Source organism: Lottia gigantea (assembly GCF_000327385.1).
Source record: "Lottia gigantea unplaced genomic scaffold LOTGIsca_83, whole genome shotgun sequence".
In the NCBI taxonomy this organism is placed as follows: Eukaryota; Metazoa; Mollusca; class Gastropoda; family Lottiidae; genus Lottia; species Lottia gigantea.
This window is the reverse complement of record NW_008710756.1, coordinates 1,113,120-1,169,264: the sequence shown is the minus strand read 5'-3', so window position 1 is coordinate 1,169,264 and position 56,145 is coordinate 1,113,120. Positions and strand designations below refer to the sequence as shown.

Sequence of the window (56,145 nt, the reverse complement as noted above, 5' to 3'; positions counted from 1 at the left end):
AAATATAGATAAATAAACCAAGTACTAACGATCCGAACCGCAAAACGAAACCCGAAACATTTTGGCGAAATATTGGTAGCTAAAATAAAATGGTAATTAAAGGTATCTTTTGTTGAATTCTCAAGCTTTTCCAAGGCAACAAATTGCAGGTTTTTCGCCCATTTTGGGGTATTTTTCGTTGGTTAAGTAAATTCTGTATTTACTGTAAATGTTCATATTGGTAGCATACGGTAGTAAGTAGGCCAACGTCCGCCTGTGGTTTGTGAAGAGTTTTTTTGTCAGATTTTTTATGAAAATTGTAGGATAATATCCACAAGATCTCGGATAAGTTCTAATCTGAATATGATTCTGTATATATCTACGGATTTACTTCCCTTGATATACTGTAAATACGTTAACAGTGTTTTGTGAACATCACAGAGGCAAGAGTTTTATATTTTACGTCCACGTTGAAATGTCCATCCACTAGATTTTTAAACGAAATCGCAACTAAGTTTCAATTTTATATCCACTAGATCTCGGATATGTTTGAATTATAGAACGATTCGACAAATATTTCCTGAGTTACAACTCCTGGTATACTGAAAATACGCTAAAAGTGGGCTTGGTAACCATATGTTCAATAATCCTTCGATATGTGTTTTAGAATAAAGAACTGTTAAAATTTGAAAGCAATTGACTAGTAATTCAAGAGTAATTGTCCTTGATATGCTGCTGGTAGTAGATAAACGGTTGCATAAATAACAAATAAACCCATTTGCGTCAGCACTTATTTAATCACATTAGGTTAGGAATAGAATTTCAATAATCTCCCGTAGAGTGATTTGATCTCTTCTAGATAGGAATATTTCCACTTTTGATTGGCATAATGATAGAGAGTTATGGAACCAAGCAATATGATTGGCAGACAAGCCTGTTTTGATCAAGTATTGAGAAAATTTCAATGATCGTACTTAAGTCGTTATTGTTTAGAAATATTGACAGTTTCTGATGAATAACCAGAGCAAATCAGTTGACGTATAGAGTTCTACTGGTCGATTATTGCTTTGAGTTTTAATTGTGATAAACCCTACTGGTTATTGGAATTACTATTATACTCAGTAATCTAGGTGCGTTTTTGTACCTCAGGGAATTACGTCGTCATTATGTGAATTTTAACTGTTATCGTAAGTATTATCTACATTATTATTACATGATTATTATATGTTTTATATATACATATTACGTATTATGAATCTATAATTGTATAATTATGTATACCTATCCTTATGTTCGTACGTTTTTTACCATGTTCAAAACATTTACATACAACACATTTCTTTTTTATACTATGGATAAATTTAGAGTTCACAAAAACAAAACCTATATTTTTACATGTCACATTGTGACAAAAGGAAAAAAATATGTTTAAAAAGATAAAATGGACAATGGACATCCTGCGATCTTCAAATTCTTTGGACGACTCGTTGTTAGTCCAGTTATTTTCTCAACAATATTTAATTTATGAATAGAATTGATTGAAATGAGGAACATCTAAGTTTCTTAACCGATCTGATACAGCTGGTGTAAAAAAAAGCCAAAAAGAAAACTTGTCGTTTCAACTGGGTTGCTGACAATTAAGAACCACCAAAGAAATAGTTTTCGGCTTCAAAATTGACCAGTTTCATTTGATACAAACGCCAAAGCAGACATAACAATCTTATATTGTCTTCAACCATCATGTACTTTTATTACAATACAACAGCAAACTAATCGATAAGTCTAGTTTCGATTTGCTCTGTTTATTTTTCACTTTATTAGAACTATATTTCAATAAATTTTAAATGAGCTCAGCAAAATGATAATGATGCTTTCAACATCAAAGTTACTTTGACAGTTTAATATATCGATCACAAAACAAAAAGTACTGGTTCATCAGAATATCACTATAATTTACTTTGAAAATATCGGTCACAAACCATATTCTATATATTCATCAGGCTACGACAATAATTTATTTTTACGATATAATATAACGGTCACAAACCATATTCTATAGATTCATCAGACTACGACAATAATTTATTTTTACGATATAATATAACGGTCACAAAACATATTCTATAGATCCATCAGACTATGACAATAATTTATTTTTACGATATAATATAACGGTCACAAAACATATTCTATAGATTCATCAGACTACGACAATAATTTATTTTTACGATATAATATAACGGTCACAAAACATATTCTATAGATTCATCAGACTACGACAATAATTTATTTTTACGATATAATATAACGGTCACAAACCATATTCTATAGATTCATCAGACTACGACAATAATTTATTTTTATGATATTATATAACGGTCACAAAACATATTCTATAGATTCATCAGAGTACGACAATAATTTATTTTTACGATATAATATAACGGTCACAAAACATATTCTATAGATTCATCAGACTACGACAATAATTTATTTTTACGATATAATATAACGGTCACAAACCATATTCTATAGATTCATCAGACTACGACAATAATTTATTTTTACGATATAATATAACGGTCACAAACCATATTCTATAGATTCATCAGAGTACGACAATAATTTATTTTTACGATATAATATAACGGTCACAAACCATATTCTATAGATTCATCAGACTACGACAATAATTTATTTTGACAATATAATATAACGGTCACAAACCATATTCTATAGATTCATCAGACTACGACAATAATTTATTTTTACGATATAATATAACGGTCACAAAACATATTCTATAGATTCATCAGACTATGACATAACTTATTTTGACAATATAATATAATGGTCACAAAACATATTCTATAGATTCATCAGACTACGACAATAATTTATTTTTACGATATAATATAACGGTCACAAACCATATTCTATAGATTCATCAGACTACGACAATAATTTATTTTTACGATATAATATAACGGTCACAAACCATATTCTATAGATTCATCAGACTACGACAATAATTTATTTTTACGATATAATATAACGGTCACAAACCATATTCTATAGATTCATCAGAGTATGACAAAAAATTTTTTTGACATAATGATTTGCTGTGCATGAAATAATTGATGTAACTTGTGTTATTTGTTATAAGTTATTGTTTACTAACGGTCACAAAACATAATCTATAGATTCATCAGACTATGACAATAACTTATTTTTACGGTATAATATAACGGTCACAAAACATATTCTATAGATTCATCAGACTATGACAATAATTTATTTTGACAATGTAATAAAACGATCACAAAAAAATATTCTATATATTCATCAGAGTACGACAATAATTTATTTTGACGATATTATATGACGGTCACAAAACATATTCTATAGATTGATCAGAGTACGACAATAATTTATTTTGGCAACATAATAAACGGCCACAAAACTATTCTATATAGCCATCAGAGTACGACAATAATTTATTTTGACGACATTATATGACGGTCACAAAACATATTCTATAGATTGATCAGAGTACGACAATAATTTATTTTGGCAACATAATAAACGGCCACAAAACTATTCTATATAGTCATCAGAGTACGACAATAATTTATTTTGACGATATTATATGACGGTCACAAAACATATTCTATAGATTGATCAGAGTACGACAATAATTTATTTTGGCAACATAATAAACGGCCACAAAACTATTCTATATAGTCATCAGAGTACGACAATGATTTATTTTGACGATATTATATGACGGTCACAAAACATATTCTATAGATTGATCCGAGTACGACAATAATTTATTTGGCAACATAATTAACGGCCACAAAACTATTCTATATAGTCATCAGAGTACGACAATAATTTATTTTGACGACATTATATGACGGTCACAAAACATATTCTATAGATTGATCCGAGTACGACAATAATTTATTTGGCAACATAATTAACGGCCACAAAACTACTCTATATATTCATCAGAATACGACAATACTTTATTTTGACAACATAAAATTTGGTCACAAAACAAAAGTACTGCTTTATCAAAATAAATTATTAACTTTGACAAGATAGCCTACAATATTGTAATGGTTGCAAAACGATAAGTAAGCCTACTTCTTTGCCAAAATATGAATATAATTGACTTAGAAATGACTCAGTTAACAAAAAGTACTGATTTATCAAAATATTACAATGAAGTATGTAGACAATATAACGTAACCGTCATAATACAAAAAATACTGCAGTACATGTGTTAACTTGGTCAACAACATTAACATTGATTGACAGACTGGCTGAATTGATGTAATCAATCAATAATTTCCACTTGAAAAAATAACATAATTGAAGACATATACAGACAATTTCCATTATCACAAGTTACACCATATTGTTTTTGGTCTTTGATTTCCATTACTCCATAAATAATTCATAATATCCTATTTCCAAACCAATAACTATGGTATTTTATAAATGTGTCTTTTATGTAAATTGTTTTCAATCGTGGACTGTGACCAAACACTTATTGTACCATAAACGAAGTGTTTCAATACTATTGATCGCCAAGAGTAGCATAATCGAAACGTCGCAAGTAATTGTTATCTTTATATTAAAGGGACAGATGCGCCATTTGGGATGGGGGGGGGGGGGGTGTTGAGCCTTGAATATATATGTCAATAGACTTCAGAAGTACTAGAAATGTACGAAAATCGCATACATAATTCCTTCAATAATATTTCAAACTAGGAATTTCTTTTCCTTTTTCTATAGATGTTTTATAGATTTCTATTACTGATTGGCTCAGCTAAAAAAAATTCCCGTTTCTGATTGGTCAAAAAATGGCGACTCTGTTCCTTTAAGATTTACTCATAGCATACAAAAGCATACATAACAACATATTGTCCTGGATAGTAAGAAATTTGTCGCTAATATCAATAAAAAAATTTATTTATTTATTGTGGAATTTAAAGACATCACAATTTAACACCACCCTTTGTGATTTTTATATTTTTCAGATATTATAAACATTTGATCAGTATGGAGAAGAGTCAGCTACATGTGTCATTTGATGATGGATTTTCTTCGACACCAAGATCCGATAGAAAACCCGACTTCACGGAAAGGAAGAAGTCTATCCTCGCTTCCGCTAATAACAGGATCACCGAGAATAAATCATTGTTGGAGGATAGTTCAAATTCTGGAGATCATCCTTTAAAGACTAATCAGGATAAAGTGACTTTAAAGCAAGACCCACCAACTCAGAATAATCTACCAGGGTCTCTCAGTACAGCTTCATCATCCCAGAGGACCTCTTTTACAACATCAATTCCCCAAAATGAAACTAGAAGCAAAATACCCGTCTCGCTTCCTCATGACAATATGAATGTAAAAACGTCACCCTCGGACAATAATCCGCCGAAAACGTCTACTGAAATTGCCTTGAAAGGTTTCATTGGACAACCTAAACAAACATACGATGCTAAAATTCCACGATTTAATCCATCGTCTGATAGCAAGGACACCATAAGTGATAAAAGATATGACCAAAGTCCCGCGGAAGGACCATCTGATTCAGTGAACGTCCAGAAAAACCCATATACACCTCCAAGAGAGGTGAGTATTGAGAAGAATCAGTTAAAAGCAAAAGGTGACGAACTTATACCAATGGAAGAACTACAAGAATCGCCTTTCAACAGGAGAAGACATTCGCCAAAACATTCCAAGTCTAAAGACAAGGGCACGAAGGCGAACACAAGTACAAAAGATGCCCCAAAAGACGGTACAGACGCCACGGTGGTAACCGAGACAGATATAATTGAACCACCAAAAGGACCAGGAACTCTGGGATCGATTCCTGTGGCTCCAGTACATCAAACCACTGTTAAAAATCAACCATCATCAGGAATTGATGAATCAATAAAGAACGATCAGGCAAAAGCCAAAGAGGCTGTGAAGTCAAAGCTTCTGTTGAAAAGTACTCAAGAAACAGAGGATAAAACCATAAAGACAGACACAGTAGAAGAAGCTGAGATCGCAAAAAATAACACACATGCAAATAAAAGTGTTAAAAATAGCTCTGAAACGAAAGAAACAACAAATAAGGATAAACATAAGCGCGATGAACCAAACAAGAAGCATGTCTTGGAAACAAAGAAGGAACAAAGTGATACAGACTCTCTCAAAGCGTCAAAGAAAACATATGATCTTAAAAACAACAAGAATAAATCAGATAAGAATAAAACAGAATCAAATACTGTTATTGTATCCACAAGAGCAGCCACACCGAACCCACCAACTAAAGATCCAAAAGGTAAACTCATGGAGAAAAAGAGCAGCAAAGAAAAGTTGAACGTACCACCAACTCCAAATAATATCCCAAATGCAGACAATGAAAAATCCCAAGGCCCATTACCATCCGCACCAGGAACGCCGAGGAAAGAAAGATTAAATAGGGATAAAATGAAAACCAATGTTAAGTCGTCTCGTGACGCCAGTCCTGCCCGAAGCCCCAAACGAAGTCCAGCAAGATCAGATCCTAAAAAGATTAAACCATCTTCAGATTCCAAACCCGAGAAACTTGAAGCTACTCTGAAAATAGAAAATGAAATGGGTCCTGTCACTACAAGAGATATCAAAGTTGAATCTACCGAGGAGAAAAAAGGAACCAAGACAGACGACGAAGAAGCTAAAGAGTCAGCTGATACTATATTAAGTGAACTTGGAGACAAGCCAAAATCCATTTTGACAAGAGTAGCTTTGAAAAAGATTGCAGCGAGAGCTACAAAACCGGGCCAAGCTCAGCAAAACGGTGATGTGAAACATGTGAGCGTCAATGATTCTCTGAATCAGTCTAAATCCAGTGGAAAGTTTGCTCTATCTGTCCCCGCTAAGGGTAAAAAGGACAATGACGATAAAGATGATAAAACGTCACTTGGATCCAGAAGAGATTCCTCTAGATTATCTATTGACACCACGTCCAGGAAATCAATTGACATCAGGATGCAGAACCAGGTTATGTTGAGCAACAAACCTGTTGAAGAAAAGCCTAAATCACCACTGACTAACACAGACTCGTGGATTCGATCGGCAATACCACATTTACCACTTGGGGTTGCTGTATTATGTCTTCTGCTAAATATTATAATTCCTGGATCAGGTAAGCACCCATTGATTATAATCGCTTAGTACCAACATATTTTGAATGGAAAGTCCCCTAAAAAATTGCAAAGCTAGACTCTGTTAATAACAGTAAGTTGTGTTTCATGTAGATCAAGGTAAGTGGTGTAACTACATCTCGTAGATCTGGTAATGATGTAGCAACATCTTGCAGATCACGATGGTGTAGCTGAATGTAGATTATGGTAAGTGATATAACATCATCTTGTAAATTCATCCTGCAGATAATAATAATAGGATGGCGCTGCAAGATAGTGTAGAATGTAGATCACGGTAAGTGGTTTAGCTGAATGTAGATTATGGTAAGTGATATAACATCATCTTGTAAATTCATCCTGCAGATAATAACAATAGGATGGCGCTGCAAGTTAGTGTAGAATGTAGATCACGGTAAGTGGTTTAGCTGAATGTAGATTATGGTAAGTGATATAACATCATCTTGTAAATTCATCCTGCAGATAATAATAATAGGATGGCGCTGCAAGATAGTGTAGAATGTAGATCATGGCAAATGGCGTGACTATATTCTGTAGATCTAGGTAAGTGACATCTATAGTAGATCATCTTGTAGATCTTGTATCTATATCATGTATATCATCTAGGAAAGTGATGTAGCTAGATCCTGTAGATCATGGTAAGTGGCGTAGATATCCTGTAGATCATAGTAAATGATGTAACTTAATCCTATAGATTAACATCCGAAGATCGTCTTGACAAGTGATATAGCTTTATCCTGGAGATCATAGTAACTGTTATAGCTACATCCTGTAGTTCATAGAAGTGATGTTTCTATATCCTACATATAAATCATACTACGTTTGTATTTCAGGTACAATGTTAAGCGGTGTAGCTATATTATGCTGTGGTAGACCGAGAGTAAACAGTAAAGATGATCATGTGATAGTGACAATATGTGTTAATGTGTGGGTCGGATTTGCCCAATTATTTACCATTACGTTTTTATTAGTTGGCTGGTTTTGGAGTTTGGCCTGGGGTATCAGGATGATAATTTTAGCCGGTAAGTAACGTATTTAAGTGTTAAACTGCATCACAATCTGTCTGTTTGACAAGGCCAAGACTGATTTTGTCCGAAGTTGCGCAAGCGTAGTACGTATCCGTAAGTGTGAAAAAATAGCTCCTTATATCTTTAGTTAAAACAACTCCGTTCCGTATTGCGTATACGCACACGCCTTCACGTACCGCGGACTGATAGAAAATTGAGCAATTTTTTGCGCTCAATGATGCTGTTTGGATCTTAAAATTGCACAAATTAATTACGTCAAGGTACTCCATTCATTGACTGGATTATGTCTTTACGCGTGGTTAATAACGTACACGTGTAGTTAAAATTGCACAAATTAATTACGTCAAGGTACTCCATTCATTGACTGGATTATGTCTTTACGCGTGGTTAATAACGTACACGTGTAGTTGGTATGTCGCGTACTACAGATCGCACACACGCATATAGATTCGTATACGCCTGCGTATAGCGGAAAAAAGGCTTAAGCTATTGAATATTCAATGACTGCTATGAACCGGAAACATAAATATGAAAGAAAGTGATCAAGCGCTGAACGTAATCGACACTAGCAACTAAAAAATAGTGGTGTCTGATGGTTACTTATGCACTACTTTCTACTAAAAACATGATCTCGTCGTGAAGCTAGTGGCAGGATCTTTAAACAGACAGTTGATCGCAGTTGCTGGTATAGTCGGCCAATTTGTTTACATGGGCGTTTGTTTATGACGACTGCTAATTGCCAGTCCTAAGATAAGGGGGATAATGGCAAGATTTCAACCCTTGATCTTCCATAGGAAATATCTCTTCTTTTCCATTATATCTATCAGGAAAACGGACTCTACAAATGTCATCTGATTATAAATTTTTCAGTATATGAATTGGTTTTGTGAAAGAAACTCGGTCAATATAAATGTCGAACATCTATTGTTCTGGACCATCATCTATGTATCGAATTTTTACCTTTTAATGTCATACAATTAAACTGAAGTAGGTATTTTATGGCACTGAAGTATTTATCATAATGATGTAGCAAAACAAGATTTTGAAGATAGTTAGTTAAAGAGATCGTTTTTGGAGCTGATTTTTATTCCGATTTGCGGGTTTCTAATGTTAATTTCTGCGAAAAATTCGCAGTATCAGTGGAACAAAATTACGCATTCTGTGATTGATACAGATTAAGTGAATTTCCATAGCTTTTTCGTATAAACTGAACTATCCCTTTAACAGAAATGGAATGAAAGGACTACTCTCTTGCCATGATAATTTCTTTAGGGTCTTTTCGAACGGCAGCCTGTGAAAGTTTTGGTCTAACCCCCAACCAGCATAGGCGGACTGCCTAACCCCACCCCGAAGTAAAATGGCCATAACTTCGCCAATTTTTTATTTTTATTGCGAACGACAGTTTAACATGAAACATTTAGCATGAAAAAATCTTTGACTACGAAACTTTGTACATTATGTTCAGAGAGTAGGCTGAATTTACAGTAGCACGAATGTTATTTCAGTAAGAGTAATTTGCGTATATCAAAATTAGAATTGTTAGCTTTATTTGTTAGGACAATTCTAGGATAGTTTTTCTAAAACGTAACATGTACAGAATTAATAGTCTTAGATTATCTATACCAGGACCATTCTTTAGAATTATATGCCTCTATTATGTGGAGAAAATTGAATTATCATGTCCTTAATGAAGCTATTTGCTACAGGTAGACAGAATTCAATAGAAGTTAAAGTGATTTCAAGGAAAGCGTATTTAATAATGATACAAGGTGACTATAGGTTTTAATTAGATTGTAAATAATAGGCTATTATGATACAGGCAATAGAGTGAATATAATCAATCAACTATCTTATTTTATATTCAATGAAAATCGAATTTACGACTTTACAAGAACCGCTTAAAGGGATTGCATGGATATTGATTTTCGTTGCCTTAGTATGCTAAAAGTACGCAGGCTAACGTAGTGCCCCTCCCTCCCTCCAACAGAAAAGAGGACGTACCAGTTCTTTCAGTTTCCGGGGACGGGGTATATTGGAATATTCTCCTGCTGCAGAGGTTCTAAGATCCGAAAATGAAACAGATAGTGTAATATGTATATCGATATGTCTTCGCTATCTATTGGTTATAATTGGTCCAATAATGGAACAGATATAATTGCCATCAGTATATCTGTAATGGGTCCAATAGTCCAATAAAGGAACATATAGATGTATCATTGTTATATCTATAATGGGTCCAATAGTCCAATAAAGGAACATATAGATGTATCATTGGTATATCTATAATGGGTCCAATAGTCCAATAAAGGAACATATAGATGTATCATTGGTATATCTATAATGGGTCCAATAGTCCAATAAAGGAACATATAGATGTATCATTGGTATATCTATAATGGGTCCAGTTGTCCAATAAAGGAACATATAGATGTATCATTGGTATATCTACAATGGGTCCAATTGTCCAATAAAGGAACATATAGATGTATCATTGGTATATCTATAATGGGTCCAATAGTCCAATAAAGGAACATATAGATGTATCATTGTTATATCTATAATGGGTCCAGTTGTCCAATAAAGGAACATATAGATGTATCATTGGTATATCTATAATGGGTCCAATAGTCCAATAAAGGAACATATAGATGTATCATTGGTATATCTATAATGGGTCCAATTGTCCAATTAAGGAACATATAGATGTATCATTGGTATATCTATAATGGGTTCAATTGTCCAAATAAAGGAACATATAGATGTATCATTGGTATATCTATAATGGGTCCAATTGTCCAATTAAGGAACATATAGATGTATCATTGGTATATCTATAATGGGTTCAATTGTCCAATAAAGGAACATGTAGATGTATCATTGGTATATCTATAATGGGTTCAATTGTCCAATAAAGGAACATATAGATGTATCATTGGTATATCTATAATGGGTTCAATTGTCCAATAAAGGAACATATGGATGTATCATTGGTATATCTATAATGGGCCGAAGTAGTTCAATAATGTAACAGATAACAGTTGCAGTGCCATTGATATACCTATATTGGGTCCAATGTTCAATAATTGAACAGATAAATGATGTATCACTGGTACATCTATAAAGGGTCCAATAAAGAGACATATTGAGGTATCTATATTGGGTCCAATGGTCCAATAATGCAACACACAGAAGTATCATAATTATGTATAACTATAATGGGGCCAATTGTCCAATATCGTAACAGATAGGTGTGTCATCGGTTTATCTATAAGAGGGTCCAAATAGTCCAATATTGGAACAGACAGCAGTATCATATATCTATAATGGGGCCGATGTTCCAATAATGGAACAGATAGCAGTGTCATCTGTATATCTACAGTGTTTCTCTAATGATCCAATAATAGAACAGCAGTGTCATCGGTATATAAAGTGTCAAATGGTCCGATAACAGAATAGATCGATGTGTCATCGGTTATATCTATGATGGGTCCAATTGTTATCTACAATAAGTCAAAACAAATGATTCAATAAACAGTATTTTATTTCGTATAGAAAAGGGATTAAAGAACAGGCTGATGCCTATGTAACTCCCTTCCGCAAGATAGATAGATGTGTCACCGGTATATCCATTAATTCATAATAGGTCCAATACTCCAATTGCTATTTGTATATCTACAATGAGTCAAAACAAATGGTCCAATAATGGATCAGACAGATGTGTCTTCAATGGGTCCAATAATGGGACCAACTCAAAATTTAGATGATAAAGATATTGATAGATTAGTTAATTAGAACCATTATCAATAAATCAATCTAGAATCATTCAGTTACATTACGGCTGTTTTCTTTTAATATTCCACTGGCTAATAGTTAATATTGATTGGTCACTAGGGGCAACAGAAGAATAAATAAACACAATTTTACTCAATACTGAATTATTTGTTTTTCTTTTTTCCGATTCCGTTAGAAGAAATTGTCTAAATATTTGAAGAACCACCAGTGATCGTTCAATTGTATAATGTGTAATTCAATCACTGAATAAAATTGTTAGAGCAAATTTCATACTTATTCAAATTCAACCTTAATAAGTTGCAGCTTTTGGCGTATATAGTTTGCTTCAGGGAAAGGGGATCAATTTTTTAATGAGCGGTCACCCAAAAGGCTATACGTCCACTCGGTAGAAAATGTCACTGCAGCCAAAGCGATAAAATTATAGTAAATTAAATTAAAAGTAAATTTTGTTGCATTTTGGCTATGACAAGGACAATAACTCATAAATCGGTTATAAAAAAAATTGAAGTTGAAATCACACAAGATCTCATTATACATATTTAGATTAAGCATATCAAACTGCATTAAAATCAGATCAAAAATTGAGTCTATATCACGTCCATACGACAATTTTGGCGTATATAGGCAAAATCAAGAGCACTTGACGAATCGAAAAGCGCTGAAATTCGAAAGTGAATTTATTAAATGTATATCTATTTTGCTTTTAGATTCTAGGGCGTTTACGAAATGTAATCGGACGGACATGTTAGATATGAGCTTTATAAAAATTTATCCTTCACAAAGGAAAATATAACTAACTTCATGTATCTTTTACAGTTGAATATAGAAGAGAACAACAGCTTCAAAGAGAGAAACAACTACAGACCATGGCATTGTCGGCGTTTGGTTCAGCATCACATATGAGGTCGCTGTTTTAATGATCTTATTGTGTAGTCCAAGAATGAAACGGACATTTATTTAGAGCATTGATAGTGCTTGGATTTAAATCGTCGATAATAATATGGACTTATTTATGGAAGATATTCAAACTCTGTGATATTTTGTGATAAAAGTGACTAGTAATATTATACAACAATGCCGATAATTGTGCTGACGTTGGCAATCTGAAATCTCTCAGTAGTTGTCGAGCTAATGCATTTAGAAGTGTGGCAATACATTGTTCATCGTTGATACCATTGCTATAGTATTTCTTGATATTAAAACTGTTGTATTAGACATATCCCGGTTGTGTTCGTTTTTTCTCTGTTTGAAAGTCTGAGAAAGGGATTTTGGAACCAACTACTATTCACATAATGGTTCAATTTTACTATATTCTCTTCAAGTTATATTTAAGATTAAAGGTAGTCGAGTGAGAGAGACATATACTAGCTAACCTGAAGATCCAGTGTTCAATCCCGAAATAGTGACTAATACGGTGTAGAAAAGTAGGACGTAAAACACCCATTTCTTTTTTTTTTAATGATGATATTGCAAATCTAGGTTGTTTTTGTTTCCTGATCTGACGAAATTGTAATCATGTCAGAAGCTACTATTAGCAAAAGATTTTGGTAAGTCATAATAACAAATAATCTATGACACAAGAAGAATTTGTCAGATCATTGATGCTGAGTAAAGAAACCAGCAAAATCGTGAAACAAACAACTGCATCTGCAGTTTTATCAGATTGAGGGGTAGCAATAACTCATTCAAGCATGGGTGCTTTTTTAATGAACAAGACATGTAATGTATTAGTACTAGAAGCCATTTATTTCATAAACTTGACCTTACAACATCCAGTATGATCTATATACATTCTTAAAGACAAGTTTTACACTAGATAAAATACACTAAAATATTACTATAATAACATACATAAAATTTGAAAGATGTTGGACAATAAATTCATGGTTTTAAAATTTCTGAAAGATGCACCTTAAAATTACAGTCTGATTCTCTTTACAATTTACAAAGGTGCATGATCCTGAGGGCATCTTTCAGCTTTTCAGATGTCATCAGTGAATGAGTTGATTATTCACAAAAGCACAAACCAAGGAATCAAAGTAATGTATGTTATCACAAGTTCAATGATAAAAACATGACAATACTAACAAGGTGTAAAATATGACTGAACATTGATTTTGATTGGATGATATAAGCACAAGATCTAATGAAAGGGGGTTGAAAAAAGTTGGATGCTTATTCTTTACCAGAAATAGGTGTGGAAGAGAAACACAACTTGAATATATATGGACCTTTTCCTTCTGAAAATAAAAGAAAAAGATTTGTATTTAATTGTGTACTGTGAGTTGAGGAAATTGACACGTTTGATTACTGTCTTCATTGAGCATGAAGGCATTCGAATGGTTCATTTAACCAGAATGTGCATAAATAAATAAATACCTCTACAGACAAAAATGGTAAAAGACCAGGACAAAAGACAAAAGGCCAGCTGCATTGTAACAAAAATTCCCTCATTGAACTCTAAAATATGTTCTCTGGGTAGAAAATGGGATGTAAATTTCAAACTTACATCATATAAAAACTATATAAAATTTCCAAATACAGTGAAACCTTTTTTTTAGAGTATAAAATATGACAAACAACTTACCAACAGGATTAGGTAATGAAGTATGATTACATACAACTAGACCTTCAGTAGCCTCCCCTTTATTCTCAAATTCTATCAAACCAGTAGAGCTTCTTTCAGCTATAAAACAAAATACACTTATAAAATATTATTTTATTAATAAATTTGCTCTAAACTTTTTGTTGTATAATCGAGTGAGTGACACTTAGCTGTGGTATAACTAGTTTAATTTGAAGTTATAGCACGATGCCCTATGTAAATAAAGCGAAGAGTTACTGAAGTTTTCCCACAGATTGTTGACATCACTTATTTGTAGTCTCAACCTTCTTAATTTATAATTTTTCATGTGTAAACAAAAAATAATTGAGTTTCCATCAATTGAAGGAAAATTCAACTTACACTTAGCAGGGAATATTTTGACTGTAGTTGGTTTCTTTAAATCTTTACTGGTAAACATTTCATTAATCTCTTCTTCAGTTAACCCGGGTGGTGCATTAAAATAATGTAGCACTTTCGATGGTCCATGAATTCGTACAAAAAGGAGTTAGGGAAAAAAAGGGGTAAATCAGCATAAAATAAATTCAAAGGTACAATACTATTTAAAGAGAAAATTTATAACTTGCCTACACTACAAACTACTTTCACCAAACTGACTTGATAGATGGGTTAGCTACTATAAGAAAAATGTAAATTTGGTGTTTGTATTAAGCCAATTTGATTAATTTTTCAAAAGTCACTGTATCAAAGTCTATATCAAATTTTTAACTATATAATATTTCATTAAAGGATATTGTTCTTCTGGGCAGCCTCAGGATTAGTAAATCTATTGTTTCGTGATCCCATAAAATCTTTAAATGATGGTGTACCATCTTCTAACTCATGAGGAGTTCTAACATCCTGTAGAAAAGCTTGTTTGGAATGGCTGAAAATAAGATCAAATCAAAACTTAGTAATCACCTTCTAAATCCTAAATTTTCATGATAAGAAGTATGAGGGCTGGTGGTCAAAGAACTGGAAATCATGCCTGATAAAAGGTTACTTTAAGGACATATTTTGAGTAATTAAACAAGTCTCCTTTATTATTTTACTTTCAAAGCCGTAAAATATATGCTATGTTTGATAGAACATTTATATATATGGCATTTATTGCGTATATTGAAACTTACGTCAATTGTAGTTTGTTATCAAAGAACACAGTTCCATGTAAATTGGCCATTACTCTTTCAACAGAAACTGGTTCACCCATCTGTACCATAGCAGATCCTTCCTTACTCTTCAAGAACTTTACCTGTAAAAATAAGTTTAAAGTTTACCCATTTATTTCGTCTACTGATAAACTTTCAAATACCATAAATTAGTCATTAAATACCACATCTTTTTATAACTGGCGGTCCTTAATCTCTAACCTAATGGTCATTTTGTGAAAATCTTTGACCATTCAAATGGTTAACTTGAATGAGTAATTGTAAGAGGATAAGTTTCAGACATCTTACTCCAGAAGCCACGATTTCCCCTACAAAGCCTAGCAACTTGCACAGCTCTAATTAAGTAGGCTACAGCTATTGTGATCCAATGAGTTTTTAATGGACCACACACTTGCCATGAAGAGGATTTACTACCTTACTTACCCTAATAACATTACCATACAAACAGAAGAGATTAAAAACTTTGTCACAATTCATCTTGTTACTCAATCCATACACCATGACAACTGAACCACCATTATAATTAGATGGAGGTCCTTGTGGACCCTGATCATACTGTTGGAAGTTCCTTGGTGGAGGAGGACCATAACCTCCAGGACCTCTATCCTATAAATTAAGAACACAAAAAATCAAACTCAATTTTAGATCAAAAATTTTAAATCTCACAAAGATTCAAGAAGGATCAATAAAAATAAGCCTTCATGTATACATGGGTTTTTATGCTATATCATTAATATCAGTAGAATACAATGTCTTTCCAAAATAAATGAAGACTTACATCATAACCACCTCTATGCTTGGGTGGACCAGGAGGACCACCATATCTTTCTGGAGGACCACCATATCTTGCTGGAGGAGGACCACCAGGTCCACCACGAGGTGGACCAGATGGAGGTCCATTATAGGTATCAAACCCTTCATTTTGTCCATGGTCATAATAACCACCTTGGTCATAACCACCTCCTCCACCACCACGACCACCATAGCCTGCACCACCATGTGCAGCAGCTCCACCACCACCACCACCACCTCCAGCAACATCAGCTGGACCATCTACAAAACAGGAGACACATATAAGTACATCTTCAATAGTTATAAGCTTGATAGGAATAATTATTTAGAACTTTTTAGTTCAATCAAAAGAGTACAGGAAAATATATTTCTGTGAAGTTCTATGGATAGATGAAATGAAGCTCCAACAGCTGAAAAATTATTTAGATGACATCATTTAAGACAATAATTAACATTTACTCACTATATGGAGCAGGTTGACTACCATAACGTGGTTCTTGTAACAAGGGTTGACCTCTAGAGTGACCTCCACTGTGTTCCTTTCCTGAAAAACACAATTTTATATCACACATCTTTAATCAATATGATGGCCAGATCAATGCATTTCAAGGGACATGACTCCTAAGCCTTCGGCTACTAACAAAAGGCAAAATATTATGAATAGAAACCCAACAGTATACAAAACTTTACAAATACAATAATAACATCATCAAATTGATACAGTATATAACAATATATAATAATTATGAAAAATAAATCAGACCATAATAACTTATTCCATACACCAATCAGTACACACAGATTATCTTTCCTTGTTGTCTGCTCTTCACCAGGTGGCAGCATAGGTCCACTGCAGGATTCATACAGCCTGCTAAATAACAACCAAACATGGAGTTATTAGTTTGTGTAGATTTGTTTGTGGTTTTTTTTTTGTCGGTTTTATAAATTTGTACTCCTTATATGTAATTGTTTAAAGCTGTTATTTTGCACATTTATCATCTTCTTGTAAGATTTGTCAATTCATTTTACTAGTTTGCTATGGTATTTTTTCATTGAATCTGGTTTGCAGTTTGGTTTGTATGTTGAACATCTTCTGAAGGCATTGTCTAGCTTAAACCGTTGAATATTGATGGTATGGTATTGGAAATGCAGTTTAACATATTCTATCAATGTTTATGAAGTTCTGTAGCAAGCAAAAAGGTACTTCTGAAATAGACATCTTGTTATTGGTTCTGTTGATGATATATCTGGTTCCAAACTGTATAGTTGTTCAATAATCAACTTGGTTCTGCTGGTGTATATAAGTACATTTAATTTGATAGACAAAATTCAGCACTATCTCATTCAATCTGACCGTCAATATTTCTGGATATCTTGACTATTTTCTTCTGTAAATTTGTATATACAGTATTCTGTATTGTGTTTTTTTTATATATCAATTTGTTAAATAATACATACATGACTATGAAAACAATATGTACATTAATTAGTAATGAGCAGTTATTAGCCTTCATTGTAACATATTGGCAATGTTTTATTTTGTCAAATTCAGAAATAAAGAATTGTAATGAAAAAATGTTACCTGTAGTTAATATATTTTCTATTCTTAAATATGTGAGCATTTTGTACAAGAATGTATAACATTGAAGGTAAATACAATTGTCAAATTACAATCAACAAATTACAAGCATTGCTGTTAAAGTGAAGGTAAGACCTAAGTTTATGCTCAAGTGTTCTCACCTCTACAGATGTCTTTTGTTTTGAAATTGGTCTATTATACATCACTGGTAATATAGCCGGCATATTTGAAAGAGTGTGTATTGTAGAGAAAACAACTGTAAAGGGAAATCTTGTAGAACAGGTGAAATCAGCCTTTGCTGCACATTTGTACCTTATTGTTTAAATGAGGAACAATCAAATGGATAAATACCTTTAAACAAATGAATAGTTCTCAGACATAAATATACAATTCAGTTTAAAGTGGCTAAGAAGTATAAACAGAAGTCAATATCTACAGTACAATAACATATGAAGGTAATATAAATGTATCATTTGGAATGTAAATGATTTACTGAATGATCTGCAATAAGGATGGAATGTATCTTGACCACTAGGCCTTATCATGGATTGTGTCTTTGCCATAAGCAAGGAATGTGTCTCTACCATAAGCAAGGAATGTGTCTCTACCATAAGCAAGGAATGTGTCTCTGCTCCATGTAAGAAAGAATCCATAGTTGATATTAAAACAAATGTATATAGGAACCTAAAGCTTCTGTACATGCAGTTAACTTAAATCTTAAGTGATAATAAACAATAGAAAATATCTTGGCGAACTTCAAAGCTAAAAATATGGAAAAAATTGTATAATTGTGAAAATGCAATAACAAAATATTTTTCACTGTTAAAATATGCCCAATATATCAATTGTACAGTTATATAAATAATTTTATTGTGAAAATGAATATGTAAATCATTTGAGAATCATGCAAATTAAACTGAATAAATTATTTCATTGATACATGCAAATTATATCAAATTTGTTTTCTTGTTAAATCTAAATTTGTGGGATCAATATATAATATCATAATATACTAATTCTGTTGAAGAGATTTGAATGGTGTACTAGTATTGGTTTATTAATATATTATAAGGAAATGTACAAATGTATATAATTTGAATGTATAACATTTTCAGAAAAATTTCGATAAATATTTGAACGATTTTGAAATAGAGATATGGCAAGAATGGGGAATACATAGGGGATTTTCAATGTTTAATTTACCAAACAGAAATGATGTAGTTCAGTAAAACCTATTAAGAGTTCCAAGTGGAATGGCAAACTGTCACTGAGACAGCATTGAACAGAATTTTTAAAATTTTTTAAAATAGACACAGGGAATGCAAGTAGACAAGCATTCCTCAGCATGTCCTTTTTATCCATGGAAAGTCAGTAAGCCAAAGATATGAGATGCTTTTCGTTCAAAATAACTAATCAAAATCAGAAGGGGAGGAGGTGAAATTACAAAATCATAACAAAGACTGTTTCAAGAATTTAATTAACTAGAAAATTAGACGATATTTTAATCAGAGCTGAGCACAAGAAAAGTTGAATCTTAAAATTTCTTGCCTCGTCCACGCTTTGGTTTAAATTTATTTCCATGATAACTAGATGCGTCATGTTTCTTCATTTCTTCACCAACCTCATTTCCAAAGAGCAAGGTGGTGATAGGTGTTGCAGCATTATTCATGGAGCATATGCTAGTGTATCGTTTACCTATTGCTGGGCGAATTAGGTGTCGTCTTTTAACTGATAAAGAATACTGAGCTTGACATAAAATGGTGATCGAGTCAGATACTAATTTTTTAGCAGTTTCCACCTCAAACTTGTTGCTTTCCAAATATTCAGCAACTTTTACAATCGGAAGAAGTCCCGTTGAAATTTGTCTCTGAATAATGCTAATATCTTTATCACGACTTTGTGTCCTAGCATCCAGTAGTTCCCATACTTCTGGGTTAGTTACAGGTGGTTCTAAATTTACACAGTTGTCTGGGATCAAGTACTCATTTCCTGTTTTCACAAACAGATCAGTGGTACAAGCAACATTTAGGAAATCTGCAAAAGATTGGGTGATGGGTGCACTTTTGGGATAAGTTTTGATAGTTTTTAACAATGGTTTAGTCGTGTCACAAGTTTCTATTTCACCACCTATAATTTGACTTTTGACATTGGTTGAATTTGAGGAACAATGTGTCGACTCTTTATCTAAAGTCTGAAATGAACAAGATGGTAAAACCCTTTCCTCTGAATCAGAACTACAATTGGGTTCATCTCCTTGTACCTTATTCTCTTCAGCTTCTGAAATTCAAAAATACACGTTTGCCCATCTGCAATGACAATTTCAAGCTTTAAGAGATATAAGCTTCAATTTATTTGCCTTACCAATTTAAAATGTCAATTCACCTACCAGTTGAAATGTCCTATGTCTTCAATTACAGAAGCAGTTTGAAACTTGAGCAGTCACTTGAGAAAAAAGAATTTCAATCCTTCAAAGTGATATGTTAGCTGGTCAAGTAAATATTTCAAGAGTTCCTTCATTTAATTCATTTATATCAAGGTACAGGCACCAGAAAGAATTCAGTTTGAAAGAAAAAAGCCTGTGGGTTTAGAGAAAAAATTGTGTACATGACAAAAGGCAAAATTTATTGCAATTTCAGAAGATGTTATATAGATATTGCCTGTTAAAACATTTCAGGGTAGTCAACGACAACCAGAATATTGTTCTAACAAATTATGTTTGACAGTAGTCAGTTTGAACTACCAAAGTTGTGGTCAGTATAAGCTTATTGTGAGCCTCCACTGCCGAACTGAATATGTTGTCGACGACAACCAAATGCCATGTTTGTCAGCATTAACTAGACTACAAAATGTATTTTCATTGTTACACCTTTATAAATAGCAGTCAACGACTTGCTTAAAACTGATGTTAAGATTATTAGGAAACACGCCTAATAACATCATTTCCGCTTGGTAAAGTTTATGGAATAAATGTAATTCATTATTTCAATATTTTGAAAAATTCATTAAGAAGCAGGAAAATAAGGGGAACCATATCTCTATTTCAAAATCTTACTGAGAATTATTTTTAGTGATTAAATTTTATCATGCTTACCTAAGTTTGGCTGAGTATAATCCCAGCTTTCAGTGTCATTTCTCACAACATTCAGTCTGGTCGGCTAAAACATAACATTAAAAAAAAAGCTTACTCAACTATCATATAAAAAGCTGTTTAAATAAGTTTTAATTAAATTTTAAAAAACTATTCAATATTGGATATTAGAATAAACTTTCAAGGCACTTCAGCAAGCTGATAACAAAAAATATAATCATTTCAATACAGTTTCAGTTCTTTTAAAAAACATCATAAAATGAGCATTACCTTTGCATATTCTATTTTCAAAGTACAACAACCAGAATAGACATCAGCTCCATTCAGGGAGGCTTTAGCTCTTTTAGCAGAATCTACATTATCAAATCTTTACATTATGTTAAAGAAATGTACTAAGAAAATTTCAAGTTTGGCAACCAGGAACAAACATGAAGAATCATAATTTTGGATAGCAAATAAAGATTAAATATTGTTTAACAGAAAGAAAAGATTGAATATTGTTATGTTGAAAAGCGTAATTGTAAATCCAGCTAATATTGTAGAAATACTGTAAATTTCACTTTTAAAGGATACTCAACCATAGTCTGAACACCATTCTTCTTGAAGATAACAATTCTCAATACTTGACCATAGGAACTACAAATAGTGTGCATTACATCCTACAATAGAAGCAAAATGGTCTGTTAAAACTTTTCAAAAAAGTTAACTAACAGAATAATGCTGCTCGTGTTTATTCTGATCCAATACTACTCTTAGAGACCACCTTCATTAAGAAGCCATTTTGTATTATTCCATTACAGTCACATTCAACTGTTGAACAGGTTCAGAGGAGAGTATGTATAAACTTACCACTGTAATGGGATATTGAGGATTTAAAACCGTAAATAATAAAATATGATTGGCTTGTTGACTGTCTTCTGGATCTCTGCAAAAATAAATCCTAAACTGATAACACATTAAGAAAATGTTCTATTAGAATTACTATTTGGAAGCCATGCACAATATATCCTGAGCTTTTGAATCTTTAAGAGTAGATAATTATGAAGCGTTTTATTGCTATTATTATAAAGAATAAATACAAAATTCTAGTGCGAGTAATAGATATGGGATTCAGTATGATATATTGGTCTATATAGAACCTACCCAGGTCTTTGAATCTTTTGACTTGTAGAATAATTAAAGAATGCTGCACTACCAGCAACATTAATTGGTGAGGTCTGAAAAGAAAATTTCAAATTTGAGTTAAAAACGACCATATAAAGAATCTATGAGGTGGAATATTGCTTTTACAGACTGAATGAAGAGACTTAAATCACAGTTTGTTCATTTCTGTTAAATTGAGGTTGAAAGAAGGCGAAGTTGATAAGCAAGAGCTAAAAAAAAATTTCACTTCTAATGTGTAATTTTTTAGGGTAAAAAACTCAATAATACAGTACTTTATTCTAGAGAAAATCAATTATACTGGTTTATTGATATTTAAAACACTGTTGAATATGCTGTCTGCTTATAAAGGATTATTAAAACCATATGGTTTAAAGCTTCATTGATTACATATAGCCAACAGCTGTCAATGTTTCTTTCTTTGACTTCATTATTTTTACCTTTGTGGATTTTAAAGCACTTAAATCCTCAAAATCAAATAATCTTCAAATCCACAACAAAGAAAGACTAACACACATAAATAAACTTACTTGTGAATATTCCACACAATTTCTGGCACACATTGCATCCTGAAATAAAAATTTGGAATTTAATTCATTCCATCTATATTTTTCAATATCTTTTTAACTAATTTAATTGTTCCCTTAGTTAAGCTAACAAGTACGGTACCGGTACCATGAATTGACAAAAAAGTAGCCTACTTAAGTCTGAAAATATTCTTACCTCAAACTCAATCAGAGCCTGTCTTTTCCTTGGCATCATAATGACATCTCTGAAAAAGAAAGCAAATCTTTAAATAGTCTCTTTTCTGGAAACAAACTTAACTTATCAATATATGAAGAGTACTTCTTTAATACACAGTAATAGTACAGGTACTTTCAATTTTGATGTTATGTGACAAATATCTTTACCTCACTCCACCAAAATGCTGTACTGCTTCAACCAAGTCTCCTTCAATAGCAGCATCAGATAAACCTCGTACATGTACAACTGCTGATGGTGGTGGCTTGTGGGGGTCATCAAATTTATCCTAGAAAAAGTTATAAAGTGATAACAATGCTATTCATTCATAGACAGATACAGTTACTAGGCACATAAAGTTTCATTAGAATATAAAAACTCTTAGTATTAGTAGCCCGATTTAAACAAATATTTCAAAAAATGATAGGCCTAATCATAAGTCTCATTCAACTCTCAGACTCAACTCCAGCCCCAGGCCCAAGCCCAATCAAGGACTCACAAGTTATCTATTTTCTACAACATAATAGTTGTATCTTGTTGAAAGCCACGCATTTACAGTGAAACAATTGAATAATCCATCATTTAAAATTTCATACCCTTTGACCATATCCATGAAATCCATGTTCGTCAGTTTTCAATCTTTTAGACATGTGCCCCTCATAACCTGACGCCGCCATGTTGCTCTTTGTAGAAAATGGATAATGTAAAGCATTAGTGCCACAAGAGGACGCTACGATCGTAATAAGTGCATTCGATTGGTGGATAACTTTCAGTCGATTCAGAGAGTCGGTGGCAATAAATTACAGACTCGTTCCAAATATTTTCACTGATAGATTATACTTTCTTGATTTAAAGTCAGATTATTATGTTGACATGGAAAATGAATGGAATTCTCTGTTTCACCTTTGTATTCATATTTGACTCTTGATATCCATAAACAAACTTTTGGCATGTCGAGACATTACTCGTACACTAGACAAGTTCAGATTTCTAAGGGACACAACTTCCGTGCATATCTCAAGGACTTGAGTTTAGCAACTATGCCTGTCACTGAGGACGTAACGGCCTTTGGACAAACAAACAATGGGGACACTGTTAAAAGGTTTTAAATTTCATGTTGTCTCATGTTTCATACTTTTCTTCTTTTATAATTTTTTCTTCTGTTATACCACAATTTGCAAAATCATATGGGTGTCTATAAAATTCTTTCTTTCCTACAATCCTTTTGGCTACACTAAAAGAATGGATTGCAATTACCTTATTTCTAGAAGAAAACGATTATTATTATCATGATTTAATTATTCTTTGAGAAATTTCAAAGGTGTTTTATAGAATTATTGTGTATGTATTAGATAAGCTTACAAGTTATGTAGTAGGGAAATCCATTTCATGTCTGAAGTCATTCTGAAATTACAGAAGAACTTGATCAAGTGCCTGATGAAAGGAGAAATGGGAAGCATCCCCTTGCATAAAAAAGAAAGTGTTTGATAATTTTCAAACATATATTTAATTTAGGTATACCTTAAGAAATAATAATGGACTTGAAATAAAGATATTAAATTATGGTGGTATTATAACCGAAATATTGGTGCCTGATAAAATTGGTAAAACTGAAGATATTTGCCTTGGATTTGATGATATGGAAGGTGAATATATTCAGAATATTTCACATTTTAGAAGGCATGATATTAACAGGTATCCCAGCCTTTGTATCTGTATCAAAGACAGTTTGTGGTTCCTTTTTTTTTAAAGAAAATCTTCAAAATCATGTTTTCATTTAAGCCAAAAAGCACACAAAAATTCAAGATACTACGGTACTGATTTTCTAATACTGCCAGATAATGACTACATTCTATCAGAAGTTCTAGTTGATATTTTGCAAAATAAGATATTTCTTCTTAATATATTTTAGGATATGAAAAGCGAAGTCCATACATGGGAGCTATAATTGGTAGAGTGGCTAATAGAATAGCTAATGGAAAGTTTGAATTAGATGGAAAGAAATACTCTTTGTTTATCAACAATGGACCCAATTCTTTACATGGTGGTAAAATAGGATTTGATAAGGTAAGCTACTGTAGCATCGTATAATTTTTGAAAGGTATTGCAAGTGAATTGTAAAATGTACAATTTAATTAAAATTAGACCAGACTTTAATTCCGTTTTTTATTGGCTTTTAAATTTAATTTAGTCCTTTAATACATTGAACATTCATCTGTTTGATGACATCGCCAGCCAATCAAATTTCTTCCCTTTCCAACAGTGGGATATTGTGACATGAACAAATTATGTGTTTCAAGAAGCATTAGACCAGTTTATCAACTGAATACACCTTTTGTTCACCTATTGTTTGGTCTATTTTTTATTATTGTCTGAGTAAATTAAGTTTTTGAAATTTTTTTCCATATTTTTTTTAGAGTATTAGAATATCATCCTAAAAATAGCACTGATAGTCTTACAATATCTTTGCGTTGATAAAAACATAATCTTTTGTAAGTTTAAATTGAAAAGAAACACATTTCTCTCCTAGAAATTTCAACCCAAAAAAGTCACAAATTTTGGCTGAAAATTGTCCTCTATAAAAAGAAATTTCGAAGACATAATGTGTGCTTATGCTTATATTTTTATAAACGCAAAGACATTCTTAGACTAACAGTACTATTTTGAGACTGCTATTCCATATACATTTTTACTGATACTGATTATCTATTATATATTGTCAGGTGATATGGAAATCTGAGATTAAAGGCAATGTTCTATCATTATCTTATGTTAGTGCAGACGGAGAGGAGAACTATCCAGGGGAAGTAACTATTAATGTTGATTATGAATTAGATGATGAGAATAAATTATCCCTTCACTATAAAGCAACTACAACTAAAGCTACACCAATAAATCTTACCAATCATACATATTTTAATCTTGCTGGTCATGTAAGTGAATTATTCTTCGGTTGTATCCGTGTGAGAAAGGGCCTTAGCGCAATCTATTAGAGAGAGCATTAGAATTTGACGTCATTTGCTCGATAAGGATAAAAAAAATGTCTAATCTTGTTCAGCGTGTGAAAGTTTGGTGAACTTGAATGGGTTACCTTTCCCCAAATCTCCTTTTTTCCAGCTGTCAATTGCAAATGAATAATCAGGAAAAGATCAATGCTAGGAGGTTTGTCCATGGACCAAGTTTCTTGTGAACCTAAGTTGTTATTCTTTCTTTCTTTGATATATTTTAAACCTCAATACCTAAATTTCAGGCAAATGGAGTGATAGATGACCATGTTGTTACCATTCATGCTGATAGTTATCTTCCCTTAGATGATAGTTCTATACCCACAGGTAGGACCTATAATAATTCTCCAATCCACGGAAATCGATGTTAGAAGTTGATTTAGATTTAAGACCAATTAAAAATCTTATTTACTGAAGTGCAAGCCTACTATGTAAAGTAAAGTGGCATTTGTAAGAAAGGGAATGCTCACTTTTTTCAGAACACCTCATGCCACTCTCATAAGTGAGTTTGTCAACTTGAGATTCATCAACTTGAGTTATTGCTTATTGTCTTCATAGGTGAAATCAGGAAAGTTGATGGTAGTTTAATGGATCTAAGATCAGGTATTAAGATGGGAGAGAGATTAAATACTGTTAATAATGGTATAGGATATGACAATAATTTTAATCTCAATGTAACAGGAAAATTAGAGTTAGCAGCCAGGTATTTAGTTAGAATATTGTTGTCTAAATTTATCAAAAAATATTTCATTATAAAATTTGCTTAATAATATGCAAATTGCACTTTAAAAACGTACTGAAAAACCATAATTTTGCTTGAAATCTTTAAGCTAGGAGAAGCTCAACACATTATTGATTATTATTAGTATTTTGACTTCCACTTTCAATTCCAACAAGGTTTCCCCCTGTCAGTAATGCAGGTAAGAGGGGCTGACATGAAAAAAGCGTCTAGTCGTTCGAATGGGACAATTAACCGAGGCCCTGTGTGCTACAGGCTGTGCAAGTTAAAGATCCCTCGACAGTTGGAAATCGAAAAAGAGCAGGCTAATGCTGCCCTTGCAAAATTTCCCTCATGACACCCTGCATGGCGTTGCCCATCTTCATTAGCCCACATGGTGCAGAAGAGTAGGACGTAAAACTCCATTCATTTCATTTCCACTTTCAATTCAATATATCTCTACATATAGAAAGCTTCTATGTCTGCCTATTATAACACAACTTTTTCTTACTTAGACTCATTGAAAAAAAACAGTTGCCTTTATGGTCAACAGATTTTTGAATTTTTTTTCATGTTTCAAGAGTAGAACATCCAGTCTCTGGTAGATATATGGAATGTTATACTACTACTCCAGGTCTACAGTTTTATACAAGTTATTATTTTGATGATATTCTTGGTAAAGCTGGAGCAGTTTATAAAAGATTTGGTGCCTTAGCTCTGGAAACACAGGGCTACCCTGATGCTGTGAACCATGTAAGTACACTTAAATAAAATGGGCTTGGTGGAGGCCAAAAGCACTTTGAGCCTGTTTTTTTATCTGCACCCTTGATCTGCTACATTATTCTTAAAGTTTACTTATCAAATTATGGTGGTCATTTATTGAGACAAAAGAAAATAATTTTTGGATTCAAAATGTTAATTTTTGTTCTTTTTTCAGAAAAATTTTCCCAGTGTAATATTACGGCCAGAAGAAACTTATCAACATCATACAGTCTTTCAGTTTGGTACAATTTAATTTGTTGTTAAAAAAAATGAAATGATTATGTAATATTAGGGGAACATTAAGTCTATTACATTACATTTACATTAACTGTAAACAAGAACACGCTTCTCCATTACATGTTTTGATTGGTTGAAATGACCTCATTTGCATGTTAAATTTCACACTAACCCCTTTTACAAAATTTATCAATTCTGAGAACCTATGAATTTTGCGTAATGTAAACGGTCGAGCGTTCTGAGAACCGTTCCAACTCTTGCCCACCTTGGAACCGTTCCGAGAATGCTTTACTGTGCAATTGCCTCATAAGCGACATTCACCTTTTTCCTGCAGAATTTCATTATTATTAAGTAAAATTGTTGATTACATCCAGATGTTTTCGATTACATTACGGTGGCTACAAGGGTTAATTTTAACTTCTTCAAGAAGAGTTCTACAGATAACCGTGCCGAGAATGCTTTTCATTTACACTACAACTGCAGAACTGTTTGAAGACCACTTGAATTTACTGTAAATGTAAATGGGTACATTTTAGCACGGTTTGGTCCAGACCGAGAACAGAACAATTTATATCAGCCTGGTGTAAAAGGGGCTATTGAAAGGGGTCAATATGTTTTAATTACATTGGTATAAATGTATATGGAATTTGAAAATGGAAGGTGGAAAGTTAAAATCTTGTGCAATATATACTTTAAGGCTAGATGTTCCCCTAATATATGACATTTCCGTTATAGTTGGTTTAAATGCTGTGTATATTGGGCCTATAGGATTTATTTTTAGATATTATATTGTTATTGAGGTATATTGTTATGGTTGTTATGTTTTGTTATTTGTTATTTATTAGACAGTTGTAGTCTATTTAGAGTCCTAAACTAGACTGTTGATGAAGTATTCATTAAGTCATCAATGAAGATAACCTGACCATCATTTGACAACTAAATTTACCTCATTGCACAATTATGACATTATTTCCATTAGATCTGCTGAAAAATAAATTATCGAATTGTTTGTTATATAGATATTCCAAATTTGAATTTTATTGTTTGTATAGATATATAGATGTTTCAATTGTAATATTGGTCTGAAAAAGGAATTCTACACCTTTTTATAGCATTGAATTATATGTTATATTTTTGTAAAAGTGGTATTTTTTTTATTAGGGAACATTGTTTTGTTTATTATAGAAATAAAAAGAGTTTTATGTTTCTTATAGAGGTTTAACACTGTCAGACATCCAGGCGAACATGGAAAATGTTCTGAAATTCTGGAATGAAAATCCGTACAATCAAGACAATTCCATCAATCAAAAATCTCTTCCAAAGAATGGAAAAATCGGGAGTAAAAGTAGTATAGTTGTGGACTTAAGTAAAATTGAATTGAATTTACTACTACTATGTGTACATTTAAACCATGTCAAACCTTTGGGTTGTTATTTTTAAATGCCCTTGTTGGCGCTGCCCTTGTTTATCCGTACGTCCATACTTTGCTTGTGAATGCGATAGAGGTCACAACTGCTGTCAAGTTTTTATGAAATGTGGGGTGCAGCCCTTGATATAGGCCTTCCGAAAATCAAGTGGGTGTTTCGTGCTTGGTAACCGATGTTTAATTTGTTTCGAAGTTATAAATAGTAGGAGGTATATTAAAGTTACCTGCTGCAATAATCCCACCCAATACGGCCAAATGCAAAACCTAATGGGCATACTTATATGGAACATCGGATGAACTGATTGAAGGTACTCTTGGATGAATGTAGTCAAGGGCGGTGATCCTGGAGGGATGAGGGACATCCCCCGCCCCAACCGTCATACATCATATATCATATATTATATCCAAAGCCCCCCACCCTGAAGATAAGGTTGTTAAGGTAACTTGGGAACAATCTGGTCATAGTAGGCCTACCGGTAAATTATAAATGGCAAATAAAAAAGAAATGTTACAGAGCTCTGGCCGAACTGTTACCATAGACTGTTTGTCTTAAATATTCACAGAATACTAACGCTTCCTTCCAAATCAATTTATTTTTCACTTGGGATTTTTCCGGTAATGGTGAAATGGCAGGGAGCTTACTGTTTCGTACTTGCCTAGTGAAATCATTCATTCGCGAAATAGTATCATTATTGTCATAATTAGAAGCGGTGTAACAGCTGGGGAAGCAATTATTATTATGTTCATTCCTGTTCTGAAAAATAGCATAGTAGGCCTAGCTGTTTGGTGCATGAAACTTTCCACGTGCCTTTCAACCAAGCCTTGAACTTTGAGACTCAACTATAAGAAAGTAAACATGCTCCTGGAAATCGTGCGTCTGGTTATTCAAACATTTTCCCTCATTTGTCTGAAGAAATCTAATTGGTCGAGAAGTAAAACCTCTTCCAATCAATATTAATAACGAGAATATGGGATTGTGAAAGCCTCGGTTAGATGTGATAAACGTCGTATATGTTGCCATACAACATGGTTATGTCACTGATACTGACATACTGTCTATTAAAATTTAAGGTTCCTTTTGTCAGTTTCGGGCTGGTCCAAGGCGCTAGCATTCTAATTAATCAAATTAGATTATAATTTCCTTTCCTTTTTGATATCTTCTTTTTCGTCTCCAATGAAATCAAACAAGTTTTTAAACCAACCAAAACGAGTCATGCGGGACCCGTTTCTTGGTAATATAAAGAATTGTGGGATAACGATAGGCCAAAATTGTTCTAGTTTGGGTTTCAATATCCAATAATTTCCATTAGATAGACCTATATTTACTCAAAAATAACAGCTAAAATAAACAGTCCCAACCATATTTCTTTCACCATATTATCAAATTTCTTGTTATCTTACAGGATGAATTAAAGATAGTCTTAGAGGGGCATCCGTGATATAAGCTCTATAATTCTATCTTATTATTCTATTCTTATAAGACTTACATTTCCCTCATTGCACAATCTATAACTTTACCTTGTTAGAACGTCAGACTGTTTATTCTATATAGGACACTCAAAAATAGTTTCTAGATTATCTCATTCAACTTTATTATCAAATTTCTTGTGTTATCTTACTGAACACATTTAAGATAGTCTTAAAGAGACGGCTGTACCATCAGAATGACATTGAACAATATTGTAATAACGAGTATGATTGAAAATGGTGCAAAACTATCTACGACTTTTAGAAAATACGTTTAATTTACGAGAGCAATATATGAATGTCGCCCGTAATTCCATGGTTCAAAAGCGGTTTTTAAAGCCAATGTAGTATATGGGTATCGACACACCCTCACACACAAAGTCATAAAGTACGTCCGTTGATAAGCATGTTTATATACTGGTTGCCTAAACACTCAAAGACATACTCCGAAGGAAAAACACCTAAGGATAAATAAATGCGCATATTTGATTATCAATATAATAGTTTCATTCATGGTCGTGTCGCTTTAAACTGAGTACTTTTTATTTGTTATTCATTAAACTTGTCGTTTATATATAAATGACACAAAAACAAAATGTCCTCTATCAGTCAGGAATTATTTGGAAAAACAGCTAATGGAAGAGATGTATCCAGGTAAGATATGGACAAAGTATAGCACAGTTCTCTTGTAGACCCAGGTAGACTGGCGATACACAGCAAACCATCTGATCTATCGCATCGCATACACTTGACACGGGCCTCTTATTTAACCAACGGGGTACCGGTATCATATAACTGTATATACATGCAGTGGCGAAGCCAGGTTTATGTCCGAAGGGGGACGAGATATCTGAGATATCTAACCTAGTTATGAGATTTTTGCCAAAAAACTTGCTTCCTTGGCAGATCTCGTGTATTCAACTGGGACGGTATGATGTGGCATAAAACCCGACCTCTGTAATTCCATGCGCGGAACTGACAAGAGCGAAGAGTCCAGCACAGCTTCCCTGAATAAGCTACAGCTAAATAGAGGCAGTAATCCTTTAACCAGACCTATTCTCAACCTTCTGCAATGCAGTGCATTTCAAAGGTTTTCTAAAAAAAAATTATGTGTATCGGGGACACTGACAGCATCCATTTGCATCTTTCCTATTTTCAATCAGCGTCTGTGGTTCCTACAATTCTATTTAATCTAAGTGTTTGATGACATTACTGGTCGCAAAATATGCTTTATCACATAAGTCCCATCTCGTTTTGTGAGGTCATCAAGCACTCAGTTTTAGAGAAATTGCAGGAACCACAACAGCCGTCTGATTGAAAATTGGAATAGTACAAATTCTATCAGTCTCCCCGATAGGAAACCTCTTTACAATCCCGGTAAGTCTTAAATAATTGATTTCAGATTCATACTTAGTAATAACAATGGTTTAACCATTAAGATATTAGATTATGGTGGTATCATAACAGATATCTTACTACCAGATAACAATGGAAAAAGTAACGATATCTGTCTTGGTTTTGATGACATGGAAGGTTACTTGACAAGAAGCCCATATTTCGGAGCTTTGATAGGACGGTACGCCAACAGAATTGCTGGAGCTTCTTTTGAATTGGATGGAAAGACTTATAAGCTTGCTGCTAATAATGGACCTAATGCTTTACATGGTGGCATTGTGGGTTTTGACAAGGTATGTTCGTGGAAGGTTTGGATATTAACAAACATTTGTTATCCGACTGGCGATGATTTAGGCAGAAAATCTTGTTCAATTTTACAAGACAATGTTATTTCTCATTTGAAAGCTAGGATTTCTGGAAATGTGCAGCCTTATAATGATAAAACTATACATTGAGTGGCCTTTGGAGTTTGGATGTAATTAAAGGAAACACTGATTCATAAATCTGAATGAGCTGGTCATGCTCGGTCTAGCTTCTGTGTAGACGTATGCTCGCCAACATGGAGTCATTCGGATAGGACAATGCACCGAGGCCCCCATGCGACAGGTTGAGTATTTGTTTAAAATTCTCCGACAGATGGAAATCGGAAAATGGGAAAATGCAGTGTTCCAAATAAATCGAGCAGAAAATCAGAACCTTGTAACACATTGCCTTTTATTTCATTCCAACTGATAAAAAAACCCCTTGCCATGTCCTGCTGAAAAAGGGGAAGAAGGTTGGGAATCTTATCAGTTACTTTATTTGCTGTAGGTGTTATGGACAGCCACCATTGATAATGATAAACTGTTATTAAAGTATATTAGTGCTGATGGTGAAGAAGGATATCCAGGGGAGCTAACTGTTACAGTTATCTATGAACTAACAGCCGATAATGAACTGAAATTAGATTATAAAGCCACTACAACTAAAGCTACACCAGTGAATCTTACCAATCATACATATTTTAATCTTGCTGGTCATGTAAGTTGCATTGATCAATAAACAATGTATCAAATCAAACGACTGTACAAATCAACTTTGGGCAATAGTTATAGGCCTACTAGTAACCAATCTAAAGAGTAACGTTTTATATACGTTTTACTTCAAGGGGAGTAATTATCTGCAATTTTATTTGACCACTGAGGATACTTAAGCATTTTTGTAAACCCAATTTTAGTCTTAAATAGTGGACAGTTTTAAATTGTTCAGAGTAATGGTGACTATCACCCCAGTACCTCCCTTTCCTCTATCATTCTGCCTTCTTTCAACTTGAATCCTGCCTCAGAAGTCTACAACCGGAACATTTTGAATATCTGCATTTGTTGTGATTGCAGTTTTCAAACTGAACTAATACCCTGATTTTGATACCCAAAACCATGTACAATGCCATTAATAACGAGTAAGTTCCCTGTTAAAAGAAAGATATTTGATTGTTCATTGTATCAACGTAATTGTATATTTATCTACTCCAGGAATCTAATAACCTGAACGATCACGTAATAACAATACCTGGTCATTCCTATACGGTGTTAGACGAAAATACAATTCCAACAGGTAGGCGAATTTCCTCTTATTACTTAACGAATCTTTTGACATCTCTCACTGCATGCTATTACATCCCAAATGAATATATCCTGATAATCAACCTTAATCTTCTCGATATTGAGTACTTGTACTATTACACACCACACTCGGCGGTAATAATTGTCTTATTATTAGTTGTGCTATAACTGAATTATTAGTTTCCCCCGGGATATAAGGCGCGCAAAATGTTGGATACCAACGCTTAGTTAATTAACAATCTTTGATTTGGAAATATGTGATGTGTAATGATGTCGATTTCTCTTACAGGTGAAATACGACCAGTTGACGGTACATTATTAGATTTAAGACAGCCTGTAAGATTAGGAGATGTTCTTGAAAAAGTGAATAATGGTCTTGGATTTGATAATAATTTTCATTTACCTTCGGTTGAAGGTATGCAGTTCGGAGCAAGGTGAGATATTTTCAGTATTAATCTGTCATTTGACAATTTTGAGAGGCAATCGAAGTTATGACTTATATCTACTATATTCTTTAATGAATCATCAGAGGACTGAAATGACTTGATGCGCTTGAAGATGGATTGTCTGCAATAGAAGACATTCTGTAATGTGGTGCTTTCTCTCCAAGACTATTCGTGTAAGGAATGCCAAGATAACAGTCTACTGATTTTAACGACGAAGAAAACGGTATGTGCATAAGGCCACAAAGACTATGATTGTGAATTTTTGTTTATAGCCCAAACCCTAACCCTGCCTTAACGATTACAAACAATCTTTTGTCTCAGGATAGAACACCCACCAAGTGGAAGATATATAGAATGTTATACAACTGAACCTGGTATGCAGTTTTATACTTGTAAAAATTTGAAAGACACTAAGGGCAAGAATGGTGTGGTTTATAAACGATTTGGTGGTTTCTGTTTAGAAGCACAACACTATCCTGACAGCCTTCATCACGTAAGATATACACCTTATTTATTGAGTGGTCGCTACTACAGTTGAACTCATCACGGAGTTGTCAACCAGGTGGCAAGCTGACCTTGATGCCCTAGGCTTTTTAAAAACTCCACAACGCCACATGCACTGGCAAAGCTATCGGTGGACGTAAGTTATATTGCTTGGCAAGCATTCTTTACCAATAAAACTCAGAATTTTTCAAATTTCAGGCAAATTTTCCAAATACAATATTACGTGAAGGGGATACATACAAGCAGAAAACTGTTTATAAATTTGGAGTGAAGATGTAACACAACTATATGATTTATTAATTGAATACAGTCCAAATAACATGAAGACCAAACTTTCGTTCCGTTTGTTATTATAGCTTTTATTTTTACTCCGACTCTCCAGTGAGGTTGATTCACTGAGCTTCTTTAAAGGTATACCATCTCTAAGGATGACCAAAAAATTAAAATATTGATACTAGGTTAAAATGATTCTTTGTTCATCAATGGACTAACCTGGTGTCATAGAATCCCTCTACAATCCAATAAATAAATAAAACTAATTAATGATCCATTAAAGTAAGTTTGATAATTTTATGTCCATTCTAAGACGCAGTAATATCCTTTTAAATTCAACGACATCCTTAACTGACAGCTTTTAATATCTAATTCTGTCGAAATACTTGAAAATTTTTCTACCAAAAGGATGCTTTTTTGAACTTACCTCACGATTTGGGTCCTATGTTTGCAGACTGTTTCAAGAAATATCAGTTTATAAATGTACATGGTGAAGGGTATAGTATTGATCACAAAGCTTATAATAGTTGATCTGTCATTTTTCAAATTTTTAGAATATCATACACTTGAATAAACTACTATTATTATTGCATTTTATGCTTTTTTTTCATGGCAATCTGGACTATGAATATTGATAATATGAATATCTAATGACATTGGCTCTCATAATGAGGTACTGTCAAGTATATAATGGCCTACCGAGGTCGTTTTTTTTTTGTCTCACTTTACTGGTATTTCTATGCAAATTAGTTAATTTTTTTTTATCCATACTTTAAATTCAGACAATAAAACCACTTCATTAACAATTCAGGTCAAATGGATTATAGCGGCATATTACCTCCATCAAAACCTTTGACCAGATGCGGATATGGACGTTTCGTTTCGTCCCATTTCATGTTTTTTTCTGAGTGACTTCATTCATCATTCATGATCTGACGATATGTTCATGTAGGTCATCTCAATTTACATCCAATCCAGTGCTCTTGTTGTTTGAATAACAGGAACAAATATTTTCAAACGAGTATACAGATTATGTTTGCTGTTTACATGTAAAGTGATTGATTAAAATTATTAATTAATTAATTAAGATATTTTCCTAATTAATCACGGTAGTCTGTTTTGGTTTGAACTGCCTATATATCATAATGTCATCATAACATTTCAGAATATCATTTAGAAAACTTGAATGAAAACTCATTAATGAAGCTTTTTTTCCTTCGTTGAAAATAAATAGGTTTGCGATATTTGGATATCCGTTAAAATGAAAAAGAAGTAATTAACAAACTAACTAACGGCCTTTCTCAATGTTGAAACAGAAAAGTAATATCTATATTTCATCATCCATAGTTCATTAATGTAAAATATTGACAACATTTCCTTAATGTAAAATATTTACCACATCTCATTAATGTAAAAAATTTACCACATCTCGTTAATTTGAAATATCCACCGCATGTCATTGATAGATTATATTTACCACATGCCATTGATAAGTAATATTTACAACGTCTCAATGATAAGTAATATTTACAACGTCTCAATGATAAGTAATATTTACCGCATCGCATTGATAAGTAATATTTATATCGTCTCAATGATAAATAATATTCATCACATCTCTTGATAAGTAACATTTACAACGTCTCAATGATAAGTAATATTTACAACATCTCAATGATAAGCAATATTTACAACGTCTCAATGATAAGTAATATTTACAACATCTCATTGATAAGTAATATTTACAACGTCTCAGTGATAAGTGATAGTTACAACATCTCATTGATAAGTAATATTTAAAACGTCTCAATGATAAGTAATATTTACCACATCTCATTGATAAGTAATATTTACAACGTCTCAATGATAAGTTATAGTTACAAAGTCTCATTGATAAGTAGTATTCATCACATCTCATTGATAATAGATATTTACAACGTCTCATTGATAAGTAATATTCAACACATCTCATTAATGTGAAATATTTACACCATCTCATCGATGAGCAATCTTGGACATAGAATCATTTATAAGTAATATTTACAACGTCTCAATTCTATATTTATCCCATCTAATTGATAAGTAATATTTACCATATCTCATTCATAAATAATATTTATATCGTCTCAATGATAAGTAATAGTTACCACATCTCATTGAGAAGTAATATCTATATCGTCTCAATAATAAGTTATATTTACAACATCTCATTGATAAGTAATATTTACACCATCTCATCGATGAACAATCCTGGACAAAGAATCATTTATAAGTAATATTTACCACATCTCATTGATAAGTAATATTTATATCGTCTCAATGATATGAAATATTTACCACATCTCATTGATAAGTAATATTTATATCGTCTCAATGATAAAAAAATATTCATCACATCTCATTGATAAGTATAATTTAAAACGTCTCAATGATAAGTAATATTTACAACGTCTCAATGATAAGTAATATTTACAACATCTCATTGATAAGTAATATTTACAGTCGAGAACCAGTAGTCGGGGACCCCCTCTCTAGAAAAATAGTTTGCACCCAAAATTGTACCCCCACTTTATTTCATAACAAATTTAAAATGTGATTTTTATACGTTTTTCCCCAAAATATGTGTCAAAATGCATCAATTTAATTTTTTTGAATATTTTCTTAGAGAAGCCTCTCAGACGCCCCACGCATTTTGAATTCAGCCTCGACATTTGTCCCTCACTGGGTCAATCTGTGCCCTATGTGTACCCCAAGCTTCGGGAGACTTTGTTTTTTTATAATATTTATCTATGATAACCAAGCACAAATATATTCCATCTGCATGAGGGCATGTACTAGATATTAGAGACCTAACATGGTACATCTAAAACACTACATCAGTAAAAATGAACGCGAATGTTCTTTTGACTGAATGATGAAATTGATTGACCGAATTTATGAATGTAGTAAATAATTAAGATTCGATGTTAAATGTTGATGGGATAAACATTAATTACGTCATAACTAATTACTCATCAACTTCTTTCATAGAAATTCACATCACAACCGATGGCAAAATGACATCTTTAATGTTAAAAATCGTTTTAAAAAATATGCCTTAAGGCTGGAGATAGTCTTGCTTGATTTAGTCACAAAATATCAACGTAGAAATTAGGGTAAATAGTGACGACGTGATGTCGAGAACAATCTGAACCCATCAACAATTTTAACACTATTAAAAGACAGCTTGCCTGTCAAGGTAATAAACGCTCATTTGTCTCTTTGCATAAATAAGAATATTTTTTAAAAAAATGATTGAGAATTATTTATCATTTATGAAGGTAGCTAAGGCAAGCGAGAAATACTCCTACATGACAACTTACTCCAAATAAATTCATGTAGTTTGGCACCAACGTACAGTCTGTAATAAAGATAAGATTCCAATTTAGTTTCCATTTTTTCGGATAGTTTTTGTCTCCATTGCAATTTAACAATTTTTCTATCGCAGTTCCGTTCTAGAATAACCTTATTTTTAACCAATTAAAGCGTGTCATGTTACACCCGTTCATGATAACAAGGACGAATTGTGGTAGGTATAGGTAATGAAAGTCACAATAGGATAAAGAAACCCATATTTGTCTAGTTTGGGTTTCGCTATTCTACAATTCGTCTTTGCTTTGCACTCCTTTGCAAACAACATTATTGTATAGCATATAAGTTTACTTTTGGATAACTTGACAATGTATAATAATAGAATTATACTAACGGATGCAACTTTACAATACCACAAAAGTCCTGAAGAAATTGACAGCTTTTAAACGACTGTCCTTGCATAGTATAAAGATTTAAATTTTTCTCTATTTTTGAATTGTATGTGTATGAGTATATAATAACGATGGACCGTTTTAGTAAACAACCTATTTTAGATCTATATCACGTGGTGAAAGCATATTAAAATATTATACGGGATAAAAACACTTTTTATGGACATATTAAATTTACCTTGATGTACCTGTAATTCACGGTCATGTGACCTATAAAATTTGCAGGTTGGTCCAAATTGGTGATTGATATAGTCATTCATTGATAACCATGGGGCGCGAGTAAAAACTCGATTGAAATTGAGAATATTTTGTGATAAATCCCTTAAATCAGTATGCAGACCAACATCGGTTAAGTGAAATATGTCCATTGTTTAAACAAGTGAAAATTGATTTCTGACATGTTTTGATTGAAATTTGATGGATTGAAATCTTTAAGAAATTGTGAATAATCGACCGTCTCCATTGAACCTTGTAAGCTGCTCAGTCAAAAAGATACATTTTTTCGTGGTAGTGAACATCAACATATCGCAAGTAGTGATTTAAATAATGTGTTTATTATAAGAGGTTTTCAGATAAAAAAAAAAAAGGTTTTTTAACACGAGAGACTAAGAAAAAGATTATTGTTATAAGAATACAGAAGATTAAAAAACGATAATTTTAAATAGTAGACAGGCTAAAAATATGATAGTGAATAATTAACAAAACGTGGATAAGTTTACAGCTTACATGGAGATATAAATACAAATCATATTGAAGTTATATTCTGGTTTTGGAGTCGTGTTCATTTCAATAATATAGGAACAAGTTACGCAAGAAATTGGTAAAGGATGGACCAGTGAAACATATGTGCGTTTCAGAATTATATTGACATAATATAAAAGTCGATCGTGTCGAAAAACTTTTTTTCTTTTTTAGAGCCAGTCGTTCCGTCAAAAAAGATTTTTTTTGTAAACAATTTACATATAACCGCTTTGCTGTTGAGAAGCCATCTACTTGAAGAATAATCCATAAATGGTAGCTACCAACATTATTCAGAGCAAGGCATATTCAACACACTGTTACAGTGTTATGAGGGATTACTGAAATTGCGAAGGAATACTGAAATTGTGAAGGGTTACTGAAATTGTGAATTGCTACTGATTAATGAAGGGTTACCGAAACTGTGAAGGGTTACTGAAATTGTAAAGTGTTGCTAAATTGTTAAGGGTTACTGAAATTGTGAAGGGTTACTGACATCGTATCTTGGATTCGAATCAGTGGTGAGGATGGGAACCTTCATTTCATCATTTCAGATTCGATTAGATCCTGCACGGTGTCCATAATTAAGCATCTCATGATGAACGGTACAGATTACGTGTTCATCGCCTTTACTGGAAGTCCAGTCAATGTGGTGGATCTTGTCGGAATTCCCTTTCTAGTAGGTTTTGGTATAGCTGAGTTTGTATTAAACTTGATAGTGTTGACTGCTATGTCTATTGATGTTATAGAACAAGATGTGTGTAACTATTTTATCATCAACTTAGCTATAGCAGATGGATTAATAGGTATTCTGGAGATATATAACGGTTTATACACCTTACTGGAGTGGAAAGATGTACACGAGTGTCTCTTACGCTACGGAATAGTCAATGGCTTAAATATGGCCTCCGTTTTAAATATAGCTTTATTAACAATTGATAAATTTATCAAAATCAAATATCCCTTCAAATACCATTTTTATGTGACGCCAAAGAGAGTGAAAATTTTGACGATGCTAGTGTGGATATTTGTGTTAACGTTTTCTGCTTTACCAGCTATTGGCTGGAGCAATATTGGCAAAGAGTGGAGTCATTGTGCCTTCTTTGATGTAATGTCAACAAGTTATTTAGTGACTTCTTTATTTATTTATGCTTTTCCGTTTATTGTGATCGTGACTATTTATCCACAGATTTGTTTATTAGCTAGACAACATGCATTAGCCATCCAGTCTCAATTACCTGATTATCATAGAAGTGGAACGTGGAGGTTTGTGAAGCCAGTTGGTCTTATCGTTGGAATCTATTTAATTTGTTGGATCCCTGTAGGTAAGGAAGCTTTTCGCATTTTTTATAACATGTATCACAAGCTTGCACACTTTGGTTCTCCAAATGAGCCGAAATGTGACGTGTTCTTGGTCGGTCGGTTTGAAGATGACAAGTTAACGTCCGCTTTATATATCTGATATCACAGACTATGATGTGGTCTCGAGACAATGGAACTTATATCCAGTGTGTGCTCAAGTTCAATACAATACTCAATACAATGCTTGTCAATGTCATCGATCATTAGAGAGATGCATTTATTTAGTAACATATTAGCTCTCCATGAAGTGCATCAGTCGATGGTTTGATGTATTAAAGGTTTGCTTGCAATTTAATGTAATTTGCAATATAAGCCTATCCATCATTTACTGCGCTTTAGGGTCTGCACATTTCTATATACTTTTAAATCTGATGGAGCATTTTAACTTGAGTCAAACAATATTTTTCATGATATAGCTATTTCAACTTGTAGTGGACAACGTTGTCTTCTACATCGATAACGATGGACCCTTCTGTACAATTTAATATATTTTCTTCTTCCAGGAACTTACATGATAATGGTTTTAGCAGACAGAAAAACCGTGGAATCTTATGGTGCCCACCTGGATACCATTCTAACCTTTACTTCTGGTATAGGATCTTTAAACAGTCTCTTTAATCCAATTATTTATGCTGCCAAAATTCCTGCTGTTTCAAGACAATTTCAGAAAGTTTGTTGTTGGTGTAGTCGAGGTTTGCCGACTGGGCGTGCTTATACTAATATGTACATGTCTACGGCGACACTTCAGACAGGAATATCCAGACATGGCAGTATTGATTTAATTGATCCATGAGTACTATTTCATAAAATTACAGTCTACCTCAAGTTTTATTCTTGGAAAGTAAGGGAATGTGCTAAGTGTAGATTTTGAGAATGCGCTGAAAACGACGATGTGATAAATATATCACTGTGATGATGTTCTCCATAATGTGTACTCTGAAACACAAAGATAACAGTGTAACTGATCGAAGTATAGTCTCTAATGGGGATTGCATCGTCTCTATGTCGTTTCGTCAACTCGGATATGCATCTGCTCTTCAAAGCTGCTTGTAAAAACAAGAAAGTATATCGATAATAAAAAAAAACATTTTCCAAAATATTTTCTGAACTATACCTTTCCAGTAATTGCGCAAATAGCGATATCTAAATGTTACCGATACCTCTTAAAGATGGGTTCCCTTATTTTCCCTTATTTATGACAATGATAATGCTAATACTGATGTGAGTAGAAAGTAGAGGTGTTCTAAAGACTTGGAAAAATACCAGTTTGTCTCATATGTCTATAAATAATTCATAATTAGCTAAATTAGAAGAGAATTACCAGCAGAATTCCATTGAGTGACCGATCAAGAAAGGTCAAAAAGTCTTTTATGTTTATCCAAACTCTACTTTCATGGAAATTTATGATAGGTTATAACTTAATTGTATGCAATAAGAACATAATTATATGATTATCAAATAGTTTGCTGAATTTGACACTAAAAATAAGGAAACCCATCTTAAAACCAACCAAATCGTTTTGGCAACCGCACGCTTAAAGATTAACTCTAAAAAATTAAAAAAGTAAAAATAAATTGAGCAAAGATCTATTTCAACTTGTCACTACCAAAGGTGTATAACAAGTAACAAGAGCTTACTCTTCTAGTGTTCTATAGTTCCCTTTAAAATCAAACTTCATTCTTTGTTTTTCAACAACACAAATATAATGCCTATCATATCAGGAGTGACTGATATTTATTTGAATCAAGACATTTTTGCGTGCTTCGCCTCGAGTCCCATTAAATTTATTTAGCAGATATTATATTCTATTTATTATATTTATAAATCTGTTAAAATGTTTGTTATTGTTTATTGTGTACAAATAAATATAATGTTTATAAATAAATAATATGTTTTCTCAGAATAAAAACAGATTTACACGCACAAACAATTCATAAGAAAGAAAAAACGACCACAATATAAAAAAAATACGAAAGAAATTTAAAATAGGACAATAACCCAGAAATTTTCAATATAAAAGAAAGCCTTGGTATCGAAATAACCAAATATACAAAGATAGCTTGCCAGGCAAGGTAAAATACGCCCACTGGCAGCTTTGATTTTAGATAAAAATGTTTGGCAGTACAGAAACAATTACCAGTATGAAATATTCAACCTTCAGACATACACTTCTTTTGCACTTTTTGAGGCGATACCGAATAATATTCTACATCAAAATCTGTCAAGAATTGAACGCGTTTTTAAGAACAAGGGCAATAATATTTTTCGATTTTTCTGATTTTCACTAGGGTTCATCCTTGGGTGATTACAAACAACCCTACCAAGTTTCGGAGAGTGTTTACGAGCATGCAATTGAGGACGGACCAACGGACCGTCGGACGGACGGACATGGGTGACGACAATATACAATTCATTCTTTATATAATAAGGAAAAGAAGATAACCAGACTATATTAAATTTCTGTACTAGATATATGTAAAAAATAAATATTGGATATGAAGGCAGAGACAGGAAAGATGTTTGACAAACTCAATGACACAATGGTGTTGGGTGTTCCGTGTAGGATCATCTTAGCCTGAAGATTTTGGGTAACGATTCCCACTATAGTAAATATTACACAGGAACTAAAATATTTTAGACGTGGACAAATTACAGACGACAACCCGGTTCAAGATGAACCTCGTCCATTGGGTGCAATTTTGAATTCTGAACAGTTTGGTTTTTACAAAAGGTAAGTATCGAATTGATGATGTGGATTACCAAACATCAGAAGATACAAGATCTTCAGATGAGAGGAAGTTATCCCATGCTTCAGTCTCAGAGGAAGAGGTCATATCAGACCCACAGACCACAACACCACGGCTCACCCACTAACTACTGCTAATTTCTTCATTATAAATATAGTGTATGGGGTTGTGCAATAATTAGAAAGTCAAGGGGAGGTAATTCATTCTTTATGTTCAAAAATTACAAGAAGATAATCAGACTACATTAAATTTCCTTATTAGAGTAATTTCCGGTTGGAGCCCATAACAACTCTCGCTACAGTAGACAGGACAACTTTTTCCAGAAATCTCGTTTAAAACGTTCCAATATGTCACATGAAAATGACCATGACCATGAAAATCTTGAGCTTGTCAAACTGAAAGTAGACCACTACATTTTATCAACATCCACTTGTCAGTCACTGCACACAAAACGAGTATTTCAATGAATTATCCTTCCGCATGAAAATCTCTCATCATGTTACAAAATCTGCAAGAAAAAAATGCAATTTCAGACACCAAATTCCAAATCGAGACCATAAAATTAGTCAATAAAAAGGCATGCAAAAACCCAAAAGCGGGAGGAGGGGGTTGTGGGGAGAAGATTTCTAAAAATAGCACAGACTACATTTGTACCATTATTAGCATAATATGTTTTAGTGGAATAGATCCAAATAATGCTCAGTAACTAAAATATTTTAGACTTGGATAAATTAAAGACCAGGTTCAAGATGAACCTCGTACATTGGTTGAAATTTTGAATTCTGAACAGTTTTTTTTCTCAAAAGGTAAGTATCGAATTGATGATGTGGATTACCAAACATCAGAAGATACAAGATCTCCAGATGAGAGGAAGTTATCCCTTGCTTCAGTCTCAGAGGAAGAGGTCATATCAGACCCACAGACCACAACACCACGGCTCACCCACTAACTACTGATAATTTCTTCATTATAAATATAGTGTATGGGGTTGTGCAATAAGACAGTTAAGGGGAGATAATTCATTCTTTATCTTATAAGGAAAAGAAGATAACCAGACTATATTAAATTTCTGTACTAGATATATGTAAAAAATAAATATTGGCAGAGACAGAAAAGATGTTTGACAAACTCAATTACACACTGGTGTTGGGTGTTCCGTGTAGGATCATCTTAGCCTGAAGCTTTTGGGTAACAATTCCCACTATAATAAATATTACACAGGAACTAAAATATTTTAGACGTGGACAAATTACTGACAACAACCCGGTTCAAGATGAACCTCGTCCATTGGGTGCAATTTTGAATTCTGAACAGTTTGGTTTTTACAAAAGGTAAATATCGAATTGATGATGTGGAGTACCAAACATCAGAAGATACAAGATCTCCAGAAGAGAGGAAGTTATCCCTTGCTTCAGTCTCAGAGGAAGAGGTCATATCAGACCCACAGACCACAACACCACGGCTCACCCACTAACTACTGCTAATGGGGTTGTGCAATAATTAGAAAGTAAAGGGGAGGTAATTCATTCTTTATGTTCAAAAATTACAAAAAGATAACCGGACTACATTAAATTTTCTTTCTAAATGAAAAGCAATCTCCATGAAATTCCCCTTAACAATAATTCAAATTCTGTATTCTAGATTATCCAGACAAAAAAAGAGAAAACACAATTTGCAAATGGACTACTATAAACTATTGGATTGACAGCCTCAATTTAGTACTGTTAGTCTTAGAATGCCTTTGTGTTAATTAAAATATAAACATGAGCTCACATTATGTTAATTTTTAGCCAAAATTTTGCATTTTTTTTCAAAGAAATTTCTTGGCGGGAAAAATTTTTCTTTTCAATATAATCTTACAAATAATTATATTTTTATCAACGTAAGATATTCTTATCTAAGTCAAACAGTATTATTTTGAGGCTGATATATAGAAAATATTCAAAGAAAACCCCTTGCTTTACTCACACTATTTTTACACGTTAAGAAGTGTATAAGGTTACACTTAGTGTGTGTAAAACAAGCCGGGTGTATACACTCACTACCTACACCAATAACCGTGTAAACAGTGCCACCTAACTCTGTATTCAGAGTTTACACCTCTTCGCGTTACCTACTAACACGCCCTTATTGGTGTAAGGATACCCAGATTATAGTGTAAATTTGCACCAACGTTTCAACACTAAACGCGGTTAAGATTACACCATTTTGAGTGACAACTTAGTTTTTACTGTGCACTTGTTTAATTTTACTCTCTGGTAATTAATGTACCAGAAACAATGGAAACAAATGCCTCACTTTTGATACGACGCCCAATGTGTGTGTGTGTGTTTTTTTTTTTTTTTATTCAAGTATGTATTTTAAATCCACTACTCTTTGCCCCATTTTATCATGTTTTGCACCCCGGTCTTGGACCTTCAAGTTTACCAGCAGGCGTTTTTTCCTAAATGACAAGCTGAGCAATAATACTTGAGAGTGGTAGTCTGTTGCTATATCAGCTTTTGAACTATGCCATTTTAATGATGACCAAAAAATATTGTATCTTGCTGCTCCTTCCATTACTCGGCAATTGAATAGTGTTGTACTTACTCTTGTAATAATTTGGTAAATAATACAATTGTGAAATATTACTAAATGTCATATTCATGTTTTTTCTAAATGCCATACATCATTATATAAAACAATCCCTACAGATTACTATGTACATTATGATTCGTCTTTCCATTAACAGTTGGAAAATAATGTCGTTTATAAATTTATTTGTAATCTGCCGATGACAGGCTAGTTCTCCCGAGGAAAATCTAATTCAGTTTATAGAAACGAAGGCCATATAATTAATCATTAAAGGGATTCAGTCTTATAATTCTTTGTTCTGCTGATCATCATCTATTATTCATGTAAACTATTGCAAATGGTTATCAGCATCGTGTTTGATTGGTTTAATTGTTGCAGGTTATGGAGTGTTTCAACGAATTGGATTCTAATTGTCAGTGACACACATTGCCTGTTTTCATTTCAGCATTGGTCGAGATAATAATTCCACGATCAATGAATAAATATCATCTAAAGAGCTTCGTATAAGGAGATGCAATCGAAACAAGCTATTTCATACGAGAAAGGATGCGGAAGAATTCCTAAAATGGCTACACACAAGCGTTTTGATAGTTCGGTTTGACCATCACATGTCGTCATGAATATTCATCATCTAAAGTAATGTCTTGGCAGGGTTTCTGGAACATCAGGAACCACGGATATCTGAAAGTAAACAAGAATGGTTTAAATAGAACTTATAACAGATGACAATGTTTGGCAGTTTCCGTAAAGATGGATCTGTTGCAGAGCGGATGCGGAACTTTCACGGTAGAACGTTAAACTTGAAAGTATTCCCGAAACCACCCAATTTAAAAGTGGAAAAGTTTTTTGGAAGAGAATATCCCTTTAACACTTACCATATTTAATATTCTGACTTGTTCCATTGGTAACTGGTATAATAGTATTAGTAGAATAGTATAGTAACACGATCTTTCTTCTCTCTCAAACACACGTTCCCTACAACACGCCAGCACGCGCATACCTGTCTTAAATCTTGGTGCGAGTGTGTAGAATAGTTTTACCGGTACATCAACCTCTTATTGAAATGATAAGATAATTCTCTAAAGATTCAAAATGAACTCATTTTTTAAAGTTGTAACAGTTTTGGCTGTTTTGGAAACTAGCTGGTTCACACCGTTAGTTCAGGTACGTATTGATGTTGAATTTTATTTGAAACTGAGACTTTGGGTGATTGGTCGAAGGTGGAATTAACTGTCTATTCGCCGTTAATAGGTCAATTATTAACAGTTTATTGGGGTTAATTTCATCGTAAATATGCCAGACGATAATAATCTAAGATGTACATTAGGTTAATGGATGGTAACGGTGCAGCACATATCTTGGGGGAATCTAACATAATATTTATGATATGCTCTGTGCTATGCTAACTTGTTTGTGAAGTATTTAGGTGCTGGGTCATTAACAACAATGAGGTTACGTATGCGTGTTTATTCGATCATAGTAGTATTGTAGTTTACATGGAGCCAAATAATGCCTTTGAATAATTACGATCTCTGTCAAGATGTTTTGCAAGATGTCAATGACGTCAATTTTTGGATGTTGTTTCAAAAACCATCTTTCATGAAATTTTCAAATCAGTGTATTTGTAGTTGCGAAGTTTTAGTTCTGGTAAACGAAATTTTCCTCTAGATCATACCTTATTGAGAAAGTTTATTGCGGTCTGATTTTAAACAACGTGTTATATTTCAATGCCCATATTGCAAAATAAATTTCTAATAGTATTTCTTTAATTTCTTTGTATTCTTGATGATATATATCTCAACGTATCGGCATTTTGACTGATGGTTCTATAATTAGAATACCATTATCATTCCACTACATTACGATTTTATTATTATATTACATAACATAATAACCATTCTTCTGGAACTGTTACAAACCAAAGTTCATGGTAGCGTAGAACGAGAGGGGATGTCATGTATTTAGTGATCAGATTGCAGGACCTACAACAGATAGTCGGGATATCGATAAAGATTAGGGTTAAAGTTAGATTTCTTATTGCATCTGCAATGTTTCAAAATGTCTGACAAGTGGAACTGTCTATGTACCGATACTATTAAAGTTAGTTTGTAACTGTTTTGCCTTAATATATCTACTATATATGAATTTCGGGTGTATATTGATATATTTATAGGGGTATCTAAAAATTGTTTTCTCGTCTTAAAGGGACAGATCCGACAGATGCGCCATTTTGGGGATCGATTTGAGTCTTGAATATTATGTAATTGGTCTTCTGAAGTACTATATGAACGAAAAAAATCTTTCAAAAATGTCTAGGAATCACTTTTCCTATTTCTATACATATCTTTTCTTTATATGGCAGTGTCTCAAGAGATGACGACTCATCTGTGTAACTTTCAAACGCGGATACATTTGGAAACACATGATTTGAAGGCTCATTGAAACTGTGAACACTATTACTTATTGGGTGTTCTGAAAAATTCCGTTTCTGAGACTAAGATATGATTGTCAAAAAATGGCACAACTGTCCCTTTATTGTTTTTTATTGCGGGTACTTAAAGCTTCTACATCATTCCTGAAAACTGATCAGATTATGCTATAACTGACTTAAAACAGTCTTTGACTTTGTGTATAACAATAATTCTGGTTTCATTGGGGCTTCTCTAAAATCCCATCTCAAGGCCATGCGCATGTATATTTGCAAATCTGTATATTTCAGTCAAATCGACCAGTTGCGTACACTTCGACGTATATATACACCTCTAATGTTTTAGAAAAACCCAAGATTGGTCAAAAGTGCTCAAAGTATTGCAATTTCTTTAGGCGCTCCTTTTAGGTTACATAATTGTATATATATCAATAGTTTTTCGGTTAAGTACTTATTGAAGTTGCGTTTTACGTCTACGTTTTACGGCTTCTACTATGGACAACGCAACTGTTGTGCCAACTCAACACAGATGAACAGGTATCGTATCACGAATACGGGTTTTGACATAGTTTCGAGGAAGTTTGACGAATGGGGCGTGGTTTGGACACTATGCTGAACAGGTAACTGAAGACAAGTGGAAATTATAATGGCTCAAAGTAACACAACTGTATCTAAGGATTTATTGGTGTAAACAACCAAAAACAAACAGATGAATTTCTTAGTTTCATCTGCAGATTTCAGTCTGATTAAAATTAGACTAAACTTTCGTTCCGTTTTTTTTTATGAGCTGTTATTTTTGATATAGCAACTTCAGTTGCTAAAAAACGAAACGAAAGTTTAGTCTTATTTGAATAAGACTTTGCAGATAACAATAGAATTGAATCTTGGTTTTCTCTTAAATATTTAAAAAGTGTTATTAAACGTCAGTTTCCCTAATACTTTCATACATCATCTAGCATAACAGTCAAATAAATTCTGGAGCAGTCATACATGTTTAAGATGTTAAATAAATAATGACTACTAATAGCTGCCTTTATCCCTAAAGAAATGGAAAATCGATTTAAATAGCTGTTGGGAGATAGGTGATAGATGACTTCCAGCTTGCACGATCCTCAAAACCAGGAATTATATCTAATTATTAGTTCCATAAAAACAATAAACTATAAAAAGACGGATGACAAGAGTGAATTTTATGAAAAATGGAATATTGTTCTTAGTTCTCTAGGGAATTTGACTTAAAATATTCATGATATTTCTCACTGTCTTATTTTATATACTAATAAAGTTTTTACATCATAAAACATTGAAATTGACACTATTTTGATAATTGTTTTCAGACTAAACTCTCTTGTTGTTCTATTTTCTATTTGGATATACAGTAATTTACCTTCTACAACAATAAATATATATACCAAATAAACTATAGTGGCTTTGTGATGTATCGAGTTGACAAATACAATCGCAGAATACTTCAAGTGTTTTGAAACAATTCCCGATTCGCTATACCCGCTATTTATATAGCTTATTATTGTAGAGCTCAAAATTTACCGCCTAAATACATATGACAGTGGTCCACAGTTGCACTATTTCCCCGCTCTGTATGGCGGGCGTTATAATACTATTTTCTCTTTATGGCTCTACAATTTGATTTTTTTCAGGCTGAAACAGTTAGAGTTACTTCAATACTGGTGAGTATGTTTAGCGTGCAGATTCTGCACATTTTTTTTTTATCAAAACGAACTGTAATATAAGAGCTTTGAAGATCTGTCAACATATGAAGAATCATTAATAGAAATTTGATAGTCATATAGTCGCTATACTAGTATAAACTTTCTCTACCATTGTATTATTGGAATTACAGGGAACGTTGATTTCAAGCCTGAAAAATGTTGGCTGACATAAAAATTTAGCGGTTTTTTGGGTAAAGCATATAGATAGATCGTTTGAGACGGACAAGATGTATCGTATCGTCTGAAGCAACGCCTGTACAACTATTTTGACAATGTTTTAACAATTTTTTCAGGTCCAACCATATCTGATGATATCGAATACGAAACAACCGGGCTATTTTGGGTTCGTAAAAGATATCTTAGATAAAATTGCAATCAAACTTAATCTAGATTTTAAAATTGAAGAAGTCAAGGATGGAAACTTTGGTGCTATACAGTCGGATGGTAGTTTTAATGGTATGATTGGCGAGGTTATAAACAAGGTAAATAATTTGATCATTTAAGTACATTATGTGTCTACTTTTCACATGAGTTGATGAAGGGACTGATGTGCCCTTTTGGTGAGTTGATTTTAGTCTTGAAGATAGGAAAATATTCTTCAGAATCACTAGAAATGTTAGAAAATTGCATAATTCCTTTAAAAATACTTCAAACTAGAAATTTTACTCACTATTTCTATATATGTCTTTTCTATATATAACACAGTATCTTAAAATGACGAGTCGTTCAAACGCGGATAATTCTGGACACACATAGATTTGAAGGTTCAAATTTCGACGATGAGCTGTGAACACTATTACTGATCGGCTTAGTTAAAAAAATTCCCGTTTCTGAGACTAAAGTATTATTGGTCAAAACAATCGCGCATCTGTCCCTTTAAGTCTCTCAAAATTAGAAGAAGAGAGACGTAGATCTGACTATAGAATAAATGAGCACATTTTTTTCGTGATTGTACTGCAACATGAGTTAACTAACTATACAAAGGATAGTTTCGGTGCCGTTACAATTTCTAGATCCTTTCCACTATGCACTGTATAGTTCCTCAGCTATGCAAATGAAAGCGTAATCAGATGAATTAACTTTTTTTAAACCACCGAAACTTTGATTCGACACCATCTTCACAATTTCAAACTTGATTTTCACCCCGCGTTGAGCTCTCTGGTGTTAAAAAGAGAGACTTATAGAGGTGATTGTTTCCTTCCCCTAAGTCCATTCGCTGCAATTTTAATCATATTTTAGGAAGCAGATATAGCCGCAGCTCCAATAACAGTCAGTTCCAGAAGAAGAGAAAAACTAGCCTTCTCTACTTCAATACAAAACTTTGGTTATGTAATGGTCATGAAAAAACAAGAGGAAACGTATATTCAACCATCGTTTCACGAGAGGATTTCTCATCTCTACCTTCCCTTGGCTGATAGTGTGTGGCTAATGTCCCTAGTAGCTTATTTTATTACTAGCACTGTTCTCTTTATCGTTGGCTATGTCAATCCTTATGAATGGCGAAGGATGTCTAGAGATGGTGAAGCTACTGCAAGAGAGGGAGAAACATTCAATTGCATCAACTCCTTCTGGTTTATCGTCAGTTCCTGGGCCTTGCAGGGTAAGTATCTTATTATCAAAAAAATCACCGTTTCGCTAACATTCTGTAGCTTGATGGAAACTCCCGCGATTTGTCAAATGCTTGATGCAATACGATGTCGATACTAGGAATCTGTTGTAAGTTGACTTTTGTGCTTTTATATGCAGTTCAGTATATGAAGATCCAAGTCTTGTTGCAAATTTATCTCTAAGCGCCAAGAACCATCATCATTCTTTAAATGTCAATTTTGTTCCACAATTTCCCATTCTTCAACCAGTTACTCCCCTTCCATTAAGTGTTTTGTCGTTCGGATGACACAAAAGTAAATCTAGGTCCAGTTTACTACAGGCCATGTGCATTAAAGACCATCACATTTAGTTGAAAAATCCACTGTCTTGGCAAGATTTTATTATTACAAACTGCATGGCGTTGTCTGCCTTCATTGTCCCAAGTAGGTTAAGAAAAGTAGAAACTAAATTTTATTTCTAATTGTAGGTTTTGGTGCAAGAACACCAAGATCAGTTGGTGGAAGAACTGTTGTTCTTTTCTGGTGGGCCTTCGTCATCATCTTTGTTTCAACTTATATAGCTAGTCTGACAAATCTTTTACGAATCAATCCAATCAAATCTGAAGTAACTGGACCGATACACAACCTGGAAGAACTCAGTGTTCAGTCTGATGTCAAATACGGGATGCTGAGTGCTGGTGCTACGAAAAACTATTTTGAAACCGTACCTATAGCTTACATGCAACGAATTTCTAACTATGTCGAATCAAATAAAGCTGGTACTGAAATTAACACTATTAAAGAAGGTATAGATAGAGTATTGTCATCTGGAGGACGATTCGCCTTTATCATGGAATCGGCAATGGCCAAATATTACACCAAGACAACATGCGATCTCTATTACACTGGAGACCTAGTAATGTTGGGAAATTATGCATTTACTTATCGCATCGGTTACAAACATGCCAAAGCTATTGATGTGGCTATCCTAGAATTACGAGAGAGTGGAGAATTGCAGATATTAGAAGATAAATGGTTTGGTGGTTTTTGTGAAAATTACTTCCTAGATTCCAAGGGAAAGGCTGGTGAAATCGAGGTTCCAAAGTTCTACAAGGTCGACCTGGGTTCCTTTTCTGGTGCCTTGATAGTTCTGCTGATTGGTGTTGTAGCTGGTAGCATTATTACAGGAATTGAGATCATTATCTTTAAGAAAGCAGAAGGTGTAAGTAAAAGCAATAAGCTTTTGTTGTTGTTTTCTGTTGAAACAAACTTGCAGGTGGCTCGATCTGATACATAGGAGAAACTGAATCTTCTTAAAAAGTACCCTTTCTTATAATGCGACCAAACCATCATTCGTTCCGCTTTTTAATTGGTCGGGTATTGCTTGCCAAAATAACTTTTTTTGTATAAACAATATTTATTGACATAATGGGATTGGGGAAGTAGAAGTTGCGTTCTGCTCATGGTAGAATTCTTGCTAGCTCTTTGAAATGTGTCAGCTATCAGTGGTTGGTACAACCTTGTTGCATAGGGAACAACATTCAACACCTTTTCCCCTCGGTCAAATATTATGATTTGGAGTATAGTAGTTGAACAACTATGGTCTTTTTTTTAATACAGCAACACATGCATTTATAGCTCATTTTGTTATTTCAGCCCAGTAATCACCCTACTGACGGTGGCGGTGATGGTGAATCGAATGCTGTAAGAGTTCCCGTTTTACCAACTACCGATAGGGGTGTGACTAAATTATGATCAGGATACTTTTTAAATGGTCTCAAATTTTCATTTTTATACATTTTTACCAATGGATATCCTTAGCACAGAGCACCTATAAAATTGGCAATATTTTGAGCCCAATGTCAAGTTAGCACAAAATGTGAAAGCACTGTTTCTGTTCTGTTTTTGTCATTTTTTTGTAAAGTCATTAAAAATCATAACACACCAAGGCAAATGGCGGCGCCAATGTTAATGATTTAATTTCTTACATTTGATTATTTTCATCATTTTGAACAAACGTTTTTGATTTGAATTAGGATTACGGCATAATTAGTTAAGCAATACTAAATGTAAGAATGGACATACAATTTACAGTCTCAAACTTGGTCAACAGGTGTATAGTATATTCATCAGATGGACTTACCAGGTGTCATGACTAAAGAATATAATCTCTATATAACAAGATATATTAATTAAATAGTTCTTGAAACACGCTTCTAAGCATATTTCAAAATTACTAAGTTTAATGAATTCACTTCTTATCATTATGTGCCTGAGGACGACGGGGGAAACACGTCGAAACGTTGTATAAATCTTTAACCAGTGATTGTTGTTTCATAAAGCTGTGTCTATATATATATCATATTCACAATTGCTAAATGCCATTCAACTGAAGTGTGGGCATTTGAACGTGGACGCTGTAATTTTTTCGATACAACGAAATATTGATTCGGTTCCATCACACAAAACTTCATCTGAATAAATGGGTTATTATCTCCCTTTCATCTATTCTGATTTATCGGATATATATTATATGTGTGCCGGCATACCTAGTCATATTATATGTATGTAAAACACAGAAAAATAGGTAATCTTTGTATATTTAGATACTTTTGTATATGTTTTAGTTATTTAATTGTAGTTTTCATCTCACTTTCTCTGATCGTTTTCACCCTTTTACAAATAAATTGGTAAAACATAGAACAGTTGTATTCAAAGACATTACTTGCGTCTAAAAAAAATTACAGAAGATCACAATAACGCTTGTGTAAGCTTGAAATAACCTTAAACCTTCGCCAAATTGACCTTTTGACCTAACCTGTTAAACATTGTGTCACGAAATACCAGCGCTGGAGAGGGTAGAAAGTTGATTAGTTAAAGCAGATTTCATCGAGTTATGTGAAAAGGTTAATATGATAAACTTTCAAGAGGGCTGAAGTGCTAACTGAAGTGCTATATTAAATATGAAAGCTAATAAGAAAACGGAACGAAAGTTTGGTTTGAATTTTCACTTCATTGAAGTAGATTGCAAGTTCACAGCTTGTTATCTTACAGACGTGGACCTATCCCCTTTCTCCTAATGTACACTAAAACCATGACCAGATTATTAAGAAAATAAACTGAGACCTTGTCATACTTATGGAAAAGTTTTAAACTGATAGTTTAGATAACCTCATAAAACATTGTCAAGAATAAGATGTAATTCGAAAATATATCTTCCACAGTCTACTACCTGTTCTAACAATATTTGGAGGTTCGATTCCGTCTCAACCCGGTTCCCTCTTGTCAGTTATCGTCATATCGTTATGACCTCCCAAGACGTAGCTATAACCACTGTTAAACTAAACGTATCATTATGATCAGGTTAGTACGTAAAACCATGTTGGGTTGTCAGGGAAAAATCGTTTAGCCATACAGACCGAGGGCCCATGTACTACAGACTGTACTCGTTCATATCCACTTTAAGAACGTTAAATTCTATTCTATTCCATTTGTTTAATTACCAATTAATGTTCTTATCTGATGCTATTCATTGATTCCAACCATTATCCTATATTATTATATCTAAATAGGTGTATTGTTTTATTAGTTTGTACTTTGTGTTTAATTAGAAATTAAATTGCTGGTAAATCAACAGTAGGCTTCTGTGCCACTTGAGATACCCCTTTCAAATGCCTTTCAAATTATACTACTGCGTATGGAACTACCATCATTATCATTATGAAGGTGGTCAAGAGAGGAGTCTTGCTGTTAACTCTGACGATGATTCTTGGAACAACTTCTAGAAAAAACGCTGTAAAAACGTTGATAACAATGATTGATATGTTGAAATGGAGAAAATTGAATTTATTTTACGATGATAAAATTCATAACAAATTTATAGATGAGATTTTAAAGTATTTGGATGATACAGAGGCTCAAAGGAATTTGATAAACCTTAGTGAGATATCAGCATCGAGATTGGAACAAACTTTGATGAAAATTCACGCATCAGATTTTCCTGATATTCATTTTGTGTACTTAGCTGGAGTGAACCATTCAAAATCTTTGGAATTCATAAGAAGTGTAAATAATTATGACTTGAATTCGAATAAAACAACAGATTTCAGATCTAAATCTCAATGGATTTTAATTGTTTCCTCTTCTTTTGTCTCTGAGTTAAAACAAGTTCTTTTAGATTTATGCCACGTCGTTCTTGTCGTTC

The 56,145-nt window shown here is 33.2% G+C and overlaps 6 protein-coding genes across 6 annotated transcripts; 5 read left to right on the top strand and 1 right to left on the bottom strand.

Moving 5' to 3' along the window:
- Positions 1–7,029: 7,029 nt before the first annotated feature.
- LOTGIDRAFT_133311 (hypothetical protein) lies at positions 7,030–8,217 on the top strand (the record flags this gene model as incomplete). Its single annotated transcript, XM_009067575.1, has 2 exons — positions 7,030–7,171; positions 8,021–8,217. 2 exons carry the CDS (start codon positions 7,030–7,032, stop codon positions 8,215–8,217), a joined length of 339 nt encoding a protein of 112 aa, XP_009065823.1.
- Positions 8,218–13,729: 5,512 nt separating this feature from the next.
- Positions 13,730–23,878, bottom strand: LOTGIDRAFT_222631 (hypothetical protein). Its single transcript, XM_009067574.1, has 17 exons — positions 23,736–23,878; positions 23,310–23,428; positions 23,122–23,170; positions 22,929–22,967; positions 22,381–22,454; positions 22,087–22,162; positions 21,811–21,896; positions 21,508–21,604; positions 21,241–21,304; positions 17,034–17,114; positions 16,557–16,831; positions 16,202–16,384; positions 15,740–15,861; positions 15,365–15,495; positions 14,973–15,104; positions 14,595–14,693; positions 13,730–14,247 (listed from the first exon to the last, which is right to left on the bottom strand). Exons 1-17 carry the CDS (start codon positions 23,814–23,816, stop codon positions 14,183–14,185), a joined length of 1,773 nt encoding a protein of 590 aa, XP_009065822.1. The 5' UTR covers positions 23,817–23,878; the 3' UTR covers positions 13,730–14,182.
- An 810-nt stretch (positions 23,879–24,688) lies between these two features.
- On the top strand, positions 24,689–27,877 carry LOTGIDRAFT_133246 (hypothetical protein; the record flags this gene model as incomplete). Its single annotated transcript, XM_009067573.1, has 7 exons — positions 24,689–24,785; positions 25,052–25,206; positions 25,863–26,072; positions 26,390–26,471; positions 26,703–26,847; positions 27,444–27,615; positions 27,800–27,877. Coding segments are annotated over 7 exons (939 nt in total), but the record flags the coding sequence as incomplete, so codon positions are not given.
- A 3,472-nt stretch (positions 27,878–31,349) lies between these two features.
- LOTGIDRAFT_236572 (hypothetical protein) lies at positions 31,350–35,561 on the top strand (the record flags this gene model as incomplete). The annotated part of the gene is made up of 7 exons (XM_009067572.1): positions 31,350–31,408; positions 32,157–32,442; positions 32,960–33,169; positions 33,661–33,742; positions 34,040–34,184; positions 34,518–34,689; positions 34,899–35,561. The coding sequence occupies 7 exons, from the start codon at positions 31,350–31,352 to the stop codon at positions 34,977–34,979; spliced, it is 1,035 nt and encodes a 344-aa protein (XP_009065820.1). The 3' UTR covers positions 34,980–35,561.
- Positions 35,562–40,265: 4,704 nt separating this feature from the next.
- On the top strand, positions 40,266–40,586 carry LOTGIDRAFT_88886 (hypothetical protein; the record flags this gene model as incomplete). The annotated part of the gene is made up of 1 exon (XM_009067571.1): positions 40,266–40,586. A coding segment is annotated over one exon (321 nt), but the record flags the coding sequence as incomplete, so codon positions are not given.
- A 10,110-nt stretch (positions 40,587–50,696) lies between these two features.
- On the top strand, positions 50,697–52,992 carry LOTGIDRAFT_54193 (hypothetical protein; the record flags this gene model as incomplete). Its single annotated transcript, XM_009067492.1, has 3 exons — positions 50,697–50,837; positions 51,595–51,959; positions 52,443–52,992. Coding segments are annotated over 3 exons (1,056 nt in total), but the record flags the coding sequence as incomplete, so codon positions are not given.
- Between the last annotated feature and the right edge of the window lie 3,153 nt (positions 52,993–56,145).

Coding starts and splice junctions, on each gene's coding strand:
- LOTGIDRAFT_222631 (XM_009067574.1), bottom strand. CDS start 23,816: ATGGCGGCGTCAGGTTATGAGGGGCACATGTCTAAAAGATTGAAAACT. Junction 23,429..23,735: donor TTCATGGATATGGTCAAAGG/GTATGAAATTTT, acceptor AACTTTTTCTAG/GATAAATTTGATGACCCCCA. Junction 22,455..22,928: donor ATTGTGTGGAATATTCACAA/GTAAGTTTATTT, acceptor TTTTCTTTTCAG/ACCTCACCAATTAATGTTGC.